General features: G+C 34.2%; 2 protein-coding genes across 2 annotated transcripts in view; both read left to right on the top strand.

Annotated features, from left to right (window-relative positions):
- The first annotated feature begins 20907 nt into the window (after positions 1-20907).
- Positions 20908-45264, top strand: LOC129263503 (protein NLRC5-like). Its single transcript, XM_064100682.1, has 3 exons — positions 20908-21211; positions 28138-29708; positions 44944-45264. The coding sequence occupies exons 1-3, from the start codon at positions 20908-20910 to the stop codon at positions 45262-45264; spliced, it is 2196 nt and encodes a 731-aa protein (XP_063956752.1).
- A 20460-nt stretch (positions 45265-65724) lies between these two features.
- LOC135154392 (uncharacterized) overlaps positions 65725-72089 on the top strand; it is an 8067-nt gene continuing 1702 nt past the window's right edge. The window contains exon 1 of the mRNA XM_064100531.1: positions 65725-66223. Within this exon, the coding sequence (XP_063956601.1) occupies positions 65751-66223 (473 nt within the window). The 5' untranslated portion in view covers positions 65725-65750. The remainder of the gene's footprint in view (positions 66224-72089) is intronic.

Raw genomic sequence — 72089 nt, forward strand, 5'->3', positions numbered from 1 at the left:
CCATGTCTTGTCCATATAGGCTGGATTTTTGTCGTTATCATAATTCTGTTTAACTACATCTGGAATTTAATATGCTTTAGTATTGAGTCGTATGATACAAGAGCAAGGCTCTTTGACTTCCTTTGTGCTTTGTATTTCGATGTATAGTAACAATAATTTCAAATCTATTATCATATAACGATTGTTTTTTTAGAAGTTAGGAGAAAGAAACGAAAGTAGCTCAGAGCCATTCTATCACGTGACTACAGTGATCAAATTCAATCTGAAATCATCTGAAGATGGCATCAAGCTTTCCTGTCTATCCGACCGAGAAAAGACTCAAGAGACTGTAAGCCTCTAAAACAGATAAATTGTTCGTGATTTGTTTTTTCTGTTTTTAAATTTTCGTCAGAAATCGAAAGTCTGTTTTAATTTACTTGTATAAGGCAAATTTACCTGAATTTGTTCCTGTTCAAGATTTGACAAGAAAACACAATGACAAAGCTACATCGAGATAAAACAAATCTGAAAAAAGAGTGCCAACGATCATTGTACTTTTCAAAATTTCATTAATTCAAGATCTCGAGACAAATTGCTGCACTAATTCCAAATTCCCACCCTGACATTTCGTATGAAAATAAAATGTAATTCAATTCATATTAAGACATTTTTTAAAAAGAAAAAAATCACGGTCTTTGGATAACAAGTGACAGTATATAACAGGGGCAATTGCTTAAGGAGATTGGCACCGCTAGCCGTTGCAAAAAAAATGTTTACCTCGCACTGAAATGGTCAAGCTTCTGTTTGTAAATATACATAATCATAACATATTGATTAGGATTAAAACTAAATGGTAACGTTGCAAAAAAATTGTAATAAATTACATCACTTATTCATGATTTCATACTTGAGATTATGATGTCATTGTCATTTTTTTTGTCTTAAGGTTGATGTTCGCTGTCTTCTGTCTGGGGGTAATAGTACTACAGATTTTTGACTACCGCCCTCTGCCGATCAGAAGAGTATTTGTGTTTGCATCGAGCAAGGTTTATTTAATTTGGCAGAACAGCAAGTACACATTTGTAGATAAGGTATATATGGATGCATCATCATTTGAAATAGAGAGGGATCATAATGTGGTCTGTCTCTGACAGATCACCCCTTAATTTCGTCAGATTGTTCTTTATTACTTTTTTAGCTCCAATGTTTGTCGCCAAGTTTACTCAAAATCTGGCAAAAATATTGGCAGCAATATTTATCCATTATATCAAAACCTATCTATCTTTCTGTCCGTCTATCTAATAATCTATATTTTTTCTAACTATCTCTATGGCTATCTTATATATATCTCTTTAAATACGTCTATCTATTTACCTTTCGATCTAATATCTATTTTTATCTCTTTAATAATTGTGTATGTTTATCGACATAAATCTATCTTTCTCTCTATGTTCTATCAATCTATCCACCTATTTTTCATCTATCCACCCATCCATTTTCATGTATCTATCTATCCATCTATTTATTTATCTAACTATCTTATATCTATCTGTTTAAATATGTTTATCTTTCTATCTATCTTTTGTATATGTATCTGTGTATAATATATCTATCTATTTATCTATCTATCTATATCTCTATCTATCTATCTATCTATCTATCTATCTATCTATCTATCTATCTATCTATCTATCTATCTGTCTGTCTATTTATAATATATATGTCTGTCTTCTATTAACTTACCAACCTATCATTTATCCATCCATCCATCCGTCTATCTAATTATCTGTCTTACATGTATATGTTGAAATATGTATGTCTATCTGTCTGACTGTCTATTCATCTTCAAATGCCCGTTTCTCTATCTACGACAGACCACTTTATTCGTCCGCATGACGAATTAAAATCTAGTTCAAAATATCTTTTTTTACCGTCCCAACTAGAAAAATATTTTAATCATGTGCCCAAGTGAAAGTATATGATTAGTATAAATAATCACTGTTTGGAAGTTTTATTGTATGACATATTAGGCGGATTTACCTGATTTAATTCCTGACGAGAATTTCATAATAAAAACACATATAATGGCTGCATCATGATAAAAATAGACTTATATAATTTTATGAAATCTGAAATAATATTTGAAATGTATTACCTAAAAACAAAGAGTGAAAACAATTTGAAATCATTTACAAGGCATGTGGGGTTATCAACTTTTCTTTATTTTTATTCTGAACAGTGGAACCTGATTACGAACAAGCTCACATGTAAGAGACGTTGATCTTTCCAACCAATCAGAATAAAACGTGATCACATTACTTACAAAATCCTAAAAAAAGACAAAGTCAATATGTGTTGATAAAACGAACTACATGGAACATTCTTGTCTTTGGAAACAAAAAGTTTGACAACTGATTGACATAAGATGACACTGTAAACACATCTCATGAAGTTGGACATTTGTAGTGATTCATAAACTGGATAAATTTTTGTTTCCAACATATTTTATGACTTGTTTGCGAATTTGATATATAAATGGAAGATATCTTGAGTAATATTGTGGAGCGTAATTGTGGCCCAGTGGATTAGGCTCCGGACTTTGAAACAGAGGGTCGTTGGTTCGAATCCCAGCCATTGCGTAATTTCCTTCGGCAAGAAATGTATCCACATTGTGCTGCACTCGACCCAGGTGAGGTGAATGGGTACCCGGTAGAATTTATTTCTTGAATGCTTTAGCGCCTATATGGCGGCTCAGCTACAGCCGAGGTAATAATATATCACGTATATTTTCTGCGCCTTGAGCACATAATCAAATTGTAATCAAATTTTGAAATTTAAGAAATACTCTATATCATTATTATTATTACTACTGTACCTCCTCTCTGTGCAGGCTGTACTGTTCATCTACATCCAAATTTGATTTGGATGGCGGGCTTGTAAAGTGACATGGGGCTAAAGAATATTGGAAAGAAGGACCTCTGCCAATAATTTCTTTAATGTACACAATACATTGGTACTCTTTATTGCAGAAGAGGCCGAATGAGGTTCGTCTCGACCAAGGTACTACACGAGTTAACTGGCTTAATCTGTAAAACAAAGAATGTTCGTCAACTTGGCTTCTCCTATTCAACGGTGGAAAGATACCTCGTCAGAGCAGACTCCTCGGCCAGAAATGTCTGAAGATCAGGTCTTAAAGAGATGCTCCAAGACTGGAGAAAGCGTATCCGACCTAGTGAACAGCTTACCAAACTTCGCCTTGCTTTGGAGGCCGCGGGGCTAGGACGTGAATCGGAAGTCATCTTCCACGGAAATTAGAATGTAGTCAATCGTCATGGGCCAAACTGAAATATCTAGGTTTTCGAACGACGGGAATGTGTCAGCTTGATTAATGTACCAAAATCATAAAATCCTCTTAGAAAAATTAGAGTATTATATAATAGGGATTGCAGTGGTTCCAGCGTTACCTCTCAAACCGATCACAAGTATTGTCTTACAAGGATAAAATATCCAGACATGGAGCTATTTTATAGGTCCATGATCCAGATATAGATGTATTACATGAGCGTCCCACAAGGATCAGTCCTTGTCCCCAACATGTTTTTATGATACACTAATGACTTAACTGATTATTTTCAGTTTAGACGTTGTGCTGACAATTCAAATATTTCCATACTTTCCCCATAAATAAAAAAGGAAATTGATATGAATGATATAGAGTAATAATTGAAGGAAGTACAAAAGTCGTGCATATTAAATACATTGACGATTATTTTTTTAAGAAAATAAATCATATGATCATTAAAGGACCAAGACAGTCAGTTTATTATTTTATATATTTCATTATTTATTCATTTATTTTCCACTCGTGGGCTGGATGACCTTCTTCAGCCACAGGCTGTTCTTCTGAACATACAATAGTAAACACAAATACACACATAGAATATAACATAAATAAACAACAAAAGTCATACATGCGTGTAATTAAAGACTACAAACAAGTACGACAAAAATGTACAATATACTATATAATAGTTGGATGGGAGGGTGAAATTAAAGGTATGTTAATATGCATATGGAACAATAATAGTGGCATATTTGTAGGAATTCAAATTGCATGATTGATGAAACACTAATGTGGAATGATCAAATTCAAAGTATTGATAAAGCATTAGGTGCAAAATTAGGTGTGTCTTTCAAATTAAGATATTATGTTCCGAGACATGTTCGTATACATACTTTATGGAATTGAAGTTTGGGGAGGCTGCAAAAGCTACCTTAAGTGTATATTTTTGGCATACAACATGGCAATGAGAGCGATTACATTTTCACCACTAAAAGCAAGTTCTATGCGACTATTTGCTAGTCTGAATGCATCATATGTTTTTGATCCGCATAAACTTGCTGTATAAGCAATAGTTTGTCATTAACACTAGGGAAATTTACTGACTGACTGGAATACTCGCCAGGGAGTGGAGGATGTGCACACATTGTGTGCGGGAATGACTGATTGAATCCGATGACCGGGGTAATAATATATCTGTAAAGCGCTTAGACATGTCGTTCCGATGGATTAAGCGCTATATAAAAGCGGATTATTATCATTACCCTACTCTTTAACCAAACACTATGAAAGGATAAGTCATATTTATAGAACTAGAGGCAAAGAATATTTCATGCCTATAATTCCAAAATGCACAAAATATGGTACATTTTCAATTTATTTTGTTGGAACAAAACTCTGGAACAGTTTACCTTAAAGAATTCCAGAGGAAAGAACAAGACTTTCATTTCTGGGGAAAATTGAGGAAACACTTGTTAAATGAAGTGTAGTTTTGTGTAATTGTCTACTAAAATGTATTTCAATGTGATGTTTTTCGAGCATGCATAACACATTTTTTGGTCGTTTTTTTATTTGTTTATTTTCATGCTAAGATCAAATCAACTACTTAATATATATAGCTTTTCATGCAATATAACATACTTCAGTGAAATGTGCGATTTATGGCTGTAAGTGCTTTAAAATTTTGTTTGTATTCATGTAATGTAAATTTCATGTCACCGTAATCAGATGTACATATGTAAATATGTTGTTAATAAAATGTCAATAATTGTGATGCAGATTTTACATGCCTACATAACCTCTGTAAATACCAATTTAATTATTCATTCCGAGTGTCTTACTACTTGTAATTCATTCATCTTGCATCGGTGACCCACCTCCCGCAGTCTTTGTTTGAAAAGTGTAATTTCCGTCTTTTATCCTTCTCTAGGTTTACGTATTAAACTATGTACGTATATGTTTTAAAACTATTGTTTTTATCTGCGTTTGCTTGTTTTAAATGCAGATGTTTGATTACAATATACTTTATTAGCTGTTACAAAGGTGATATGTGCTTAGCAAACCACACAGCCACACCTCTTTCCCATTGTTTCGATATTTCAATATCACAGTTCATAAGATTTATCATAATTGTATTTGTGAACATTATTTGTATTGTAGACAAACATGTATGTACTGATGATGTGGAAGAGGTTCATCGTGGTGAAGGATTGAGTAGAAGAAATAACGAGTTGTCTCACGATGTAGCAAACGTAGTGTGAAAGCGACGTTTCGTCTGCAAGCTGCTAGACTTCGTCAGGCAATGAGCAAAGACGCTACTGCGCACGGGTTATATAGCGTCGGGAGCTATTGTCTGGCTCCACTCGGGCGTGAGCCGCGCTGTGATTGGCCGAAGCCGCTGGCCAATCACGCTGGCCAATAACCGTGAGACAACTGGTTATTTCTTCTACTCAATCATGTATGTACTGTTTTTTTGGTTATAACGAGAATGAAAATAAATGAACTTGGACTTGTATAGAAAATACTTTCATCCTCGTAAATCACAAATGAATCAATAATAAACCGATATGAAAATCAAATGAAATGCCACATCTCTTCAAGGTTTAAGTGCTGTGGGCTCAAACAAATGATGGGTGAGTTGCATAGCATCTGACTAATGAACTCACCAAGGCACATACCAAAGACTTTAAAGGGGAATCCAGCCTTGGTCATAATATGTTGTGTTTGAATGAAGAAAAACAAATAAAACAGAATGGTGAAAGTTTGAAAGAAACCGGACAAGCAATACGACAGTTATGGCTGTTTTAAAATTGAGATCTCTAAGACTAGGTAGATTTCAAATTGGCAACTGGGTAAGTAAACTATGTTTTACAACACTGTAAATATCAACTAGGTTTTTTATGGTCAGACTCAAACTTCACCTATCTCTCACCGCAAGCCACATTTATGTACATATGATGTTTATCTACATTACCAAACATTTTACAGTTTCCCCTAATGTTATGGAAAAAATAAAGTTAATAGCAAAGATATATATTTGTCCATTGATAGTGATTCAAACTTGACCATTGAGTTTTAGAGTTAGCTATAAACATTTGCCTTTTCTCACCGTGAGTAAATTTTGTATGAGATAGTTTTGTACAATACATTGTGACACTTACCATAACCTTAGGAGGGGGGGGGGGGGCACAGGACAGTTGCCCCTCCCAAAAAAAAATTGAAAGCGTACATTTTGACTGAAAATGTGTACAAACGTATGCAGTGTGCATAATATATATATTCGGTAAAAACATGGACCTCCTACTATGTCCATGGTAAAACCCATCATTCCTATTCATTACTAGAAATGAATATTTATATTTTGTTTGATCGATCAATTACAGTAAGACAAGGCCCACTCGTTGACCACTGGTCAATGCTACCCGAAGAGTCGGTGAAGTGTGTTTATTTGTTATATGTGTTATTATGTAAGAAAAATGATTTGTATCAATATTTATGTCATTTCTGTTGGAAATAAATCTGAATCTGAATTTGTGTTTGCCTCCGGCTGTGTAGGATAATGCTTAAGTCACATTTCCCCTACGATGTCTGCACGGTGATTCTAAAATAGCCGTTTTCCGGAAGAAAAAAAACTACATCAAGGAAGCTGGGATTAAAAAAAAACATAATAAAAAACGGCTGTTTTAGACTCGCCGTATGGCGACCGTAGGCGAACTGTGACTAGACCATTGAAAGGTATATTATACAATATTCTTTTTTAGCGATAGTTAATTGGTACATAATAGGTATACAGTGGTGACCCGTGAAAAAAAATGCATGTTCGTAATTAAAAGTCATATAATAGAAACGAAACCAAGTTTGGGTAATTTTGTACAAACGTGTTATTACCAATTCGATTTTAAACAGACGAGTATTAACTTTAAGCCTCATAAATAAAATGTAAATGTATTAAAGGTATAGTCGCACGATGTTCCACTTTGTATTTCTGATTGGTAAATGTATTTTACTTTTTATTGGTTACTGTACATATCTTGCAATAACTGTACAAAGAAAATGTGAAGTAAAATCTTTAAATTGCAATACATTGAACAGTGTCAATATAACGTATGCATAGAAAATTAGAAATACAAATTATGAATAATACGTCAAGCTGCAATTTAGTTTCCTCAGAAGAATTTATCTCTGTTTTATTATTTACATTTTTACGAAATGCAATAACCACGATAATTGGAAGTTTGGAAAATTTATTGCCAAATCATATTTATCTTTATTTGGATGAAGTATACAACGTGACTGATAACATTCGACACATATTTTGTGTTAGGTTATACAGTCTGTGATAATCATCATTTCAGCAGTATCGTTTATGTTTTTATTACGTGGTACTAGTAATCAAAACACGGGGGAAAACAATACAAAACGATATGAACTATTACAATCCAATGATAAACTTTGCATTTAAGATGCTTATATAGAAAAGTGCTTAGAAACTGTATTGTATTAAGCGCTATATAAAAGCTCCATATTATTATTATTATTGTTATTATATAGTCTGGTAAAAATATTGTATGATAATTATTAAGAACAAAAGAATAACAATGATAATTTCATATTATGTACTTTATACCTAAAAAAATCCTAGAAAGTCGTAATGAAGGAGAAGAAATGGCCTAAATATTAAAAAGCTTGTATAGCTGCTGAATCCAAATGTATTTGACATCAATTGAAATGAATGGCAAAGGATGTAATATATCCTCTCACACAACATAGGCCTAAATATTTTAAGCGCATGCCTCAACGAATCTTTGCTATAATGTAAATTAGAGATGAATATCACAAAATGAGACAACATTACAAAGTTAATAATTGAAGAAGCTCAGAAAACATTGATTGGTTTATAGTTTTCACTTTTTCAGTTAATGTAATAAATGAAGTTTTAAATTGATTTGTATTGTTAAATACATACATATTTTTTAATATATATTTAATCCCCCTTTCCTTTTTTTTTAATTTTTTTTTTTTTTTTTTTTTTTGGGGGGGTTAAGTGTGGAATATTTGTCAATAAGTCGTTTGCATAAAATTGTTATGACATTCCAGCTTTGCGTAGACCATATCGGTATTTGATAAACAGACCAAAAGGCTATAAGACGAATATACTATAGACCAAATAGCCATTAAACAAATCAACAATTTGAACAAACAGTAATTGAACGAAATCATTGTCATGGCCCTTGAATTTGGCTGGGCCTGTTACTGTTGTGTGTGTGTGTGTGTGTTAGGAATCGGCAAAACCTTTCAAAAGAATTGTAATGATAATTTCGTAATCGATTATAACTAATTTGTCTATAATCAACCTTACTTTAAAAGATTATCGTGGTCATGTTGGGCGGTTGAATTTTTTAATTGCTTTCTATTTGGCTTTGGTAATGGTAAAATATTTTTTCAACGAATTAAAAAGTTTTTTTCTTGATGGGGAAAAATGATAAAGAGTATTTATCACTGAGAAAAAAAATGATATTTTAATCGCTCATACTGATAGTGTTTATCAATATACTGATTACATTGTCAGTGTTTAACAACGAGGATTAGAATCCGACGACGTTGAAATGATTGGCATGATTTACGATGCACTTCCGGTCAGCAGGAAATTAAATATGAAAAAAGATAGAGACACAACTCCTGATGAATCCTACATAACCTTTTTTCAGGTAGAAATATTGCATTAATAAATGCTATTGCATAAAAAAATCATACATTTCTTTACCAGAAAGCAATAACGCCTGGAGAATTCACAAGACTAAAATGCAAGTATCGTGTTCAGATAAAGACAGAGAATATAAAGATAAGAACAAGGTAATGCACATTAAGTAGCCAACTTAGAGAGTACATATTTAAATCAATACACGGAATCATTCATTTGCAATTATTTGGGAAAGTTGATTATGATCTGCGTGGTTACTGTAAAAAAGAAGAAAAAAAGAGTCTTAGCGTTATTTATTTTCTTTTAGTGTGAAAAGACAAAATCAGCATGGAGTGATTGCGAGTATATTTTCGAATTTGTTTCATCAAACTTACTTGGGACGATATTTTTTTTTTTTTTTTGGGGGGGGGATAAAATTAGCAGATCAAGAAAAAAAATTATTAACTACTTTATAATCCCTGTGAAGTGTTTGGATTTCAATGGTAGAGAAAAAAATCAGAAATATATTTGAATGAAATTAAACATAAATTTAAAGACAGAAAATTGGCATCAAACTAAAGTGTCCATATATTTCATTCTTACTACTCAGAAGAGGAAAAAAAAAGAAGGGTTTACCGCCCTCACGCGAGTAGAATGTAAAATAAGGTATCGGTGAAGGGCATCTACCAATATTTATGAATCAGATCCAACCGTTATAAATTCAAAGATCATGAACAGATGAATTATGGTATTATAAAAATAAAATATAAAAGATTACTGCGAGCGCGAAACACGTGTTGGATATCTTGAGATTTAAACCTTAATCCACATGAATATGTGATAAAATCAACTTTTCTCATTGCTATTCAACTACCCATTTCTTAAAGACCCTGACCGGTGTAAAAACAATCATATATCAAAATTAAGGTAATGATTCATACAATACAAATATACCAAAAATATTACATATATCTCCTTCCAATAGTTAAAAATATTAAATAAAATTCAAAGAAACTGCTCCTCCAAAGTACGCTTCTATTGAGCACCCCCACGTCGCCTGGAAATGATGACGTCACGTTGTGTCAGGAGGGTTGTGATTCCATAGGTTTGTGTACAAAAGCATTGGGTATCTTCTTCCATTCCCATGTTATGAATCCATTTTTTTTTCGTTTTCAGATGAAAATGGCACTCAAAATTATTCACTGTTCAAATTGTTGTAAACCTACAACTATTCACTACCTTTTTTGTGATTTCTTTGTTTGGCTCTTATTGGGCCTAAATTGCTATGTCAGGAAAAGTTGTTATACATAATCTAAATGCAGATAGAATTGAAATCTGCGCCAAATAAGCAGGAAATAAAATATGGCAAAAACTAGTTCAAAACTGCAGATTTCATAAATTCAAGCTTGTGGGTAAAAATATATGTGATATCCCTCTGTGATAGAAGTGAAGAGAATGAAATGCGTTATCTGGAAAGCAAAAAAATCACCCAGTTTTTCTGTGTACAAACCTATGAAATCACGACGATTCTTACACAACGTGACGTCACGGTCTCGAGGCAGGTGAAAAGCACAATAAAGCCTATTTTCTAAGCGGGGTTCGAAACCCGATAATTGGAATATTCTTAAGCAAAATACTCAGCTGGGAAGCGGTGAAAATGCATAAAGCTTACCTTGGTGTATTTAGTAGCTTATAAGCTTTCGATTGGTATATAATTTATCAATTTCATTTTCGGGTCCGGTCTGGATCTTTAAATTTTAGATATCGACCATTTTTAACATTACAATCAAGACCATTATTTGCTTGTACAAAAATCTCAGTCAATACATTTATTTAACTTCATGACTATTCATCCTATTCCAATATTATGACTAGGGACCCTCTTTATCACCTTTTTTCTCTATCAGAGCTTACATTGATATAGGTGATTGTCAGTAAATGAAGCTAAATGGTTAGAATTGTACATTAATTGATTAATCAATTATTGGATTAATAAATTACTTTTGCATAGTTATTCTGTTTCAATCTTGTGATTATTGAGCCTCGTGATCCTTTTTCTCCATCAGCGTTTATATTAATACACGTGATTGCAGTCATTAATTGTACATTGTGACTAGAAATGATGCATCAAGAGAATTGCTAATATTCACAATAAATTTAAAGAAATATAGACTGGATGAATAATATTGAATTATTTGTGTATGACCTTAACAAAAATGAATTATCAAATGTATTCAACAATATGTCTTTTTATCATTCCTCTCCTAGAACGACGACAATATTTATGAAAAAAAAAACCGTTCATATATTCTGGTATCAAACTTTGGAATGCTCTTTCAAGCTTTACGAAATAAACCAACATATCTGATAGTTTTAATAGAGCATTCGAACAGAATCTCGTTTCTGTAGACTTTTATTATATATATTTATTTTGTTTTTTATTCATTTATTTATATTGTTTTATTCAATTTTATTTCACTTTTGTTTAGTTGATCTTACTTCATTTCATTTCATTGTATTTTACTTTATTCAATTTGATTTAATTTGATATAATTCGATTTGAATCATTCATATTGTTTTACTTTGCAATTAGTTGGAAATATAAAATGAAATAAACGTGTTATATTATAATGAAGTCTATTAGTGGTATTGTGATAGCTTAACCACATGATCAATTTGGTTTAAACCTTTCTCATTTGCTATTTTTGTGTTTGTCCCGTTCATTTACTCGTTTATTTCCCTTTCTGTCTTGCCACTAATGCTGCTTTTCGTGTTTGGTATAATCTAAGCCGTAATTCAGAGACTGACCAAGCACTATTAAAGTTTATGGAAACGTTTTTTTCTAGTTGTTTCTTTTTCTCTGGAACATTATTATCTTCGTTGAACATGTTGAAAGACCCTCAAAGGACAGGTGGGCTGAACATTTTTTTTTACTCGTGCAGAAGTGTGAAAATAAATAGCATTAACATGCTTTTTGCACGTCATTTACCCTTCCAATAAAAAAAATTGACCCTCAAAAGACAATTTACAAGTCAATAACATTTCAGAAAAAAAAATCTTCTGCTGAGATTACTTTTTTCGTTTTACCACCTGACCCAGCTTTGTGATCATTAACTCTTAACTGGGGAAATTGTTATGAGCTTTATCGAGTTCATAACCATTAAATTGGTATTGATATAAGAATAAATACATGTTTACCCAACTCTGTAAAGCACGCGATCTGCCATTGTGTGCTAAAAGATCTTTCTATCAAGTTTAAGTAGACCAAGTCATGGTAAAACGAAAGCTCTGAGCCTTTTGTAAACTGCATAATGTGTCACGAGGGTGTACTTTCCCAGTTTCGATGTGTGTGTGGGGGGAGGGGTGTTACGAAGTTGCACGTCCAAAAAAGAGGATAAACTTCTCTTGAAAATAAAAGGTCAAAGAAAAAAAATCATCTCGGCAAGGGGCGGTTGACTTTATTCTAAACTAATTGAACATCCCTCCCGCGCGCCCGTCTCTTTCTGGGAAACTTTTAAAATCAAAACACAAAAACAAACAAACAAGCAAACACGAAAATAATCATCTTCCTTTTTTTAGTTTTCATTTTGATGCACTTTCCTGACCAATGACATCTTTCTTAATTTCTATTTTAATCATTTTCTTGAAAAATAATGCTACATCTCGTCTATCACAGGAAAGGAGGGAGGGTACCCCTTCAATATTTTGCAATACCGGGCTTACTATTTTATTTTCATTTTGTTAATATTGTACTGAAGAGTGAATTATGATGCATGATAATGAATCAATCCCTCCATAGTTATTATCGTATATTATATTTGCATAACCTCACGGCATCATTATATTCCTTGACTTTCAAACTAAAGGGGCGTTTTATTTACCATTGAGTTATAAACAAAATGTTACATAAATTTACATTTTTTCGACATTTGGCTGCTACATTCAATTATTTTGACTGGTTATGACATCTTTGGGCATGAATACAGGTGACACATGTTTAAACGAGGAGCAAGTCGGGTATTCATCTTTCGGAAAGCAAACTAATCATTTTATCCCGAGATTTGTTGAAAACGATCTCTTTACTGGGATATTTCTTCTAAATTTTCTCTTCATGAGGAACAACATACTTTGAAAGAAACGATTGTCAAAGTGATTGGCCAATATTTTCATTTGCAGAATAGCATTTCCTTTTAACTTGATCTACTAAAACTGGTTTTTGTAATACGTCTTTCATTTATGTTTATCTCAACATCTCTTGCAATCATGGAGAGTTCGTGGCATCACCATTCCCACTCTAATTTTCACCCCGTTCATTGAGATATCATGCTATAACTCCTGTATTAAAGAAATGAAGGGGCTCCATTTAAGACTTTTGTGTTTACTTTATTTGATTTTCATTATATTTGTATTTTCTTCGAGAAGCATTATAACGCATGAAGCAATTGCGGGAATCAATCCTCGTGACAACCGATGTCCTTATTCATCTCATTTATTATCGTATATTATGTTTGTATAATATCACGGCGTCATATATTCCTTGACTTTCAAACTAAAGGGGCGTTTTATTTACAATGGTGTCATAAACAAAATATGTGAAATAAGTTGACCATATTTGGTCGTGAAACTGCTACATTCATTTTGATTGGTTAAGAAATCGTTGGACATGATGTCACGTGACACATGTTAAAATAAGGAACATTTCGGGTGTTCATCTTTTGGAAAGCAAAGTTATCATTTTACCCCGAGGTTTACTCGTCCTCTCACTACAATGGAAGATGTTGAAGATTTCTTTATTGGGACATTTCTTCAGAATTTGTTGCTACATGAAGAAGAACAAGATACTTTTAAAGAACCGATTGTCAAAATGATTGGCCAATATTTTTATATGCAGAACGTGATTTTGTAAATCGATCTACTCAAGTTAGTTTTTTGCTATCTCCGTTTTCATGGTTCTTGGTCGTCCATTGTACCTGCCATGCATTTAGCCAAAGGGAGGCCATGTTAAAAACAACCTATTAACGTTAGTACATCGGGTCTTTTTAAACTTTAAGCTGTTGGATTTCCAATAAAGAAGTAAGTACATTTTAGAATAAGTTTGTTTATGCACCACACCAAAAACACAACAACAGTAGAGATGGGATAAAAGACAAAATGCTGGGGAAAGGGAGAGAGAAGAGAAAGAGTTAGACCTGAGGGAGTGAGGTATGAGGAGGGGGAGACGGCTGGCGAGGGAGCGGTATGGTGAAATAATTGTGTAGAATTAAATCAAGATGAAATAAATGCTGGTCGAATAGAGCAGTTTTTGTTTGTGTGTTTGGTTAGTTAGTTTTTTTGTTGTAGAACATCATTGAGCAAAATTCTTAAAGGTCCTTATTTGGACAAACTTTAATGTAGACTAAATTCGAGTGAGCGAGGTAATGGAGCCTTAAAGTGGTTATGAGTTTTTTTTTTTTTATTTAGGAGGCAAGGGAAGTGATTTTACGTTTTTAGATCAAGTAATAAATTGGCTCTATGACATCCTTAATATTTAAATAAATTAAGTGGATTTTGTACAAATGAAAGAAAATGAAATTGAGACTAAATAACGAAATTGAATCAATAGATGTTTTCCTACATATCAAAATATTATTTGTATACATAACAATTTTTTAAACCTTTTTCGGTGTAATATTACGCCGATATATATACACGTGTATATATATATATATACGTGTATATATATATATATATATATATATATATATATATACTGTATATATGTATATATATATATATATATATATATATATATATATATATATATTTATATATATATATATGTATATATACTGTATATATATATATATATATATATATATATTTATATATATATATATATATATATTTATATATATATATATATATATACATTCTATTTTCGATATTATATCACAGCAAATTTGACAACCCCTTTAAAAACGATGTTTTATGTTTTATTCAATTGAGAAAAAGTGAGTACCCCATAGTGTCATAACTCCTGTGGGATGGGCGATTCTACCTATGTTTTATTCGCTCTTCCATGCTTTGTTTGGTGAAATAACGCATATAGAACCCGGCTGTACAGTCATGACAGTACTATGTGTATTTTAACGAAATTTCATCATTCTAATTTCCTGTCTAACCATGCGTACGCGAGTGTTGATTTCACGGGCGTAAATTCAGGGGGATAGGGGATACATCTATAGGGCTACCGTATTTGGACAGACGAAATACGGGACACTTCGAGATCAGATGTAGAAATGAACCTTTTAATGGGGCTACTGTCCTGATTCTCAAGTGATACAACGATCAGTAAGACTAAAATAAGTGCTGGTCTATCAATTAATAAATATATGAACAGTTACGATAATTGTTTAATCCTTTCTTCACAATCAATTGACTTGTTACAATCTTTTTTGTTTACTATAAATCACAATCAGTGGTAGAGGTATAGTCTAGATAGAGGTATAGAGGTATAGTATGGGGGATTAAACTGAATCGTGGGGGGGGGGCAAAAAAAGGAAACAATTTTCTCGTAAAATGAACCGGGATAAGTATGATAATACAGCCTTTCATTTGATGACAGATAAGACCAATGAGTTTAAATTAGGCATATAGACATAACATTTTCATTGTATCAATTTTCTATCTCATGATGCAGTAGATGTATAAGACCATATAACGCGTCAGGGTCAAGATTTGTTCGGGTCTTTGTAGATAAGTAAAAGCGAGGGAACATAGCGATTAAGAAAGAGGTGTTTCATAATCTTACTAGTTAAAAAATTAGAAAAAAAAATAAAACCCCTCCTCCTGATTATGAATTAAATATTGGTCCTACTCCCCTGCATCAGCGCCTGCCAAAGACACGCACATATTAAAGCAGGGGCGTAATAGGGGTTGATGGCCGGGGGTGGGGAAAAGCCAAAAAAAATCCCAGTTATATCATGATGTTCCATGATATGCACGCGAGAGTTGCCGGGAAGCTGTATGCGAGAGTAGCGAGATGAGTAAAAGAAAAATAAAAAAGTAATAAAGGGGACACAGCATGGCGTCTGTGGTAAAAGTATATTAGTAAAACTCCCGAGGGAGCGAAGCGAACGATAATTTTTGTCACCTCTTCTTTACAGTCTATTTAGTGATTGATTTTGACATGATATAAAAAAAAACAATCACATTTAATTACGCTTTTTCAGCCCTTTTCTCTTCTTACCTTTTGTTCTTGGTTGTAGATCTTTTGGGGCCATGCCCCAGAACCCTTCAATTGGTCTAAAAGTACCATGTTGGTGAGGTCCTGGGGCGGAGCCCCCGAAAGTTCTCGAGATTCATCCAATTTTTTTTTTTTGCTAGGAGTTTCGTGAAGTTTACAGCCATTTTCATTCAAATTTCGGGTATTATGTTTTAAAAACACAACGCTTATACGCAGTGACGCAATAAACCAGATATTTTGGTAGAGGCACAAAATGGGAAATGTGAACAAAATTCTAGAACGTCACGAGCGAGTGAAGTGTGCGAGAACATTTTTGGCCGTCTAAAAACGAAGTCAAAATTTTGTTATTAAAGGGGCCTATCTAGCTATTGGCTAGATTGAAAAATGAATCGAAATCAATAATAGATTTCATACACATATGCCCTCCCATTCTTTCTTCCAATTATTTGTTTTTCACTCTCGTCAGCCCGGTCTTGATCTTAATATATATATTTTTTCTCAATTGTTTTCCGATTCAATTTCCCCTAGCATTCTAGTTCATTCCATCCTACCACATTTCCTTGTTTTTTCCTCGTTTTTTCCCCTTTCCCGCCTTAAAGTCACGTTATAAATGCCCATCTCTTAATTACTCTGTTTCCCCTTTCTCACTTATTTATTAGTATTTCGGGATGATTTAGTCGTTTGTTTTTGTCATGTCCATTTTCTTCTTTTCTTCTGCTTCCGTTTTGCCATTCTCCTCTTTATGCTCTTCCTTTCGATCCTCTTCTTTTTCCTCTTTCCCTTTAATCTCTTGTTTTTCTTTCCCTTCCTTTCTTTCTTCATTCCCCACTTTTTCACCTTTTATTAAACTAAACCAAGGGGGGGATTGCCCCCCCCCCCCCCGTCTGTAACGCCAATGCCTAATAAAAGTCGTATGAAAGAGGTAGAACAAAATACCGAGTCAAATCATATTTCATATCTCATCATGTAACTCGCGTCCTGAAGCAAATACCGCTGTGACATTATGCGTTGCGACATGTGACGTTATGTGTTAGAAATTTACTGCGACATTATGCGTTGCGACATGTCACGTTATAAAATAAATTAAAGAAATATAAGGTGAATCACGGTGAGAAAAAAAACAAATATATTTAATGGAAGGAAATAAAAGCAACCAACTTTTGCGCGATGCATGGACCACCAACTCGTAAACATGACGATTTTTGTATTTTCCAGCCAAATTGTACTCGCTTGGGGTACGTGGACTTGAACATTCAAACCCCTTTCGTTGAAATACACCGCAATGACACAAAGAAACGACTTTGGTTTATCATGAATTATATTATCATAAGAATAACCTATCTTCAAAATGATTCATGTATATCAGAAACCGGCAAAACAAACTTTGCGTTTGATATAGAAAACAAACAACCTCTCGTCTAATGTAGTTTGAAAATAAAAGTATAATACCACAACAACAACAGCGAATATAATCGGGTAAGCATTTAATTGTTTAGCATTTTCTACTTTCTTACAAAGAAAGCAACGCTTTTATGATAGCAAGCATGCAATATATTCACAATAGAATGGTTAAATACCGTCCATGCCAAATTTAGCTCTTTTCAACATTCGTACGATAAACGTTTTGCTCAGGAACATGAGCATCACACATCTTAAAAAGTGCAGTGAAGTTACTTCAGCTGTAATCTTCCAATTAGGTTTTATAAATATTTTCATGATTATCTGTTCATTGTAGCCAATGCAATCAATCGTAAGAAATGTTGTACGATGTTTTACAAAGCTTTATATTACGGGTCCCAGATCGACAAAAGCTATTTTCGTATTTCCAATGACATATTATCGGTAGATTCAGCGTGGATTTTATTGGTGTAACTGTATCATGAAAGGACAGTACGTCCCTCTTTAATCTGGTCAAAGAAGAAAGTCGAGTATACCGACATCATTATCGGAGATCATACGAATCATAGGGCATTTACAACTGGCGTAAATCAGTGTTGATGGGTGGGGGGGGGGGGATTACTGAAATATTTTGGCATTTTTTTGCAATCATGTTTTTAGATATGCAAGGAATTGCCATTGATATGTTCACAGTGGCGTACCGTGGGTCACGGCATGGGGGGGGGGGGCACCAGCAAAATTTTTGAATCACTGAGTGAGTGCGCTAGTGAGCGCGCTCAGTTGCCAGTTATACTGACCTAATAGAGACATTTTAAGGACTATGTCATTAAACTGATATGTATCTCACTGATCAAATAATGCGAGCGCGAAGCGCGAGCTGATTTTTTTTAATATTCACACCTAAAAAGGGACATTATAATCAAATTTGTGTAATCATGATAGGTACCTGTCTCGCTAAACAATGCGAGCGCGAAGCGCGAGCTGAAAATTTAGATAATTTAGACCTGAAGTGGGGCATTCTAAGGTTTTTTGTAAGAATTAACTAGGACCGTACGTATTTCATTAACCAAATCATGTGAGCGCGAAGCGCGAGCTGAAAATATTTGATATTCAGATCAGAAGGGACATTTTAAGGACTGATTTTAGGAATTTATGAAAAGCAGACATATCTCACCAATATATATATGCGAACGTAATCACGGAGAGGAAATGTTTCATATATACGAAGACCTTAACATGGGGCAATCACTTTTTGAGTCGTGAAAAAGAAGCATATGTCACTACATAAAACAATGATAACTCAAGTGCTAGGAAATATATTTGGTTTATATTGACTTGAAAACGGGATGTTTTAGTACAACAGGATTATATATCACGTTAAACAGACAATGCGAGCACTAAGAACAATGAAGACGTAGGCCCTGGGCAAATTATGTTTCATAAAGTTATGATAAATATGTTTCTTATGTAATGTAACATAACATAATTATAATATAATATAACATTATAATGAATAATATTTTCTTCTTTCCCACTACGTTTCTCTTCCTTTCTCCCTCTTTTCTCCTTTTCCCCTTTCCCCTTTTTTTTTGGGTCAGCCGATGGGGGGGGGGGGGGGATGTGCCCCCCATGCCCCCCGTAGTTACGCCACTGTTTGTCCATATGGCAAATACCCCTCCAATATTATTATCTTTTTTTACCCCATGATGGTTTAATGGTTTTATTAGAGATTACATTAAAAAAAATTTGACATTCCATCTTAATCCCTTCCCAAAGACCCCAACATTGATGAATTGGAAGAAACAGAGGTTTCTCTTCAATGTTATAATAAGGACATAAGTATTTCGTTTGGAAATGGTGAACTGGCTCTTTATTTGCATTTTATGATTCAATAATATTGTTTTATTTGTTAAGCGGTATTTTAGGAAGAATTTTCACCAATAAAACAATTATCTCTTGTGATTTTTTTTCATTTTTTTCGTAAAAAGTGGGGGGGGGGGGGTTGTTTGTACAGGCCATCCCCCCTCCTCGAAAAGTGGGGGGATATCCCCCCCCCCGGGATTTACGCCAGTGGCATTTACCAATAACCTCGCAGACGCTTTCTCGAACGGAGAAAATCTGTTGTCAAAAGCCCTTCATAACAAAACAGCCTTTGTCGAAAATCGGTGAGTGAAACATCAGTGTAGTCCTAGACTCTGCACAAACGACATATTTGCAATTTTTTCGGTCCGAATCTTGAAACGATGTGCTGTCCCCGTCCACCTACTTTCGACCTCTTATCTGTCCATTGTGATTTGACCAACATTTTCAATAGATTCCGAACGGTGCAAAAAGCGTCTGCGAAGTGATGGTAAAAAACGATATTAATTAATGACGCTTCATATCACAGTATCATTTGACATCTCACCTACATCTACCGATAATCATGGAATAAGATAAGCATTTCAACCCTCGGTACACATTTCAAAGCATACGAACGATAAGAAATCACGCAAGCAACCAATTCCGAAATACAACTTTATTTGAAGAAGAAGATGTATCATTTTAAGAGCGTATTAACAAACCGCTTAACGGTACCTGATTATCTTTGGTGTTTTTGTTATGAAAAATATCAAATTTTTTTTTAGATCTATTTCCAGACGGCATTGAGAAAGTGTTGGTGTTTCAACAGCCTACACAGACGATTTATCTCACTTGAACCGTATTTTTTTCTTTAATAATGGTCATTCGTACATCATTTCTTTTGTCTTTGACTCTAAATATAAATCAACATTATTGTGATATTGAATGATAATAAAAGTAAGTCTTGAAGGTTATGTATGGAAAACCCTAGCTTTTAAGAAGTAAACCAGCCACCCCAAATTAAACGATAAATCACAAGGGTCTTTTGTAGATATCCTAAAAGAAATTTGGTCATTAAAAAACAATTAAATAATTAGACTCCAGCAATGGTGAAAAATGGAGCGAGAATGTCCCGCTTCGCGGGGATTCACGCCAATGCCCGGCGAAGGCAATATCGTTCAGCTTGGTTTTCTTGGAAAGAGCGAGTTATTTTGCATGATAGCGTTTTTATTAGTACATGAATAATAAGCTCACGAAGTACAAGAAAAAGACAAAATAAGTCAAATTTGAGGTCCAATTATCACTTGTATTCGTCACCTATGTCACATTTCTGCCCGAACTGTTCTCGACGGAAATCATGTTTTCTTGCGACAAGGGACCATTTTCTTTTCCACTAATTTCCCTAATCTAAGATTTTTTCCCCTTCCCTACTGTATTACAGCGATGACAACACAAGGAGCTGTTACCGATGATCTTCTTTCCAAGCTGGCTGAAGACATCGAGACAGGTGAACAGATGGAGGGCTTAGGACGAACACTAGGGTTCAACGCTGCAGCCATCAATAGATACACAGAAACTAACAGACTAGAAGGACGAGTCACTTGCAAGGGAACACGTGACATGCTGTTTGACTGGAGACAGACCGTGGAGCCTGCCGACCAGCATCTCAGGCTGAAACAAGCTCTTATTGATGCTCATCTAGTCACGCTTGCTGAAACTCATCTTAAAGAGACAATAACCACTCCGGGTAGGTTTAAAATTCCCACATTCTATATCATAAAGGTAACAAAAGAATACACATGTGTTTTGTTTTGTTTTGGTGCATTTGGTGGATGACTGTTTGCATACTCACTCTGTCTCTCTCTCTCTCTCTCTCTCTCTGCAATCCATCATCAAGTGTCACGTTGTTTGGAAATTAATGAGTGCTTCTTTTGAAAAGTAACGAAAGCATGCTAAATGTGTGTTAATGTCTATCGTATCAGAAATCAAATTCGTATCAGATATCAAAACAATAAAACAGCATGTATAAGGAAAATTACATTTTGGGGAAAGGTGCATCATGAAGTAGATTTGTTAACATTTACAGAAACTTTTATTTTTCTATATCAGATGATACTCAAATGCAAACTTGTATGCTTTACTGAATAAACAAAATTGCATGCGTTTAGATATGCCTGTGGAATATGCGTTGCATATTTTCAAGCTTCCTTGCATACGGTGATAATATTTGATTAAAACAACGCTCAATACTATTTTGTTTGCATTTTATGTATATGTTTTTGTCATATATTTGATTTGGAATATGTAATCGAATTGAATGGAATTGAACAAAATGACGGATATCATATATTATATAAAGTTAGCAATCTCAAATCTACACACAAAAAAAGAAGCTAATTATACCTGTATCCAAAGAACACAATTTATTTCATTTGGAGAATTCTATTCCACCTTCTATAAAATTTTGCCGAAAGTTATTTATTGCAGCCTCGAACAAAATAAGGAGTATTATCGAGCAACCAAGAAACCAAAAAACAATTATCGGTGTCATCTGACAGAGGAGATTTTGCAGCATTCTTCATCATATAAAGAGACACAGTAACAGCTTTTCCAAAATATATTTATTTTTTTTCATGACATGCACTCTATACTATCCACTTCAATATTACGCATTTGTCTAGTACTGAGTGTAAATATATTATCTGTGAAAAAAAGGGCTCGATACGACGTTTTTTTTTTCACACGGGGTTATCCCTTTGATATGAATTATATCGATTTATCTTAAATCCATTCAAATTCAGATTTATTTATAAATAAAATTACATTACAAAATGTATTGAAGTATTACATAAGGTGAGATAAAATTGAAGAGCTCACTTGCAAAAGGGGATGGGTCCATTTTTCATAAAATTTGATTTTTATTTCTTAATGTATAGATTTTTAGTAGCTCTATAAGATGATACCAAAGAAAAGTTGAAATTCCTATTAAAAAGTGAACTAAAATGGCAAAGAAAAATCCCTTTTTTTTTCACAAGGGGTAAGGTCCATTTCAGTTTAGTTGCAAAAGGGGTTAGGTCCACACATAATTTTTTTGGAAAAGAATATCTTCAAAAATATGAAGACAGCTAGATTTATCTTATACCCAATTTTATGTTTTCATGGTAGGGTATCATAAAAATTCAGTTTCGCATAAGAATATTGCATTATGGGAGAATTAAAAAAAATATTTTCTTGGAGTGGACCTAATTCCTTTTGCAACTTAACTCTTCTGAAGAACTCATTTGTCAAAAGGGGTTAGGTCCATTTTTCATAAATTTTATTGTTTTCCGTCTCTAAACCTCTTAATTTTTAGTCACTCTGATGATACCAAAGATAATTTGAAATTCAAATGAAAGCGTGAATGAAAGTGGCAAAGAAAAACTACTTTTTTAATCAAAAGAGATTGGATTCATTTCAAATACTTGCAAAAGGGGTTAGGTCCACAATGATATATTTTTTAAAAGTATAGACAAAAATTGAAGACAGGTAGATTTCTTTTATACCCAATGTTATGTTCACATGATAGGGTATATATATATCGTGACAATTTAGTTTATCTTAAGAATATTGCATTAAGTGAGAATAAAACACATGGTTTTCTCGGAATGGTCCAAAGTGGACCTAACCCCTTTTGCAACTAAACTCTTCAAATATAAAACATAAAATGACACAATACACGCTATACGGCATAAACATAATAAGAGTGTAAGGGGTAGTCAAAATGAGTTTCAGGATCAAACCGGTTTTTTTTGGTCACCAATCACCACATATCATGTACCCCAAGCACCCTTCTTTTATGTATAGAGAGCTATGATGAAGTTAAAGTACATATTAGTAACTGCAGTGAACAACAATCATACTGAATTAAAGTTGTTTATTACAACTATATCATTTCCCGACGAATTGAGAAATCGTTGGTCTTCTGTTTGAATTCGCATCTCTTATTAGTCTGCGGTAATCGTTAGTTTATCGTTCGTGTTTTATTGTCACACATAGTCCCTCATCGCGCTTTTGCCAAAGTGGACCGATCTCGAAAGAACCCGTAACGAAGCAACACGATGACACAACGAACAAGATTGCCCGATCTGTTCCCTCGTCTTCGTTTCTGATCGCACGCCATATCAAACCATTGCTCACTGTTCGTTCGTCTTATTGGGTTATATCAACCCTTCGCTCGCCTTCGGCCGCAATTTTCTCAAAGAGGTGAACCGAAAATCGATATTCCTTCGCATGTCATATTTATCATTTGCTTACCGTTCGTGGATAAAATTTGACAATAGTTACTGATCGCATTATTTGACTGAAATTTTATTCGAATTCGCGTGCATTTCGTTAATTTTTCTAGTTCGTCACCGTTCGTCCGCCTACATTCGGTCAGGTGTGAGGGGGCTTTTAACAATCTATGAAACATAAATTCACATATACAAGTTATTGGTTTTCAAATGATTTAGAACAAAAAAGGGTTTAATTCTATCCGTTGAGAATTTGTCCGGACAGTATTGAAAGGTTTATTAAATCAAAATACTTCCATGATTAATCTTGGATGCAGTCCTTTTTATGATGTCGATGAAATAACGACAATTGACTGAAATCCCGGATATTCGATGACCTTGAAGAATGTTGACGCAGAATAACGAATATCGATGAATACAAAAGATCTATGAAGATGTTAAAGAATGGCGTCTCCGAAGATTAGGTCCTTACGACCTGACGCATTGCGTCGAATAAAACTCAAGAGTAATTCACGATTAACGACTCTGGAAAAATCATACATGTAATTTAGGGCTGACAATAACTGAAGGTGTGTACTAACTTTATAGCCCCAGAATATAATGACTGTCCTGAGTAAGAGCTCTCTGACCCAAGGACTCACCGTTGTGGGTAGGAAAACTCGAAAATTACCAAAAACTGAGGGTCATTTCTTCCTTGCTCCTCAGAACACAACCTCTCTCAAAGAGTAACAAAACAAAACTGATCCTACTCTTTGTGCACAGCAAATAGGTGCACTGTACAGTCATTAGACCTTGGGATGTCAAATGTTTATTCCACCTGTTACTAGAACTTACCAAAAAAAGGAGCTACGAGAGCTGAATACATGATAGCCCGTCCGAGTTAACGTTATTAAGTACATCGATTTTTGACGAGTGGATACCATGCGCGACCAAAAAACACGTAAAAAGGATGTTTTTTTTTTCAAGATAGGGCACGTTACGTACGTAACGTAATAAGGGTGTCAAAAACACTAAAATAATTAATAAAAAGGTATCTATTTTCGCTAGGAAGCTACGTGTTTAGGGTCAAATTTGAGATGGTATAAAAAATTTAGACTAAATTGTTTTATAAAGGATGAACTTTTTGCCCCAAGAGTCAACACTATACGTGTCTAGAGTACGATTTGCGTGAGGTTTGGGAGGTGGGGCTGTACTAAACCCAACGATGTAGGTAAAATGTAAAAACTGACGACCGACCTCCGTGACATAACAATTAAAATATTGTTGTACTTGTTTAGGGGTTCAATTCAGTGAATACTTGCCAAGAGTATCGTTTTGTTTCCAATATTTGTAAGGATATGGTTTCATCACACGCCAATACTTGTTAAGGGGTGCATTTTCAGAATATGCAAAATACGTGTTTAGGGTGCTTTTGAGACCCCATGGTCGCGCATGGTATCCACTCGTCAATGGAACTGGCCCCCGGGATTCTACAACTCAATCAGCAATACTGCCACCACAAGGCCAAATTTAGTAATTTATCATTATAATTTTTAGTATAATCATACATGGATCAAAGAAATAACGAAATGAAATAAGAATATATTCACTTGTTTTTATCTTTAACAACGTTAATAATTGAAAGGAAATTTATTTTTTTTGCGAGAAAACCCAGATACTTTCCTCCATTGTTTCTGTAAATCGGACACTGGGGTCAGTATTTTAATACTGGTCAGCGGTTAGAGAAAGTCTCCTTCGAGGCTGATGATACGTCTTACATGTCTTAGGTGGCTGGAGGAAACGGCCGATGAAAGTACCTTCCGAACTAGTTCGTCAGTTACCCAGCTATTTTAGGAGCAGTTATGCGGACATTCGCCCATGATCACGGACATATGAATGGAACCAATTGTCCATTCAAATGTCCGTGTCCATGAGCGAATGTCGGCATAAGAATATTATATGGATGTCCGATTAGGAATTGCAAATGTCCATGTAGGTTGAAAGTATCCATATAGCTATATTAAATATCCGATTAGGGACCCCAAAAGTCACATAAGGAAGTAATTGTCCCATTGGAGAGAGTAATATCTCACTTTGGAAAAACGTATAGGGATTATAATTGTCCACAGTTTGAAATAATGAATACTCGAACATCATAACTTTCTCTCTTTTTTTATGTCACTCAGCTTCCCCTTTAAATGCCTGCTCTATTCAAATTTTCAGGCAATACAAGGAATTTAGGCCCCCCTCCCAGTTTCACAACTTCGCTGACCCCATTCATTTTTATCCTTATCCTTATTTTTTAATTAATTATTTATTTATTTATTTTTTGGGGGGTCTCGGCCCTTAATGTTGTTGTCTTATTCATTTTGTAGAAATGTATATAATTATTTATTCCCTTTTCATTCTATCCCCGCCCCTGTTTTGAAACCGTTTATGTCTTGGTGGGGATGGAGCGCCTTTTCGTATCAGGCTATTTTCTCTTCTTATCATTCATTCCACCTTTTTCAATGTTTCGATTCATTTGTTGTAGGCAAACAAAATGATTTCACTTACCCTATGGGTGTAAAATGTTACCATGACAACAATTTTTCTGTTCTTTGTTTACCAAATTATTTTATTACTTCCACTACGTATCGACCGCCACACAACATGATCTACAGACAATATTTACAATATTTTAATCAAAGCCAGAATAAATCTTGACGTGGCAGGAATTTCATGATTTATATGAAAACTTCATTTTTTTGTGAACAATGTTGTTCCTTACAGTTATGAAACCTATTCAAGTCAGTAAAATAATTACTGCTTAATTATTCTTAAGTATCCGATTGGATATAAATTTCCACAGTCTCTCCGTCATCCTCAACAGGTAATTACTATTTTTGTTCATACTCAAATGAAAATTATTTGTATGTATATTATGTCTTTATTCTTATTATGAATACATCTACACCCTTAAGATAATTAAATTGTGCCATATATGCTTAACATCTCTTCATAAAAATGCATGTTAATCGGTCAATGCGGGTTAAACAAAGCTAAAGCATGTAAAGCATGCTTGTTTATGCATGTTGCAATATGCATACACATTATGATGGTTTCGATCTAACTTTGATGGTTCATTTATGAGAAGTTGCATTGTATTGTATTTATTTTCCGTCAAATAAAAATAATAAAAACGATAGATATATTTACAATAACAAAGAAATGATCAAAAAAAAAAATACGGAGGGACTGCCCTACTCAGCGTTGATAACATATCAACGCTGTTTTACTGAGGGGGCCCTTACAGAGATATACATGTGAATATAATACCGGAAAAGAAAAACTTAGTTAACTTACGATAAAGACGTTGACAAAATGTGAAAAAAGTAAGAAAAAATGTATTTTCAATATACATAAAAGATAACAAAGTAAAAAAATGAGAATGAGGGATCTGAACTTAAAATTACAAGAAGTCTGGAAAAAATGTTTTTAAGGCCTTTTTTTAATGCATCGATATTTTCCAATAATTTCATGTGATGGGGAAGAGTATTATAAAGAGATGCACCTCTGTATTGGATAGTGCGTCGAGAATATTCTGTTTTGGGTTAGGGTAAAGCAAAGTAATGAGAATAAGTTCATGAAAGACTGTGACTAAGGAGGCATGACCAATACAAAATGAGTTACAGAGGTTTAAGGTCCATTATTGACTGTTCAGCGGATTAAAGTAATCTACGGTATCGAATTGGATTAAGGCTATTATTTGATGTTACACAGGAGGTGTTTGGTCCTATGTCGGCAAGGTGTCGTCAATTCATTTCTACAATTCAAAGAACCTAGATCAGTGTGACATATTATGAAAAAAAATTCAGTAATACAGAAGTTACATCTTTTTTGAGGCAGTTGAGTAAGCTTTGCACTTCTTCAGTAGTTTCTAATGGATGGAATATGGCGTGTTGCTATCTTTTAATGTCCAGACGTATTGACTGAGGGCGGTGGCATTGCTGTGACTGCTTGTTGCTTTTGTGTCCGTTATATCCGTCATTTTCTATATATATATATATATATATATATATATATATATATATATATATATATATATATATATAGAAATAGTCTGCTTCGATATATATATATACTGTATATACAATTTCTGCCTCCAAATTTTTTTTTTACAAATTATAGATACATAAAAGACAAAGAAAATGCTATGCACGTAACACAACAAAACAATTATAAACATAATTTTTCAGATTATTTTCATTTTTCTCAATATAAAAAAATAGCATTGATATCAGAGGTACTTTTGCCATAGTGTTACTCTTTATCAAATTTGCAACAATGCATACTTATCATTTCATTTTGATTTGTATCATTATTTTGAAGGACGGTTATCGCATTTATTTTCTTTACTGTTTTTTGTTTCTTATTATTTCAGACATATACAGTGAGAAGATTTCGGAATCTCTGACTGTTCGAAAATGTCGCACAATCTTGGAGGATACATACTCGACAGAGCTATGCAAAATTCAAATGAAACCGTGGGACAAAGATGATTATGCAGAGTTTGAAGAAATGCACACCGTTGTTACTATGGTAAAGAAAGACTCTCATGGAGAAGATATTAAGGAAAAGGAAATACTTAAAGGCTCAGCTGGGAAAATATTTTCAGCAAAAGTAAACGGAAGGTTTCCACCTCGAATCCTTATTTCGGCTCCAGCAGGACGAGGAAAGACGACAGCTGTGGCTAAGATGGCACACGACTGGATTCACAAAGAACATGGGTCAGGATTAGAGGACTTGCCACTTCTGTTTGTTGTAAAGTTTCGAAATACAAGTAAAACAACATCGATTGGAGAAGCCATCATATCGCAACTCCTGAGTGATGTTGATGATCTGACACCAGAGGGGCTAGAAAGTTTTATCAGACAGCATCAGGGAATCTGTCACATTGTACTTGACGGGCTAGATGAGTATGCTGGGATTTCTTCCACAAGCAACATCTTAAGCATTCTCCAATGGAAAATGTTTCGACAATGTCGAGTTCTTGTTACAACTCGACCTCACCTGGACGACTTTTTCAGTCAAGGGGATCTACCAAGGGTATACACGAAGATGGTGATCGAAGGCTTCTCACCAGAGAGCTCCCGTAATTACATCGACAAGTTCTTTACTTCCATTAACAAGTCTATGAGTGCAGATGGTCTGAAGGTTTATCTTGATGAGCAACCATTAATTGAGGAACTGGTAAAAACGCCACTGTTTTGCCTCATGGTTTGTCACCTATGGTCTGAAGATCCACTTCAAAGTGATATTACAAATCAAACAGCATTACTCGACAAAGTGAACGTGTTTTTAATGCACCATGCGAATGCTCGTTCACCCGGCTTGATAGAATCAACCCAAAATCTGACCAAAATAATCCTCAAACTTGGTGAAGTTGCTCTAACTGGTTTGCTCAATGATTCTAAGAAGTTAGTATTTAAGTCTCGTGATTTTCTGAGAATTCCTTCTATCCTGCATATGGCATGTGCCCTTGGAATAGTGTCTAAGACAGTTGTTTCAACCGGACGTCTTCCTCAAACAAGCGAAACATCTATAACTACTATTGAGTTTTATCACAAACTTGCTCAAGAACATGCAGCTGGGAAGTTCCTTGCCGATGAAACAAATCGCTTTATGTTTGCTTTCAAGATTAGTAAGATAGACCGAGTACTGCGAAAGATTAACAGAAACATTAGTGAATATGAAAATCTTATTCGCTTTGCTGCTGGTACGAAGAACAACCTCTGCGTAAGAATAATGGAAACGCTCCTTACAAATAGCTATTTATCTGAGAGTGAGCGATATCGTATTCTCCTCGATTGTTCGTCAGAGTCTGGGGTTAACGTTGGGGGTGTGTCATCGTTGATTCGGAGGTGTGTGACGGCACAGAGTATGATCTTAAAGTCACCAACAGTATATACTGCAGTTGGGATGCGAAATCTTCCTAGTGAGCTGAAACAGAAGGTATTCTAGCCAGATAATGATTTCTAGAGCAATTTACGTGATTTATAATTTTACATATTTTGTTGTCATAAATAACCAAAAAACATATTGATCGTAAAAAACCAATACAAAATCAACAGTCACTTAAAATATATTCATCTATTCATCACATGGTCAACTTTTATTTAGGCTCATGCAATTACGTCTAATAACCAGATAGTACAATAGCCATTTAGTATATATGTCATTTGGTCTAAATGGACTAAGTATTAAATCGTGGAAAATTAATGAAAATGAAATTGATATCAGACCATCTGGTTATGAGACGAAATGGTGATTACCAGTCAGTCGGCAAGCCCCTGTGTTAATTAGCAAATGAGCAAGATTTATCCAAGTCCTCTCGTGGCTGAATTCATGTCCCTGCAAAATCTCGTGAATTTTGAGACTTTCTATCTCGAAGAATTTTACCTCTTTCTTCTTGAGTAATATTGATTATTTTTGTACCATGGGAAAGACTAAATGTTACTCTTTTATATTAGTCATTTCTTTGGAATAAAATATTTTGATAAATAAGTGATTTTTTTTTCCTGAAGATATGCATCAAACAGAATTTTCTTCCTTCGTTTTCACGTGCAAATTGTGCGACATTTTGTGTTTTAGGCACAAACATTATATATATCATCAGAAAGCTCAAACTCTATACTCTCTTACAATGTCATTCTTAATATGTGGCATCTTTTAGATGGGTCAGCAGCCAGCTTTTTCCATCAAGATGCAAAACGAGATTTCTGAAATTTCTGAGTAACATAAAATCCAGAGTTCTGATTAACTGAACAATATTTTCAAAACAACAGGCGCGGGTAATTTGAAGAGATTACCACATGGTGAGTGTGACCTTGCAGAGGCCCAGTGTGGGGAACATTGGAATTTGCATGGGTGTGTGGTCTCTTTGACCATGGACCTACGCTATGACCAATCAGAGCGCAGTATCCTTGTTTTTGAGCTGCTAAATGTACTTGGCCTATGAAAAGCTGGCTGCTGACCCATCTAAAATACTCCTTCATATAAAAAAATTATATCATATTAAAGCTTAGATCTTCAGCTTTATCATGATTTAAAAATCATTTGTGCTTAAACAGAAATCAAGTGTGAAAACAACAACTTATGTTGCATGAAAAAAAGTTATTTCATTTCATGTTTTAGATCAAAAGTTTTTCCTATATAACAACATCCTTTTAAAAATCCAAACACATGACATAAAATAATAATTCGTCTTCTTTACAAACATACCAAAAACTTGAAATGTAGACAATATTTAGAGCAGCAATGGTCAGATAAAAAGAGGTGTTTGGGTTCACACCAAGCTCATTAACAATGCAAAAACCCTCTAGTCATGAATATCACTTGGATAAAAGAAGCTACTTTTTGGGCTTGCCGACTGACCGTTACACGAAAAGATGATTGGACCAAATGGTTGTTAGACAAAATGTTTATCTACGAAATGGCAGTAGACTTAATGAAAGTAGACCTTGTGGTGAGTGAATGAGCTGGCATTTGACGAATTGGCAATTTACCTTCTTTGCAGTGATGTAAATCTGCCTCCCTATGGAAAACGCAGCACCAACTTTTTGGGGAAGTTGAGATATCAAGCATTATATGTTTTCTTCAAATCCGTTCAAAACTACTTATTTCTAAGTATCCTTTTATAATCAAATTTAAGATTATATATTTATGTGCCTATTTTAACCCCTGTTACACCCACAAATGTAATAATCGCCCACAAATGTAATAATGCACTTTACCCACAAATGTAATAATTTTTGATCGCCCACAAATGCGATAATGTCTTTACCCACAAATGTAATATATTTGAAGGGATTTTGGGCAAATTCGTTCTAAACTAAAATACTATAGTAATACGTTCGTATAGCACAAAAGTCCAAAGTCTTTTTTCCAGACCCGGTTGTTTCAGAAATTATAATATAATTCCAAAGTCTTTTTTCCAGATCCAGTTATTTCAAAAATTATAATATAAGTCCAAACTAAGATACGATAATGATATTCCAGTGGAATGAAAATGAGAATCGAGCTTAGTCTTTTCTCCAATCCCTGTTGATTAAAACTGGTGGAGTTAAAGGGGAATCCAACCCAAATAAAAACTTTTTTTATAAGGTAAAGACAAATCAGACAAGTTGATAGGTGAACGTTTGAACAATATTGGACAAACAACAAGAAAGTTATGATTTTTGTAAAGTTGTAAACATTGGTAATCACTATACCCATGGAGATTTCCAAATTGGCCGCATATGGGATGTCACAGTGATGTAAGGCAAGGACTACTCTTCCATGTCCTCCAACACATATTATGGCTAAAATGTCATTTTTCCCCAAAGTTTTATTTTAAATTATATTTTTCTTTCATGAGGACATAAAACAATATACTATCTGGGTTATATTTAGATTACTGCCCCAAGGGGAATGGGTACTTAGGAGAAAACCACAAATTCCTGATAATAAAGTACATGGCCTATGGGAGAGTTGTCCTTGCCTCTTGTCATAATTTACTTACTCAGTTGCCAATTTGAAATCGACATAGTATTAGTGATCTCAATTTTAAAGCAGCTATAACTTTCTTATTGCTTGTCCTATTTCTTTCAAACTTTCACCATTCTGTTTCATTTGTTTTTCTCCTTCTCAACACAACATGTTATGGCCAAGGCTGGATTCCCCTTTAATGTCTTTGTTGTTGTTTTAACTCATACGGCGCGTATTGTGAATATATGCGCTAAGAGTAAATTGAGAATCAAGTATAGTTTTTTCTCCAGACCCGGTAACTAAAAACTAAAACCCTATAGTATTGCGCTCATATAGCACAAAAGTGCAGTCTTTTTTCCAGACCCGCATAATTCAAAAATTATAATATAAGTCCAAACTAAGATACGATAATGATATTCCAGTGGAATAAAAATAAGAATCGAGCTTAGTCTATTATCCAGACCCAGTTAATTAAAACTGATGGAATAAATGCCTTGGATGTTGTTTTAACTTATTCGGCGCGTATTTTGAATATATGCGCTAAGAGAAAATTGATAATCAAGCGTAGTCTTTTCTCAAGACCTGGTATCTTAAAATTAAAAACTAAAACCCTTTACCCACAAATGTAATAATTTCACCCACAAATGTAAACAATGCACTTTACCCCCAAATGTAATAATTTTTGATCGCCCACAAATGTAATAATGACTTTATCCACAAATGTTTTACATTTGAAGGGATCTTTGGCGAATCTGTTCTAAACTAGAACCCTATACAATGCGATTCAGAAAAAAGGTAATCCAAATCTAGAGGGTTGGTATTCGAATTATATTTAATTTGTGAAATTATTCTGCATGGATGTGAAAGAAAAACTGATCAGCTTTCCATTGCTACCCTATTTGTACCATTTGTGCCATCCATGACCGAATTAAGAACGTTGAAGACAACGGCTGCATGTACCACTTTTTCCAAGTTATCGAAAACTTGATGAAATGGAAGATGACAATGTGAATACTTTTTTATCGACGCCTGAGCTTGCAAAACGAATTGATTGGACCCTTTTCTTCGAATGGAGTGTAAGTGGGCGAATGGACTTGCAAATGATTAACGAGGAGATCGTACCAAAGTCGTCGGACCAACATTTTGAGAGGCAGGTTCGAAGAGTGTACCTGTATCTTTGGTAGATTCATGACAAACACTCATGTCCTTCGATCCAACGTCGTTCGAGATAGATTCAAAGAACACTTTGGACATCAAGTTGTTGCCCTCAATCATGACCTATAATGGCCACCAAGATCCTCTGACCTTGCGCCATGTGATAATTTCCTTTAGGGACACTTAAAATGAGGTATTTGTATTTCCTCCTCAAGATCTTGATGATTTGCAGGGCCGAATTCGACATGAGGTGGATGCTTTTTGTGCAATGATCCAGCAATGGTAAGACGAGCTGTCCAAGATATCCTTCATTCCTCCGCGCTACCGGTTTTGTGTGCAAAGGCCGGAATAGAGGACAAGTTGAAGGTGTGGGTGGATAAGACCTTAACCTTTCAATAATCATTTCAGAGGAACGCCTTGACTCTTCTTTCCTAAAAGAACTTCTTTACATTCTATCAATCACATATTTTACCCACAAAAAAATCTTGGAAAATGTGGTACCTGCACCTGTTGTCTTCAACACATCAATTAATTCGGTCAGGCGTGGCAAAATGGTACAAATAGGGTATCAATGGAAACCTGATGAGTTTTTCTTTCATATCCATGCAGAATCATTTCACAAAATTAAATATGATCCGAATATCGGCCCTTTAGATTTGGATTACCTTTTTTCTGAAACACACTGTAGTAATGCGTTAATATAGCGCAAAGTCACAGTATTTTGTCTCCAGACCCGGTTATATAAAACATTTAAACAATCTTCTGAATAAAGATCCCAAAATTAATTCTTCTTGATGTTGAATAACATAGAAGTTTAGTGTATTCTTTCCTCCAGACCCAAATATTTCAAACAGCAAATTATAAATAATAATTAAGAAAAACAAAGACCCCACGATCTTATTAATGTTGAACAAAATGTGAATATAGCATAGTTTTTCCTCCAGACCCAGTTATAAAAAAATCATTCAAAAACAAAACAACAACAACAACAAAAACCAAAAACAGACCCTGCAATATTTTCAACATTGAATAGCAGGGGGGATCATGAATATTATATTATTAACGTTTGTTAGCATCGAAATATGGTGTAGTCTTTGTTCCAGCCCAGGTTATTTCAAAATAGCGAATCATAAAGAACAATATTAACAAAGAAACCACAATCTCATTGATGTTTAATGACTGAAAATATAGCGTAGTCTTTCTTCATGAGCCAGTTATTTTAAAATAACTAAAAATCATAAAGATGATATATAATAATAACAAAACAAAGGTCCCACAATCTTATTGACGTAGGATAACATGGAAATATAGCGTAGTCTTCCCTCCAGACCCACTTATTAGAAAATTACAAATCATTCTTTAAAGAGTCAACAAGTAACAAAGACCCCACTATCTTATTCAATGTTAAATAACATGGAAATATAGCGTAGTCTTTTATCCAGACCCAGATCTTTCAAATAACAAAATTAATGACAATAAATAATAATAAATAACTTATAATAAGAAAAGACTTACAATCTTATTTATGTTGAATAACATTAAAATATAGCGTAGTCTTTCCTCCAAACCCAGTTATTAAAAATCATTAAAAACAAACCAACAACAACAAAACAAAGACCTTGCAATCTTATCAGCAGATAATATAATGGAAATATATGGTGTAGTCTTTGCTCCAGACCAAGTTATTTCAAAATAGCAAATTGTAAAAAATAATAAAAACAAAGAATAATAACAAAGACCCTACAATATCACTGATGTTGAATAACTTGAAAATATACCGTAGTCTTTCCTCAAGACCCAGTTCTTAAAACAAATCATAAAAAAGATAAATAATGATAAAACAAAGAGTCCATAATTCTATTGATGTTGAATAACATGGAAATATACGTAGTCTTTACTCCAGACCCTGATATTTCGAATAAAAGATCATAAAATAAAAAGATCATAAAATACAAAACAAAAATATTAAAAAACAAAGACCCACAATCTTATTGATGATGAATAACATGGAAATATAGTGTAGTCTTCCCTCCAGATCCAGATCTTTCAAATAACAAATAATTAATATTAATAATAAATTAATAATAATAGAAAAAACAAAGACCCACGATCCTATTCATGTTGAATAAAATGGAAATATGGCTAAGTCATTCGTCCAGACCCAGTTATAAAATTCATTAAAAACATAACAACAACAACAAAACAAAGACCATGCAATCTTATCAACATTGAATAGCATGGAAATATGGCGTAGTCTTTGTTCCAGACCCAATTATCTAAAAATAGGAAATTATAAGAAACAATAAAAAGAAACAATATTAACAAAGACCCAACAATATCATTGATGTATAATAACGTTGTTGTTGTTGTTATCTTGGGTTTTAAGGCGCGTATCATTCAGATATGAATATCCACACCTATGATTAATTTTTCGTTTTCGTGGTATGTGTTTTCACAGGGTTTTTATAGTTTGGAAGATGTTGGGGTCTAAGTTTTAAGATTAATGTTTCGCTTAATTTGTATTTTTAAGAAAACTGGGTGTGGGGTAAAGACAACGCTCTAAACCTAAGCATTTTAATTGCGTTTAATGTTGAAGATTGGTCTTAGCTTTGATTTGTTTTCTTCAATATTTGTTTATCTTTTAGATAGCCGGGTCTAGACGAAAGACTAAGCATAATACTCGTGTTATTTCACAGGAATAAGAATATGACAAAGTCTTATGTTTTTAAGAATGTTTAAATTATTTTTTAAATGACTGGGTCTGGAATAAAGACAACGCTCTAAACATGTGCTTTTCTACATGGTCTTAATTTGGAGGATTGTTGGTTCTTAGATTCGTTGTTGGGGGTTTGGTTTTAATGCTTTATTTAATCTTGAAATAACTGTGTCTGGAGGAAAGTCTACTATCGATCTTCAATAATGACTTATTGCCAAATAAAAACAAGGAATGGAATGGTTATTTTTTCATGTTCTTTTTTTTTTACTCTCTCGATTGGTTTGCATTGATATAAATCGGTGTGCAGTCGATTGGTTTTTACATACATATACGATCAGTAGCTGAAGCCTGTGTTTTTCCATTAATTTTTCCCATTTTCGCTCTTTGCTATTTTTCCAGGTTCTTTAAATTTGTGATTTATTAGGGAGGATTCCCATTTTTATAGTCCAAAAAATGGAAAAAAGGAAAAAAAAGGGGAAAAAAGGAGAAAAAGAGGACAGGAAAAAAAGGAGAAGAGAGAGAGGAGACATATTTTTTTTCTTTTCTTTCCCTTTCTTACCCTTTGCTAATTATCCGAGTTCTTTATTTTGGTGATTTGTCAGGGGGGACAGAAATGAGATAAGGATGAAGAGAAAAGTTTCGTTGTTTATTTGTTCGTTTCTTTGGTTTTGTTTTCAATTTTTTTTACTTTCATCCCATACTTTAGTTTTCGGTGTCCCGAGACCTGAAGTTTTATCAGGCCACAAATCCAGTTTACTTTCTTTTTTTCTGTTGCAGCTTACTGTAGCAGAAGAAAATCAAACTTACTACAAGAAACAGAACGCATACAAAAGAAGAAAAAAAGAAATATAAAGAGAAATTAAAAAGAAATTAAAAAGAAATAGTAAGAAAAAAAAAGGGAAAAAATGAACAAAGGGGGAAAAAAGAGGGAAAAGAAAAAAAAAACAGAAGAAAATATTAAAAAAATAACAAGAAAAGAAACGGAAAAAAAAGAAAAAAAGAAAAACAAAGAAAAAGAAAATAAAATAAAAAAAGGAATGGAAATGAAAAAAAATAACAATAAGCTATTGAAAATGAACAAAAGCTGTGGCAAAAATAGTCAATCTTGACTCGTTGCCAACCAAAGAAAGAAGAAGAAATAGAAGAAGTTATTCCACAGTAATTAGATTATTGGATATTGGTTTTAGAATATTTGTAAGAACTATTTATTTTTTTTACAATAACCAAGTCTGGAAAAGGATGGTTGCTTTACCCATGCAAACCACTTGGAGAGGAAACAGTAGGCTTTGTTCTACCAGCTACATCTAAAGAAGTGACACATCGAAGCCTAACACTCAGAGGGGGGTTTTTGTTTAATATTACAAATTTATTTGAAAATTCACAATTTTGGACTCAACGCAAAAAAGCGTTTGCGCTTTGTTGTAAACCCAATGGTATTGTTTAAACCACTTAGAAAAGAAAGAGTAGGTTTTTTTTACCAGCTACATCTAAATAAGCGCTGGCACATCGAACCCTAGCCCTCTCATGGGCTGTCTGAGTCACCCCCTATATCATGTATATTGCCGATTTATTGGATATTTCACCATTTTGGATCACCCATTGAGGCAAAAGCGCGTTTCTACTATATGGTACAGCCAATTTTATATTCTTGCAATGACTTGGAGAAGAAAGTAGGCTTTGCTCAATTAACTGCATATAAAGAAGTGTTGGCAAATCGAAGCCCATCCCCTTAAGAATGTTCAAGGGGCTGTAGAATTTCCCCCACCAATTTTCGGTATTTGACTATCTATTGGACAGTCACAATTTTGGATCACTTATCAAGGCAAAAGGGCGGTTCTTCAGTAGGCTTTGCTCTATCAGCTACATATAAAGAAGTGTTGGCAAATCAAAGCCTATCTCCTTAAGGTTACCCCACTTATTTTCGGGATTTGGCTATTTGTTGTAAAGTCACCATTTTGGAGCTCCAACTGAAGCAAAAAGGCGTCTCTGCCACTTTTATTACCTTGAAACCACTTAAAGAGGAAAGAACAGGCTTTGCTATATCAGCTACATATATAAAGATGTGCTGGCAAATAATAGCCTACCCCCTTCTGTTGAAATCACCCCCTCCCCCTCCCTTTGCATTATTGCTTATCTATATATTTAATACACGCGCCCCCAACATGATAAACAACCTTTCTATGTGTTTTGATATTCGTGTAATTTTTTTTTTTTTTTATGTTGATTGTATTTTTATGTAAATGATTGTAAAAGGTTATGCAATTCGGCTTTTCAGCCTCTATAGATGCCTTGTTGAAATAAACCGTTTTTTATAAATAATTAGATACATCTATTGGAAATTCACAATTTTTGAGCACCCATTGAGGTAAAAATGCATTTCTGATATAAAGCAAAAAGGTGTCTCTGCCACTTTTATTGCCTTGAAACGACTTAGAGAGGAAAGGGTAAGTTCCCCTCTTTCAGTTGTATATAACGAATTGCTGCAATATCGAAGCCTGACCCACTTCAGGGGACTATAAATAATACCTCACATTTTTTACGATTTTTGCCAATTCATTGGAAAACTCGCCATTTTGGAGCCCCGATTGAGGCAAAAAGGGTGTATCTGGTATATAGTAGAGCCACTTCTTTATATGTAGCTGATAAAGGAAAGCCTACTCTTTCTTCCCCAAGTAGTTTCAAGGCGGTAATAGTGGCAGAACTATTAATCAGAACGGCCCTTCCGAAATGGTGAATTCTCCAATAAATAAGCAATAATGAAAAAGGGGTGGGGTGGGGTAAATTCGACAGCCTCCTGGAGAGAGTAGGCTTTTATTTGCCAGCACTTCTTTATATGTAGCTGATAGAGCAAAGCCTACTCTTTCCTATCCAAGTGATTGCAAGACAATAAAATTGGCCGTAAACGCACTTTTGCCTCAATGGGTGATTCAAAATGGTGTAATTTGCCAATGCATAGGCAATATACATAATATAGAGGGGAAGAGGTTGACTTAGACTTTGGACTTATATTATAATTTTTGAAATAACCGGGTCTGGAAAAAAAATGGACTTTTATTATAACTTTTGAATTAACCGGGTCTGGAAAAAAAGACTTTGGACTTATATTATAATTTTTTAATTAACCGGGTCTGGAAAAAAAAGACTTTGCACTTTTGTGCAATATGAACGCATTACTATAGGATTTTTGCTGAAAACGGATTCGCCCAAAATCCCTTCAAATTTATTACATTTGCGGGCAATCAAAAATTATTACATTTGTGGGTAAAGTGCATTATTACATTTGTGGGTGAAATAATTACATTTGTGGGGAAAGTGTTATTACATTTGTGGGCGTTATTACATTTGTGGGTGCAACCCCCCTAAAACAAATATAATTTTTTTGTGAGTTCCAATCCCTACTCTGCCATTGTTTCCACTTTGATAAAAGGGCCCGAGAGTAATATCCGTCCTGTATAAGGTCAGCCACTGTGACTGATTAACCTAGACACAAAATATGTCCCAGATAATTGGTTATTTACCAGCTATAGGAGTTACCATAAACATTACAAATATCTACAATTATGTCAAATTGTCAAAATACTACAAAAACAACATTTGTATGTTTCTGCCCGAAATGGGCACATGTATAATCTACGAATTGATGACAAAAGGAATACCTGATAAAGGAAATAGTTTCGAGCGACTTTGAAGGAATAAAATAAAATGTTTAATATCTCAACTTGTAGTATCCCGATATTAGTAACCATCTGGAATAAAATTATTGGAAATGGTTTTTCAACTGATTTGAGTAGGTATGGGTGTCAACATTTACAAAAAAAAAGTTAGGTAGAATACGGGGTGGGGAAAGTGTTTTTTTTTCAAGGTCAAATGGTCAATGACCTTTTCATATATCCTGTATAATGGTATCTCTGATATGAAAAGGCGCAGGTTGGCGATCATGGTGTCAAAATGCACAGATTCTTACAAGAAGATCAAATAAAATAAAATTAAGTACCTATAATGCACATTCACCCTTAAAATTCATGGTCAAAGCCATTCAAAGGTCAATGCCCTTTTATATATTATATACCATACTGTATAACAGTATCTCTGAGATGAAAGGGCGCAGGTTGGTGATCTTGGTGTCAAAACGCACAGATTCTTGCAAGAAGATCAAATGAAATAAAATCAAGTACATAGAATTCACATTCACCCATTAAATTTCAGGTCAAAGGTCAATGGCCTTTTATACATTATATACCATAATATATAATGATATATCTGAGATGAAAAGGTGCAGGTTGATGGTCTTGGTGTCAAAATACACAGATTCTTACAGGAAGATTAAATAAAATAAGAATTAAGCACCTTGAATGCTTATTTACCCATAAATTCAAGGTCAAAGCCTTTCAAAGTCAATGATCTTTTTTTTTTCATTATATATTATACGGTATAATGGTATCTCTGAGATGAAAAGGCACAGGTTGGTGATCTTGGTGTCAAAATGCATAGGTTCGTACAGGAAGATCAAATAAAATAAAAGTAATCACCTAGAATTCATATTAATCCACAATTCAAGGTCAAATGTCAATTACTTTTTTTTACATATGTATCATATAATATCTCTGAGATAAAACGCTGCATGTTGGTGATCTTGGTGTCAAAAAGCTATTTTTGCAAGAAGATAAAAAGGCACAAAAGAATCATAAAGGATAATCATTCACCTTTGAAATCCAAATTCATAGGTCAAAAGTTAATATCTATATATATATATCCTTGCATGACCCCTGACCCCCCCCCCCCCCAAAAAAAAGAGAAAGTTATCCCATTTGTTCGTATTTTATTTGTGAATAATTTAAAGAAAGATGGGTATTTGTTATGAAAACCTTGCTGTAAAATAATTTCACTTGAATAAGGATAAAGACCAGGAAAATGTATTTAGGGGTTAGAGGTCACTTAACTATTTCAATAACGTCAGGGGAATTAAGTAATAGGTTGATAACTTGATTGTGGCATGTAGGTATAGTGATTCTGATGGGATAAAGAAATTGAAAACGACTGGCCTGCATGGAAAACGAACACAAAATTAATAGTTGAATCCTTGATCAATTCTGCTGTCAAAATACAAGTTCGAGGTGAAATTGAGATCAAATAACACCTTTTAATATATATTGTAATGCATTGCCAAAAGTGAAAAAAAAATCATTTATATAATTTGAAAATGGTGAAGTTGTCTGAAGTAGCAGCATTTAGATGTACAATTTATGAATCTAAATCAAGGTACTCATTTATTTTTCTATGTAGCAATATGTCACTAACCTCAAATGCTACAATGATACTATAAACTACAACTTTATCTTTAAATGGATTGGCCTAACTCTCAGTCAGAGCAAGCATCATCCGAGAACATTTTCGAATAGCCAGGGACAGTGATGAAGACTTAAAGTAAGGCATTCATTTGAGTTGCAGCTTTTGTCAAAGAAAAGGATGTTAAGTGTCCCAACTTCAGCAAAGACTAATTAAACTCTGAAAGCCCTTCTGACATCTTCAGGTACTTTGATCTGGCCCATTCCATGAAAGCCTAACGTTCTGTCAAGGGTTAGCAAACAAGGATCTATATTATTACTGATATGTTGCACAGCTTGATTCTCAAGAACTGGAAGTGGTGCTGTAGGAGTTTTGTTTGTTAGGTCGATAGATGTGTACTTGTAAGCTACTATCTCCCTTTGAATTTCATTATTATATGCCTAATTTGTGCATTAATAACAATCAGTTGTTCTGAACCAAATATATGATCCCTTTACAAACTGATACCTAGCAGAAATAGCATCATGGATGATTTAAGGTTGAAGGAGATATGAAGTTTTTGTCCGGCAGCATTAGCATCTCAAGAGATTTCGGCAACTCGTAATGAGAGGTAATTAAAATAATAAGGGAATATGATCTTTGCTGAAGTTGAGATACGTAATGTCAGACATTTAATGCCATTTACTATGACAGAAGCTGCAGCTCTAATGATGGCCGTTTTTTCATCATCATCCCTCTGCTGTTTTGAAATGCTCTCAGTTGATGCTAGCTGTGACATGATAATTGGACCTATCCTATCCATTTTCAGAAGATTAAACTAGTAGTTTATAGTATTTATTATAGCATTGAGGTAAGTGACCTATCACTGGAAAGAAAAAGACATGGCATAATTATTGATCAAGGATTCAACTTTTAATTTTGTGCTCAAACAGTTTTAGTTGTTTTCCACCAGAATCACTATACCTCCATGCCACAATCAAGTTATCAACTTTGTTTAAACCTAATTTTCATTGATGATTTAGAAAGAATTCATATGACCTAGGAGATTACCGTTAACATTTAAAAAGCCAAATAGTTTTGTTAATTCTAATTTTTTGGTATATAATTTCATAGTTTTCTCACTTAGCTTTTTGCCCACTTTGTTTAACCAGAGTAACAGGGTATTGCCAAATTTGACTAGTCACTTTTAATTCACATTACACAAAGATTGGTCTATTTTACATCCACATAATTAATGGCTGGGCTGATAAAATCTTGTATCTCAAAATTTTAAAATTAATTTTGAGGGCAGCCTATAAAAGGCCGTGTTTTGAAAAATATAGTAATTGTGACAGTCTCATATTGTCTGAAAGCAGTCTCCTAATACCTGTGAAGAACTCGTTTGAGACAAAAGAAGGTTGCTACCCATGTTTATAACTCTAAAATCTAGCTTATTCTGAGCTGTCAAAAAAATATTTAAATTTTGAGATAAAGATTTGATCAGCCGCGATATACAAAAAGTGATGCATGCATTGCATTGTACAGTACATAGACAAAACTTATCTTTACAATAAACCAGTCAAAGTTTATTGTGAATTAAGTTAGCATAGTCCTTGCAAATCCCTTTTAAAGGTGCACCCTAACATTAATTTTGCACAGGAGATGTTTAAAAAAGTCCATGGTTGGCAAAAAGTTAATCATGCAAAAAGAGCGATCAAATTAAAAAAGTGCAAAAAGTGGCAAAGCAGTAACTATAACACTTTGTATGTTTTTTTTTTCAGGTACTTCTTCGGGAATACCACCATTGACCTATACCCATAAATACAGTCACCATGACCTTCATTATTTCAGAGTGAAATTATGAAACTTCCATGTTTTCATTACAAATTAGCCATCTTTCTTTACATTATTCACAAATAAAATATGATCATAAAGGACAAATTTATGGTTATTTTTATGTCATGTTTATATATTGCCTCTGACCTTGCATTTATTCTTTATGCATATTTTTGTCTTGTTTGATCTTGTTTTACAAATCTTTGCATTTTAGCATCAAGATCATCACCTGCGGTGTTTTATCTCAGAGAAACAATTATATAATGTTAAAAAGGTCATTGACCTTTGACCTTGAATTGTATGGGTGAATGTCCATTTCATGTACTTCATTTTATTTCATTTGACCTTCTTGCAAGAATCTGTGAGTTTTTACACCAAGATCACCAACCTGCGCCTTTTTATCTCATAGATACTGTTATACAGCGTGGTATATCATGTATAAAAGGGCATTGACCTTTGAAAGGCTTTGACCTTGAATTTTAAGGGTGAATGTGCATTATAGGTACTTAATTTTATTCAATTTGATCTTCTTGTAAGAATCTGTGCATTTTGACACCATGATCGCCAACCTGCGCCTTTTCATCTCAGAGATACCATTATACAGTATATATGAAAAGGTCATTGACCTTTGACCTTGAAAAAAATCACTTTCCCCACCCCGTATTCTACCTACTTAAATCAGTTGAAAAACCATTTCCAATAATTTTATTCCAGATTGGCTCTTTTGGGGTCTAATTTAGGGATACAATTGTGCAAAATGTAGATACTGTGATTTTTGAAGGGGAAACCCAAAGTTCAGTGTAGATAGGGCTACTCCGTTTTGCAGTTACTGAAAAGTAATTTTCCCAAAAGAAATGCATAAAACTGGATGTTTCATGTGAAAAAGGGTGGTTCACCTACTACTTTTCTGAAAAAGGGTGAAAATTAAAGAAAAAAAAGTCAGATACTGCGGTTTTTCGTAGGGGGGCAGGAATTTTGATTTGCGCCAAAATAAGGTATGACGACATGAAATGAATCCAGATGTCAATGATGTCATTATCCTACAACTTAGGACTGCATAAAATCCGGTTCAAAACACATTTTCCATTAATTTGCATTATTATTGTTTAATAAACACTTTTCTATATCGATTCTCAACTTAATTTCATTGAAAAAGGATTTGCAAATATGTTTTCTAAGTCATGTAGGGTTATGACATCATTTGCGTCTTGGGTTCATCCACTGCAGTCATGCCTTGCATTTTTATAAATCAAAGTTAACGTCATTGCCAATAATACCTACTGATTATTACAGCGCGAAAACATACCACATACCACATAAATGAGGTATCAAATTTATTTTGGAGAAGACACTCTTTCTTTCAAAATATATATATGATTATGCGTCCATGGCATTTTTTTTTTATTGGGGATGTTCGAGGTGTCATTTTTTCACTCACACGTAATAATAGTACATGGGTAAATGAATGAGAATACTACGATTAGATTAAACAATATACAATCAGAAAAAAAAAATAACAGAAGAAGCTTTGTATTGCAAGGCGGTTTTACTGATTTTTCTGCTAATCGAAAGACGTACACATTCCTATGATAAAAAATGAAATAAATGAATCGACACTCCGTTTTCCAAATAGTTAAAGAAACCATATTGATTGATACATTAAATACTTTCATAAATAAACTTATCCGAATATTTCTCCTCCCTACGCTGATTATTTAATTCACCTTTTTTCTTGTATCTCCACAACAGGTTGTTCATGTGCAGTTCGAGGAGTCAATCCTGGCAACCGCTGTGACAGATAGACTATGGTCCTGTCTTAAATCATTTCCAGAACTAGGTTACCTCACCATCTCAGACTCATCTCTCATTTTCCCTTCATCTCCTCCTGAACTACCATCCGTCATAAAGCTATCAGTCAATAAAGTGACGTTACAATGCTACGAAGGGTTGATCTCATCACTACCTGGGTTGCAAGATATCGATGTCGAAGATGCAGCTAGAGATGACTTTGTTGAATATGTCGAATCTTCAACACGTTTGACATCATTGCAACGACTTGAGATAAAGTGAGGGTTCATGTTCTTAACTCATTATTTGCCGAGGATGTTCATTGTTACCATGCCCGGATGCAATCCCCCTCCCGATTATGTGTTCAAAGCGCTCTTATATTAATTCGATACTGTCAAGCGCCCCGCCCTTTCCTTTATAACGGTCATTTATAATCGGATATCACGCTGAATGTAATATGTCGGCCTATTATAATATCCCAAACTGCTTAAAAAACCTTTTTAGGTAAACTGTAATGAGATCACAATACGCAGTAGGTAACACGTATTAAAAAACGTAGATCCAGTTAAACTGAATTCCTTTTCCATCGCTCACATTTACACCGATACAGGATGTGCAGGCAGGAGGCAAAATTATTCGGCAAATATGTTGAGCAAAGTGGTCGAGGTACTTGAACGGATTTTCCTCGCTCGTAGTCAAAATTCATCTGGACAGCTGTTTGGCTGCATATTATATATAAAAAAGGGAGCAATAAAGTATATCATTACAAATGTATACGTCTATTACATCACAAAGTCCCCTCCCCCTCTCTCTCTTTAACTGGTCATAATTTTAACATTAGAACATCGCAAGAGCAGCTCATTACAATATTTGTCACAATAATATTGTCGTTACCTATAATTATGATAATAAAAAGAACTTTAAACCTAAGGCACTTGGTTCACATCTGAATGATGTATTATGGTTTATTATCATTCCCGTTATGAATTTCTATTTTCTATGCAATTCAGAACTCTTGATAGATGGCAATTCGACTTTGATACCGCGAAAGGTGTTCAGGTGAGCATAGGTGTATTATGTGGTTGTATATTATTTGTGTAACTTGCTTGTTGCTATATAACTGTAACATTATCAGGGGCGGATCTAGCTTTCACAAATAGAAGGGGGATATTTGTGATTATTAAAAAAAATCTTAATCATTTTGTTTTCCTCCTTAATGAAATAAAACAACGTTTGCTTCTCTATATATTCATTACTGTCCCAGGGGGAATCGGTACTTAGAAAAGAAAATCCGTGACATTGATATACATAGCATATGATTAAACTGTCCCTTCTAAATGTCATACTTTATTTACCAAGTTGCCGATTCGAAATTTAAATGGCCTCACCTATCTCAATTTTTAAACAGCCAGAAATTTCCGGTTACTTCTATATAATTATTTCACTTTTTTAGCTGAATTGAAAATCGGACATTCAAAGCACCGTTTGAAATCACAAAGAGGATAAAAATCACACTTAACAAATAATTCGAGCGTGAAGCATGAGTAGATTTAAAAGAAAAATCAGTTATGAATATTGAATATTTAAGCATATTTTTTTAACAGAAAGTAATAACAAGTCGAATGCATCTGGCTGTCTGGCATGCATTATGCGATATTGTAACAGTGCTGACTTTGAAAACAGTTATTGAAAAATTATTCACAAAAGAAAGCTTTAATATGATAATAAAATAATATTTCCGTTGACCCAACATGATCTTTGACCAAAATCATGTGACCTAAGACGTGTTCAAAACATACTTGATAACCCTTATGTATATGTTTAATGTGTAGATCCATAATTGTTCAAAGTTATGATGCCAATTAGAAAATACCCCCAACACGGCCAAAGTTTATTGACCCTAAATGACCTTTGATCTCCGTCATGTGACCTGAAACTTTTACATGATATTTATGAATGCATGGTTATTCTTATGTTCAAGTTTCGTGAACTAGATTCCTAAAATGTCAAAGTTATAATGAAAATTTCACAAATCCCCCCAACATATTCAAAGTTCGTTGACATTGGCCATGTGACACTATTACCCTTTGTCTTATTTCAAGAAATTGGTCCATATACTTTCTAAGTTATGACGACATTTCCAAAAATTCAATATAGCAACAGTGCTGACATTGAAAACAGCTGTTGAATAATTGTTCTCAAAGAAAACATTCATATGATAATAAGATACTATGTTCATGTTCAAACACCGTAATTCTTACCCAGCTTTTCTATTTTTATTTCCCTTCAGATAAAAAAATGTCATCTGTCTTCTGAGATGACTGCTGGAATGTGGTCCTGTTTGAGATCGCTCACGTCACTGAACCATCTCACCATCTTAGACTCATCGCTTAGTTTCTCTGTATCAAGTCCTGAGCTACCGTCCGTCACAAACCTATCAGCCAATAAAGTGACGTCACAATGTTATAAAGGTTTGATCTCATCACTACCGGGGTTGCGAGATATCGATGTCCAAGATGCAGCGAGAGATGCCTTTGTTGAAATGGTAAAGTCTTCAACACGTTTGACATCATTGCAACGACTTGAGATAAAGTGAGTAAATGCTTTTAGCTGCTTTTTGCCGAAGATTTCCATTCTTACAATGGCCATATGCAAACTGCTTTCCTAGTTAGTTGCTTAAAGGGCTCCTATATGTCCTATATTAACACTGGATGTATTTTGTAGGCTTATTGTAATATTCTAAACTAATAAAACATTTTTGGTAAACGGTAATGAGATAATAATACGTAGTAACTTACACTTGGTGCAGTTTCCAAAACAACACGTAATTCCTGTTTCCTGCCAAGCTAAGCTTACTATCATTTATAACGATACAGGATGAAGGAGACGAATGATTCGGAAAATATGTTGAGCAAAGTGGTCAAGGTCCTTTTAATTAAAGATTTTTACTCATCCTTTGTTGGCTCTCATAATCGAAAGTCACCTGGACAGATGGTGGGTAGGAATTTTGGTATTAAAGCCAAATAAAATATAATTAACAAAAATCGGGGCCATAAGGTGTTTCATTACAAACTTATAAGTCTATATCATCATAAAATCCTTGTCCCCCGGGCAGCCCTTTCTCAAATATCAAGATACGGGATTATAGTTCAAAATATAATTGCAGTTCTACAATACAGCCTGGATTTAGAGAGCTAATTATTTTATCTATCTAATGAGCGAGATGGTTGAATGTATGAATTATATTAATACTAGCCTAAGCTGCGCTTGATGACAGTTCATATGCATATCTGGATTGTACAAAACTTCTGAGACTGTGTTGGTTGTTTGGAGAGTGTCAAAGGAGTCGTATTTGCGGGAAACCTGGCAAAATTATAATCGTTTGTCATAATGATATTTTTTAAAGGTGCACTTACTTCATAATGTAGATATCGTTTGCCTTCTCGCTTTACTCCGCTGTAAACAACGAATACCATAGTTCATACTAGCAATTTGGATAAAATAGTCTATAAAGTAGTATTGATCCTTTAAGAGTTTAAATGAAGAAAATAGGTGAAAATTCCCTTATTTCCATACACCACGCTGAATACAGAACGCACTCCATGGGCTCATCGTGGACCTAGTAGGTCCATGGGCTCAATAAGTGACTAGCCTGCTTTCGGTTATTTACAAGTTCAGCAGTAAGTAATTGAAGCTGCTTTCAGAATGGTTTTCTATCATCAATACTCCCAGACATGTACCTTCTCTTTAAATCAGTTATTCTTAATCTATATTGCAATGACGTGAAGACAATTTTAAGTGATTATTGCAGATGACCATTCACAACACTATTCATAAATGGTAATTGGTATTAAAGTTAAAAAGAGCCATATTTTTCAGTATTTTTTGTGTCAATTTCGAATGAAGTGTAAAGTTGCTTTTCTTATTACCTCCATGGCAACGGCGATTTATTTTTTGCTTCAAGAAACATGTGTTCTGTTTTGATAATGATTATGATAATAATGATACGAGGTAGATATTGTTTATATCGTGATGAGACTTATATATATTTCTGAGCATTATGATAGCGATAATAACTGTGATTTGTAATGTAATAATTATGATTGCCAAATACCTCTTTTATCAAGGATTTGTATGCGGTAGATACTTATCTGTTTACGGCGCCAGAGTTGAAAATTATCATCATAGAATTGCCGATAGACACCCGCAAAACACACACAAAAGGTCCCCCCCCCTCTTTACTTGTTATGATCTCAATGTTAGAACATCACAAGAGAAACTCTTTGCTGCAGTGCTTGTCACAATAATATTGTTGTTACTCATGGTTATTATTTAATGACTTTAAAGCGTATAATAATTTTCGAGGCACCTAGGCCACATCTGAATGATGTTTCATGGCTAATTATCATTTCCGTTACAAAATTATATTTTCTCTAATTTTCTCTACGACACAGATCTCTTGATAAATGGCAATTCGACTTTGATACCAGCTCAGGTGTTAAGGTAAGCTTAGCTGTAATATGTTGCTGTATATTAATTTTGTAAATTGTTGGTTGCTATATAAAACTTAACGTTATCAGGGCCGGATCCAGCTTTCACCAATGGAAGGGGGAGGGAATATTTTCCATATGTTCCCACATGATATTTGCTTCCTTTAGGAACTTAATAGCTCCTGGTACCTGTCTGCATGCTTGAGTACCCACCTTAGATCGCATTGTTCCACTGTGGTGACACTTTGTTTCATACAGTGGGTCAGTGGTTGGTGTCGTGTCGTGGGTGCTCAAGCATGCAGACAGGGTATATTTATGTATATTCATTTTATTGATATATTTATACTACATGTATGTATTATTTTGATGTATTGTATTTATAGTTTCTGAATGATTGTTATTTTTTTTATGCACTTTTTGTTAAGAAGTCCGAGGACAATTTTAGTGTTTTTTATACATGACAATAAAATGAATTGAATTGAATTGAATTGAATTCACAACTAAAGACTGAACTGTTACGCACATCTTAACTTTATTAATGCGAGCGGGAAGAGCCAGCTCATTTGTTTCATGAATTTAGATCTTGCAATTAAATATTTTGAAGAATTATGTTATAATGATCAAGATATATCAAAATAAACAATATATGAGTGCGCTAAGTTCTGGCAGAGAATTTTCATATACTGACTTTAAAGTGGACCTGTTTACAACTGTTTGCAGTGACTCATTTTAAAGAAAATTTAAACAAGTAGATTAGGTGAAAAATTACATAATATGAGACGAACAAAATAGATATGAATTTTCAAAACTTTCAACAGGAATTGATTTAGCTCTGGATACTTCAGATTGGTCCCATAGGAGATGTTATAGTGATGTAATGCGAGGACTATTTTTCAATTCAATACAGCATAACAAAATAGTTAAAATGCCATCATTTGAAAAGACTAATTCATTTTTTTTTCTTCCATAATGAAATCAGACAACGTATGCTACTCTCTTCATGTATTTATAGCTGTCCCAGCCTCCCAGGGGAAATCGGTACTAAGAAAAAGAAAATCCGTGATATTAATCTGCACGGTATACGAGAAAACTATCCCTTCTATATGTCATAATTTATTTACCATGTTGCCGATTCGAAATTTAAATGGTCTTACCTATCTCAGTTTTAAAACAGCCAGCAATTTTTAATAGCTTTTCCAGTTACTTTAAAACGTTCCCCTATGTATATAATTATTTCACAAGTTTATAGCTGATTTGAAAATCGAACATTCTATGCACCGTTTGAAATCGGGAAGAGGATAAAAATCTCACTTAATAAATAATTCCAGCGTGAAGCATGAGTAGATTTAAAGAAAAAAAATATGTAATGAATATTAAATATTTAAACATATTTTTAACAGTAAACATGATATTATATCGATTTACAGTATTCATGGTTTATTTATTCCAAAAACAAAACACATTTGGCAGCCAATGGCTGAAAAAATTGTGTTTACAAATGGATCATACATACACACACACACACGTACACAAACACACACACACACATATATATATATATATATATATATATACAAATCCAAAGTAATACACTTTGTAATAATAGACCTCGTAGAATAATCGTCGATATTATAACCATGTAAAGTCAATATTGATAGATCAGATAAATAGAAAACGCGATTAAAGTTTGATAAATTGATTTTTTTCTTTATTAACTTTACCCTTTTTCCGTTGAAAGTAGTAGATAGATTACCTAATCATTATTTGCCAAAAATCGCTCAAAAGGAAATAACGATCAATTGAAAGCCAGTGCATTGAATACAAAATTTAGCAATCAATTAATTAATTAATACAAAGCTGAAGTATTATATTATGAATTGTTGAGTAGGAAAATGAAAAAACAATGAAGTTTTAACAGATTAATCAGCAGTAATAACAAGCGGAACGCCTTTCGCTGTCTCGCATGCATTATGCGATTCAATGTGGTAACAGTGCTGACTTTGAAAACAGCTATTGAATAATTAATCACAAAAGAAGGCATTCATATGATAATAAAATTAGATGTCCATTGACACAACACGACCTTTAATCATAATAATGTGACCTAAGATGTGTTCAAAACATACTTCATGACCCTTGTGTATATGTTTTTTGTGTAGATCCATAAACTTTCAAAGTTATGATGTCAATGCAAAAATACCCCCAACACGGCCTAAGTTTATTGACCCTAAATGACCTTTGATCTCCGTCATGTGACCTGAAACTTTTACATGATATTTATGAATGCATGGTTATTCTTATGTTTAAGTTTCGTGAACTAGATTCCTAAAATGTCAAAGTTATAATGAAAATTCCACAAATCCCCCCAACATATTCAAAGTTCGTTGACATTGGTCATGTGAAACTATTACCCTTTGTTTTATTTCAAGAAATTGGTCCATATACTTTCTAAGTTATGACGACATTTCCAAAAATTCAATATAGCAACAGTGCTGACATTGAAAACAGCTGTTGAATAATTGTTCTCAAAGAAAACATTCATATGATAATAAGATACTATGTTCATGTTCAAACACCGTAATTCTTACCCAGCTTTTCTATTTTTATTTCCCTTCAGATAAAAAAATGTCATCTGTCTTCTGAGATGACTGCTGGAATGTGGTCCTGTTTGAGATCGCTCACCTCACTGAACCATCTTACCATCTCAGACTCATCGCTCAGTTTCTCTCTATCACCTCCTGAGCTACCGTCCGTCACAAACCTATCAGTCAATAAAGTGACGTTACAATGCTACGAAGGGTTGATCTCATCACTACCTGGGTTGCAAGATATCGATGTCCAAGATGCAGCTAGAGATGACTTTGTTGAATATGTCGAATCTTCAACACGTTTGACATCATTGCAACGACTTGAGATAAAGTGAGGGTTCATGTTCTTAACTCATTATTTGCCGAGGATGTTCATTGTTACCATGCCCGGATGCAATCCCCCTCCCGATTATGTGTTCAAAGCGCTCTTATATTAATTCGATACTGTCAAGCGCCCCGCCCTTTCCTTTATAACGGTCATTTATAATCGGATATCACGCTGAATGTAATATGTCGGCCTATTATAATATCCCAAACTGCTTAAAAAACCTTTTTAGGTAAACTGTTATGAGATCACAATACGTAGTAGGTAACACGTATTAAAAAACGTAGATCCAGTTAAACTGAATTCCTTTTCCATCGCTCACATTTACACCGATACAGGATGTGCAGGCAGGAGGCAAAATTATTCGGCAAATATGTTGAGCAAAGTGGTCGAGGTACTTGAACGGATTTTCCTCGCTCGTAGTCAAAATTCATCTGGACAGCTGTTTGGCTGCATATTATATATAAAAAAGGGAGCAATAAAGTATATCATTACAAATATATACGTCTATTACATCACAAAGTCCCCTCCCCCTCTCTCTCTTTAACTGGTCATAATTTTAACATTAGAACATCGCAAGAGCAGCTCATTACAATATTTGTCACAATAATATTGTCGTTACCTATAATTATGATAATAAAAAGAACTTTAAACCTAAGGCACTTGGTTCACATCTGAATGATGTATTATGGTTTATTATCATTCCCGTTATGAATTTCTATTTTCTATGCAATTCAGAACTCTTGATAGATGGCAATTCGACTTTGATACCGCGAAAGGTGTTCAGGTGAGCATAGGTGTATTATGTGGTTGTATATTATTTGTGTAACTTGCTTGTTGCTATATAACTGTAACATTATCAGGGGCGGATCTAGCTTTCACAAATAGAAGGGGGATATTTGTGATTATTAAAAAAATCTTAATCATTTTGTTTTCCTCCTTAATGAAATAAAACAACGTTTGCTTCTCTATATATTCATTACTGTCCCAGGGGGAATCGGTACTTAGAAAAGAAAATCCGTGACATTGATTGATTGATTGATTGCATTTATTCTTTTTCATTCCAAATTTTAACAAAAGTTACAATGTATAGTAAAACACAAAATATAATATACAGAAATGAAAAAAGGGAACCCACTGGAAAGCAAAGCTTGTTATTATGGGTTCCCTGCAATAAATAGTTGATTAAAGTATGTAATTGATCAGTGAAATTCAAATCGTAAATTAAAAAGGTTTATACAATGAAAAAGAATACTACTGGGGTCAAGCTTTTTATGTGTACTGTGTTAAAATTGACAAAAAATATTATATTATACCCCTGCTGTATAAAAACAAACCATGAGTTCAGGAGTGTATGAACAAACAATCACTTGGAAAAGACAGAACGAATACTAAAAACAAAACAAAGACAAAAACAAAAACAAAGAAGGCACGCAAACCACAACAGGACAAGACAGCAAAAAAGGGAACAGAAACAAAACAAAACACACTACAAAACATAGACAAACAGGAAAATAAGAAAAGCAACAGAACTAGACATTAAAGGTGATAGGAAGAGAGAGAGAACAAAAGAAATATAAGAGGGAGGAGGAAAGAGAAGAAAGAAGAAAATAAGAAGGGAAGAAGAAGAAGATGTGGTAGCTGCTTACACAGAAATGTTTGAGTTCTGGGGTTTATACCCAAGAATAAGAATTTTCTTTAACCCTCGACTGAAACTTAAATGTGTTGGTTTGTTACGTAATGATTCTGTAAGAGAGTTCCAAAGTTTGATACCTGTAAAAATAAATGTTTTATTCAAAAGGATGGTTCTAGCTCTTGGTGGATGAAAGAGCCCGGCGGACCTAGTAGGATAATGATGAATATCGACATTTTTAGTAAACATGGAATAAAATATATTTGGAAGTTCATTTTTATCTAAACTATACATGAGTTTTCCGAGATTGTATCGATACAAGTCACCAATCTTCAAAATATTATATTTATAGAAAAGTTCGTCAGTGTGTGAACGAAAATCTGCATGACAAATAATACGAATAGCCTTTTTCTGCAAAAGTAAAATTCTGTTCAGGAGGCAGTCAGCACAATTCCCCCATGCTGTTATACCGTAGTTTAAATGAGGCAGGATCAAAGTTGAATACAAATTAAATAGTATATGAGTGGGAAAGAAAAATTTTACTTTGTTTATAATACCAATATTTCTCGAAATAATTTTACAAATGTGATCAACGTGTTCTTTCCAGGAAAGATTATTATCAATGGTTACCCCAAGAAATTTAGTACTGCCAACTCTTTGTAAATTAGTATTTTCGAAAATTATATTACCTGGAAGTTCATCTATGATATTACTAAAGAGCATATAATTTGTTTTTTGGAGATTAAGGGATAGTTTATTAGCTTTGATCCATTCAGATACATGTACTAGTTCGTGGTTAATGGTGGCAAGCAAATGGCGTGGATCCTTATGGGAGAAAAAAATATTAGAATCGTCAGCAAACAGAAGAAAGGATAAATTATTGGAGGACTTACAAAAATCATTTATGTATATAAGAAAAAGTAGGGGACCCAAAATAGAGCCTTGCGGAACCCCACAAGTAACAAGTTTTGTTTCGGAATTAAAGTTTTCGAAAGAGACAAATTGTTTTCTATTGTCTAGGTAGTTCCTGAACCACTCCAAGGCTATTCCCCTGACTCCATAGTAATTAAGTTTGTGTAGTAAAATGTCATGATTAATGGTATCAAAAGCCTTGGAGAAGTCCAGGAACACCCCAACAGTATGTTGAAACTTGTCGATTCCGCTGGCAATCTTATCAACTATTGTTAATAATGCATGTGTAGTATTATGATGTTCACGAAAACCAAATTGTAAGGGATAAAATAAATCATGCAAATTAAAGAATTTCGTCGTACGAACAAATATCAATTTTTCAAGTACTTTAGACAAACAGGTCAGCAGTGATATGGGTCGATAATTACCTAACGCAGTACTGTCACCTTTTTTAAATACAGGTATAACTCGAGCTAGTTTCAGAGATGAAGGAACAATCCCAGTAGACATACATAAATTATAGATATATGCCAAGGGTTTAACAATGGTATTACAATTCTTTTTTAACAAAATGTTATTGATGCCATCATGCCCCGAGCTTTGCTTGTTTTTTAAGCCATGAATTATATCCGCAATTTCTGCCTCATCTGTAGGAGAAAAATATATTGAATGTGGGTTGGGGTCATGGAGAAAATCAGTAAAATGTTTTGTAGAGTCTGGAATGAGTCTGGCAAGATTTGGACCGATACTGGAAAAATAATCATTGAAAGTGTTGGCTAAAGTAAGTGGATTTTCTATTATTTCGCCATCAACATTTATTTTTGAAACAATATATTTTTTTGAATTACCATGCAAAACATTCTTGATTATTTTCCAGGTATTTTGTATATCATTTTTGAATAATTGAAACTGATTGAAAAAATATTTTTTTTTACTTTTCCTAAGTATACCAGTAAGAATGTTCTTGTAATCTTTGTACTTTTTCTTGTTTTTATCACATGGTTTAACAATTGATTTCAAATAAAGATTATTCTTCCTGTTAATGGATCGTAAAATACCCTTGGAGACCCATGGGGACCTTGGAATCTTTTTGTAGTTAGATCTTTTTTTTCGGATTAAAGGAAAACAATGATCCATCTTAGAAGATGTTATGCTCATGAATGATTCAAAGGCATCATTTGCATTTTCTATAGTGTAGATTCCAGACCAGTCTGTGTTTTCTAGCTCTTGCATAAAGTGTTCTATATTGTTTTCAGAAAAATCACGTTGTATGTGAAAAGCCGAGTTCGCCGAAAAATCATTATTGAGTTGGAAATGGAGGAATATTGGAAAATGGTCAGATAGATCGGAGAGAATTATGCCAGATGACAGCGCATGTCGTACATTCGTAAAGACATTATCAATAAGACTAGCCGAGTTAGTAGAAATTCTGGTAGGTTTAGTAATTGCTGGTAAAAAACCCGCAGTAAGAAATGAATCCATGAATTTTTGTATAAATGCATCTGAATCATATTTTAAGAGGTCTGCATTAAAATCCCCTAGTAAAAAGCAGTTTTTATGAAGCATGATGGGGTGATTTAATAATTCATTGAAATTGTTTAAAAAGTCATCACGAAGATAGTTTGGAGGTCTGTAAATAACCCCGATTACAATGTTTTTGTCATTTGGAATAACTACTTCAATAAATAAACTTTCTATAGAATTATTCATGCGATTCAATTCTGGCCTCAGCCTATACTCGTACCGTTCAGAAATAAACAAACATATACCGCCACCTGTTTTTTCTGTCCTGTTATTCGTAATCAAATTATAGCCAGGAAGTGAATAAAAAGTTAAATCAGTTTCAGAAGTAAACCAGGTTTCTGACAGACCTATAACTGAACAGTTGAGTTTGGAATTAAGTAAAAGGGAATGCAAAGCATCAAAGTTTTTATTGGCACTGCGAATATTGCAATGTAACATTAAAAAATCATCTTTACTGTTGTTTGAATGTTTACTTGCAACCTGACTTTCTGAATAATAATAGGAAGGTGCATGCTGATAGGTACTATCGTTTGGATCGGAGACAGAATCAAGATTCTTGTTTTGGAAGTTCATGGACTGGGCGACGAAATTGTGAAAAGCTTTATTTGAATTTTCATTAAAATTGGTATCTCGATCAGACTGAAAAGCGTCGTATAATTCATCATTATCCAAGTAGTGAAATGGAGCATTTGTGTTAGCAGCCATAGTTAAGGAAAGAAAAGTGGAATAGAATGTGAAGAACAGTTACACAAAAACAAGACAAAACAGGACACACAGTAACACATGAACAATCACACAAAAAGGCAAACAACGAGAAAAAACGGCAAATATGCTTGATTGGCGGCAAAAAACATTACATCAGGCATTTGCCAGCTACCCCTAAATAACAAATAAAAAGAAACCAAAAAAAAAAAAACCAGATCCGAACGGGAATCTCAAACAAACCGATGACATATCATGACCTTTTGGAATTGGTCACCATGGTTCAGGAACCAAAAAGAAATATACATCCCGGTTGAGAAAGTCCTCACAGTTGAATTACAACCTAACCCAATTCTATCACAAGAATCAAGATGTTTAACATTCATTCAAATAATGAGAGATGAACTTAATAGAATTTGAGCATGCATGCTTAGCATAAAGTCTGCACAGACCTTCAACAGATTATAATAAAGTGCGTCATTCAGAACCCAACAATTTAGGCAACAATCAAATGTAAAAAAAATCCCGCATTGCTCGTGATTGTAAAGAATTCAAATCATAATCACATAGTAATTTCGTTGCCATGTCGTACAGAGCAATTAATAGCGAAATAATGGGTGCCGTACATATAAACTTGTCATTGCTATGGCCGTCCGATGCAACATAAATACGGCAAGGAACCGAACCACACAGGAGCATGAGCAAACCCAGCACCCCTTGTATTATGAGCAAGAAAAAAATGATTTAAAGGGATAGAAAATGCTTGGATGTTCCAGGTATGATTGACGCACTGAGTTGGCCTACACACAAAAAAAAAATTATACAACGCTGTTCACCATATGAACCACACAGCAATCGCTCAACAAGTGTTTAAATCATAAGCAACAAAGTAAGTTTTCAATATATGATCTTCATTAAATTAAACATAATTGTCTAAAAGGTTTAATGAACATTGTAAGGCTCACATAGGAAACAGCGCCGCATAAAATCTTAAGGAGCGTTTATACTGTGTAATAACATCATGCATTATATTCAAATTTTAAAAACACAAGATCAAATAATCCCTCAGACGATCATTAAAATAAATTCTAATGAAATGACGAAAGCAGCTCTCTGTGGTAAATGTAGATAATAGATTTAAATTATACACCATTTTTATGATACTTAAAATTATATGAAATACAACTCGCTATGTTATGCCTAAAGAAAGGCATGAAAGAAGGTCGAGGCTCGTTTGCAGCGTAAATGAAAACGTTGATTCAATCTCTAAGTCGTATTTCAGTCAACATATGATATAACATGGTAAAAATAGGTTTTATAATAGATTTTCAGTGTCATTTTGATGATATATGATGTGAGAGAACTTCCAGAAGGGGGAAGAAATTCCATGTGATCGATTAATCTTCTGTACCACCTCATATTAAAGTTAATCATAACATCTGGGAAAAACTATTTGCTCGGCAATGTGGCCGGTACAGTACACAGTAAAAAATATACAGAAAAAATATACAAAAAATTATACAAAAAATATACAACAAAATATACAACGCTGTTCACCATACGAACCCTGCAGCAAATTGTTTAAACAGTTTAAACAAGTGTTTTAAGTTTAATTTTCAATATTTAATTTTCAATAAATTAAACATGATTGTTTAAATGGCCAAACAAACGCTGCAAGGTCCATACGGTAAACAGCGCCGTATAAAATCTTAAACAGCGTTTTTACGGTGTATTATTCAATACAAGGTAAGGGAAACTAAGAGAATATAAACTCTGAAAGAAATTTGAACAACATCTGCTAAAAATACTGGCTTTAAGACCAATAAACAACCATCAATCAGAAGAACATTAGAACTTATCTCCAGTATCAATTTGGAAATGATTAGCCATGTGGAGATAAAGACCTAAAGAAACAATATTCAACAATTAAACTATTTTCATGAAAAAACCCCAGCCTTTCTACAACATCAAGGAAACCTGCCTATGAAAAGCTTGACCCCTGCTATTGAAAGAATGGAGTTGATGTGGCATATTAAACATGCTAAAGAGACCATCGTCCTGTACATTTAAACCAACCTCAAGCATAAGTTAGGTATTCTGTAGTATGAAGACACGCATAATAAAAAAAAAAATCCACAGGGATCCGTATTAGACACCAACAGATGAAAACATATGTATTTTAAAAAATGTATTTGCCATAAAATAGGAGTGAACATTTTTATGTTAAAAAAAAATTAATTTATTTCTACAGTATCATTTCATCCTTGTCGCCATAGGAAACAAAATTGGCCCCTATATGTGGCAGTATGGTTTTTACATCACAAGAAACTACCTTTTAGAAAAACCTTGTAATTCAAATCGAAGGTTATTTCAGAAGTATTTTTTGAGTAAGGATACACATCTACAGTTGATAAATATCTATTATCAAAACCAGACACCGCCTATGGGACCAGCTTCAAAATAGCTGCACTGGGTAGTGTTTGTTTACTGAGGAAATAAAAATGGCAGAACCATTTAAAATAAATCGTTCAATCAAGTGACCTTAATTCTGTAGCATTTCACTTCAAATATCAAATAAGGAAATAATTAAGTGTAATAATGACAGTAAGTGACCGGTAGGTTTAAAAAGAAAGAAAGAAAGAAAAGAGTCGTTCTACTCATACAAGCGGAGTAAAATGTTTCTTTTAGCAAAGTAGCAGATATAATTTGCATGAGAGCAATACATAAAAAGTTTATTTTATCTTACCGAATTAATTACTTAGGAATAAATTGAATGGGAACTATCATCCTGTACATTCTTATTCCAAAACTACATATTCGTTTCGACTCTTGTGTAAAGAAAAAATGTTACACATTAATACAAACTCAAAACATCAGTTTCGAAATAGTTCCAAAGTGAAAAGTACAAACTTGCTGAAAAGACCTTTCTTTCCCCTTTCTTTTTTAAAGATGAGGATCAGGTTTGAAAAAAAATACAACGGACATAGTCAGCGGCATAAAAAAATAAAAAAATTAGATATTAACAAAGTTCCTGTGTAATGCCAAAATGAAGTTAGGTGTATTGACAGTTACATGAAGAATGTATTTTTTATAGCAACGATGAACTTCATGCTTCAATTGAGAAATTAAAATGAAATATCATGTAGCCATATTCCTGTCTTCTGTTGTAGCATCGAATGGGCTCAAACTTCAATCCGAGTATAACTTTTTTGTAGAATGTAGGTTTCATCTCGACTGAAATATAAGATGAGCAATTTTCAGAGGCCCAGAAATTTCCTGTCATGAATGAGCTGAAATAACTTTTTCTACAGAATCAGAACATTAGCTTTCGCAAAGGTAGCAGTAAACAGGTAGATTCCAAATATTGATATACATAGCATATGATTAAACTGTCCCTTCTAAATGTCATACTTTATTTACCAAGTTGCCGATTCGAAATTTAAATGGCCTCACCTATCTCAATTTTAAAACAGCCAGAAATTTCCGGTTACTTCTATATAATTAGTTCACTTTTTTAGCTGAATTGAAAATCGGACATTCAAAGCACCGTTTGAAATCACAAAGAGGATAAAAATCACACTTAACAAATAATTCGAGCGTGAAGCATGAGTAGATTTAAAAGAAAAATCAGTTATGAATATTGAATATTTAAGCATATTTTTTTAACAGAAAGTAATAACAAGTCGAATGCATCTGGCTGTCTGGCATGCATTATGCGATATTGCAACAGTGCTGACTTTGAAAACAGTTATTGAAAAATTATTCACAAAAGAAAGCTTTAATATGATAATAAAATAATATTTCCGTTGACCCAACATGATCTTTGACCAAAATCATGTGACCTAAGACGTGTTCAAAACATACTTGATAACCCTTATGTATATGTTTAATGTGTAGATCCATAATTGTTCAAAGTTATGATGCCAATTAGAAAATACCCCGAACACGGCCCAAGTATATTGACCCTAAATTACCTTTGGTCTTAATCATGTGACCTGAAACATACACATGATTTTAATGGATGGATGGTTACTCTTATGTTCAAGTTTCATGAACTAGATCCATAAACTTTTAGAGTTATGACAATTCCACAAATATCCCCAATATTATCAAAGTACGTTGACCCTAAATGACATTTAACCTTGGTCATGTGACCTTAAACTCAACAGGAACTTCAGGGATACTCAATTGCTCTATTTCATAAAAGTAAACGGCTTTGAACGTTTACTGGTTGCATTAGTATTGCACTTGTTGCACTACAGTGCGTATAAAAAAAAAACCGGGACAGATTTGAAGAGTCAAAAAAAAAATTTGTTTCCAATGATAATGTCTATATTTTGATGTTAATATGTGCTCTAGGGTCTTATCATTCGAATGCCATTAACACAATTTAGTTTTCTTCATGCTTGAGGGAACATGGAATATTTTTGTCTAGGATTAAAAAGAAGGCTTGCGTCAAAATGGCATATAATAATAATAATAATATAGGGTATTTATATTGCGCACATATCCACCTTGTTAGGTGCTCAAGGCGCTCCTATATTACCCGGCTAAGCTAGGCGTACACAGCGCACACAGCTTCTTGAGGAATTACTTCCTACCGGTACCCATTTACCTCACCTGGGTTGAGGCATATAATGATAACAATAATGATCAGACATCTTGCTAATCAGCTGACTTTCTCTTAACCTTTTCATTATCTGTGCCATAATTTTAGAATTATGCTGTCATTTTTTATTTACATATTTATTTATTTACTTTAATCATTATTTTTTTCACTTAAACCTCTTTTACCTTTCAATTTTCCTTCATGAGTAAGAAAATAAGACTTTTTGTCAATCCAAGCAAGGAGATTTGCATGATTAATTGGGAAAAACTTGTAATTATTCAAATCCTTTTAAGTGAAACAAATTATGTTATGGTACCTTTAAAGACATGAAATCAATTTTTCATTCAAGAGGTTATCGATTCCTTTACCAAATTCAATTATATGCTCGACAGGACAAACGGGGAGGAATTAATGTCTTTCAATGGCATTGGTGTATTGGGTCAATTTTGAAGGAGCTAGATATGGTAGATCGGGTAAAATGTATTAAAAAGTTGTGAGCGAACGAAGCGAAGCACGCAAATATTCCCACTTTTTTATTACAATATCAAATTTTGTGGTAGATTTTGACACAATATTATAAAATAATATCATATTCTACTTTCTATCTTTCTTTTTATTTCCTTACTACTTTTTTCTTGGTCATGATTTTTTTTAATTGAGGGGAGGGGAGGGTATATATCGCGAGCCTCCGCTCATCTGTATGGCACTGTTTAAAAGGCACAATAATCTTTGTAGCACACAATGAAAGGATTTGAAAAAAAAAATACACGCACTCCCATACTTCGGTTGAAAAAAATGTGTTTGCTTGAAGAAGGAATATTCAAAGCTAACAGAGAACATATGAAAAAGAAACAACAGAACAATTCAAGCAAAACAATTAGATTTAAAAATGAATTTTGACCGCATAATTCGAAAATTATGGCAAAGATAATGGAAAGGTTAGGAGGAAGTCTGCTGATTAGAAGGAAATCCGATCACCATTTTTATCATTACATGCCATTTTGGCGCAAGCCTCCTTTTTTAATCCCAGACAAAAACATTCTGTGTTCGCTCAAGCATGAACAAAACTAAATTTGTTAATTGCGTTTCAAAGATTAGACCCTAGAGCACATATTAACACCAAAATATAGACATCATGATTTGAAACAAAAATTGTATAGAATTTTCAAATCTGTCCCGTTTTATTTATATTTTATTTTTATACGCACTGCAAAATTACGAAAAGCAATAGGTACTCAATGCACTTTTCAACCAATACAATTTTAATTTGTCATTTTGTGATGACCATATTTGAAATTTATTTTCGTGGGTGCATCGTGGTCTAGTGGTTCTGAGTCTCGCCTTTTCAACAGAGGGTCGTGGGTTCGAATCCTAGCCATGGCGTGTTTTCTTTCAGCAATAAATTTATCCACACTGTGCTGCACTCGACCCAGGCGAGGTGAATGGGTACCCGGCAGGATTAATTAATTGAATGCACTGAGCGCCGGTGATGGTAGCTCGAGCTAAAGCCGGGGTATTAATAGCAAGTGCTTTGTATCCTCAGGCAAAAGAGCTATATAAATCCAGCTATCATTATTATTATTATTAGAAATTAGCCTTAATATATACATCATATCCTAAGATTTTCAGCCCACCCCATGCTTGAAAATGTATTTTATATAAACAAGAGAATAATACGCAGGGGTGCATCCGTTTGTATTAAATTTTGATATAAAATTGATAAATCTTTTTCAATAACACATACTTTTATCTTGAAACTTCACACCACGAAAATTTTTGGGGCACACATATTGATATGATATCGTAATCCATTGGAACAGTGACATTCGATTTGGTGGAGATTTTTTTAGTAATAAATATATGTATATTGTGAAAGAAATGGATGAAGACAGGGTTGGCACGTCTGAGACGGTGCGTTTTAAAACGTTTTAAAACGCGTATTAGAACACCCATTTTTCACATAAAAAGTGTTTTAAAACACGGCACAGGCTTGTGTGTAGTAAATTTGCAAGGATGGGATTTTAGATGAATGTTTTTTTTTTCATACTTCCATTTCTGAAGTGATGTATTGTTTTCCTCTAACTTTTTAAAACTCTTTCTCAACACCACTCCTTTTTTTATCCCCCCCCCCTTATTTTGCCTTTCTCCATCTCTTTGTCATGTTTCTTTCTTCCCAGTTCAATTATAAATCTGTAAACACGACAGGGCCACTCCATATCATTCAAGCCTCTTTTGGAATGCATGCATGTGTATGCAGTTATGATATTACACAACAAGTGCATGTCATACCCCGAATTTCTAAAAACGTGATTCATGTATAAAGCCAAGATCTGTATCATTATTTTTACTTTTTGTTGATTTAAATTATTGTCAATAATTTCCATTAAAAAAAAAGAAGTAAAAAAAAAAATTCTTACGCAAATTTTGTTTCTCCCCCCCCCCTTAATTCACAAGACTCACAATACCCCGGGACTACATGTACATGTATGAGGAATAATTTTAGTGGGACTTTTTAGGGGCATTCAATTTCCATGCTTTAGTATTTTTTTCGGGAAATATGACTTTTTCTGTTGGAAGTTCACTAACAAATATTGTAATATTCTTTCACTAAATACTCCAAAAATGTATTTAAAACGTCAAGAGCTTAATTCAGACTGTATAATTTAATTGATTTACGGAAAATTGCATCATTCGTTGGAAAAAAGTTAAAAAACGATATAAAACGTTTTAAAGCATTTTGTTTTTTTGAATAAAAATCTTTTTTTATTTGTTTTATTACAACCCTGGATGAAGAGAAAAATGGTAGGCGTAGCTTAAATCAAGGATCCCCAGAGCTATCTACCCTTTGGAAAAATTGGTGATGCCGAAAAAATGTCTCTGCCGGGAAAATGAACGCGTGCCCCCAGCTTTGAACGACGGTGCCTTAACCATTAGACCATAGAGACGGGTTAGTGGCTAGGGCGACCTTGATCCAATTGGCCGTCAGATAGATTTTCGACACCATATCAAATATAATTTCCTTTGTCATGTTTGTTGGGTATAAGCGGGTTTTTGCACAAAGACAAGCCGCCACGCCTCAGCTATATCAAAGCTTTTTCCGGCATCACCATTTTTTTCCAATTGGTAGATAGCTTTGGGGAACCTTGAGTTAAGCTATACAAAAGAGTTGCCAAAGCTGCTGTACATGTAAAACGTCACACACACATACACATCACCCACGCAAACACACACTCACACATACGTATATATATATATATATATATATATATATATATATATATATATATATATACTACAAAGCTGTAGTACATGTATAACTTCACACATTTGTATACTTTCTCCTATACGTGTACTGTATCAAAGCAATAGCTTTGATCCAGCTGAGGCATGGCGGCTTGTCATTGTTCAAAACCCACCTTCACCCGACAAAGGAAATTACAATTGGTATGGTGTCGAAAATCTGTCTATCTGACGGTCAATCGGATCGGGGTCGCCCTAGCCACTAACCCGTCTCTGTGGTCAAGTGGTTAAGGCACCGGCGTTCAAAGCTGGGGGCCCGGGTTCGATTCCCGGCAGAGACATTTTTTCGGCATCACCAATTTTTCCAAAAAGGGTAGATAGCTCTGGGGAACCTTGATTTAAGCTACGCCTACCATTGTTCTCTTCATCCATTTCTTTCACACTATATATATATATATATATATATATATATACACGTCGGATTTTTTTCTTCATAATTTCTCGTCTGAAGTAATACATATTTATTTAAGTCTAAAAATATTTAATATGACAAATCACGTTTTTTTTTTTGGGGGGGGGGCAGGATGAAATAAATCGTTTTTTACGAAATGCATAAAAGGTGTGAAGAATGAATCTGATCCCAAAATCATTTCATGAACCAAACAGATTTTACAGAACATAATTGTTTTCTACCTTTTCTGTTTATATTTTCCTTCAGATAAGCGAATGTCGTCGGTCTTCTGAGATGACTTCTAGAATGTGGGCATGTCTCAGATCTGTCACCTCACTGAAGCGTCTTACCATCTCAAAGTCATCTTTCAGTATCCCTTCATCATCTCCTGAGTTACCATCGGTCACAAACCTATCAGATGTAAGAGTGACGTCAAACAGCTATGAAGGTCTGATCTCATTGCTCCCTGGTGTGGAAAATATCGATATCACCATAGATGATGCAGAGGGAGACATGGCCCATATCACTGCTGGTCTTCGTCGGACAGGAGGGCAGAAACTCAAACACATACATCTTTATGGTCCATCATCACTTTCACCAGGGAGCCATGTATCGGAAGAGACAATGCGAGGACTGGGTCTGATCATCAAAGAGCATACACAGAACCTGCTGGAGCTCCATCTGCAATCGGTGAAGTGTAGAGACGAGGATGACTTAGTTTACCTAATGGAGTGCTGCAGACACGTGAAGACGCTGCAATATGTTTTGTAAGTTCTTGCTTACTAAAAACATTTTGTTGATATAGTTTAAATATCAATCAAATGCAGTAAGTTAATTCCCAATGTTACAGCGAGTTCAATTGTAACTTTTTTATAAGCTCCAGTAGCCTGCTATCAATAGTTTTTCATACCTAACTCGCATTCAATGTGAAATAATCGATTTGTTTATTGCATTGAAAATGTCCTTTTCAATTTTTCTCAAAATGTTATATGTATTACTTTTTAGTTTTTTAATGTATGTTACTTCAATCACACATTTTGTCATTTTTTGTTATGGCCGGCCCGATCCCCACAGGCCTACTCACACTGGCACCGCATTCTGTTGGTTCACGCTACCACGCACATGGGTCTCGCGCTCTCCATCAACGGCCGATTAGCTCGGCATAGGAGGATTACCATATGCGCACAAGTAGGCCGTAAAACAATATTTAACAAATGCTTAAAATTTCCGGTTTACAGACCTTAATACCAACAGATTTCTAGCTCTCATTTATATTCAATTGATGAATAAGGTAAGGCCAGGATTTCATGAATTTCTAATATTGAAATTGTCATTTTTTTCAGAATGGATTATCGATATCGACAAGTTTCATTTCGCGCTTAGGAAGAGGATTAGAAAAATAGTCATTTTCATACGATGACAACATGTCTTTACAATTTTCCCTTGTGCTTGGTCTATCATCATTGTGAAGTACTATCCAAGTCCACTTCACAATTTGTTTTACGATGCTTGAAAGACTGCATAAATGGAAATTTTTAAGATCGCCATCATTTTTTTTCAGCTCGCGCTCGCGGATTACTGATTTCCATAATAAAAGAAACGTATTTAGAATGCCAAGATTCTAGGTCTAAATTCCCAAAACACGCGCACACAATAGATACGCAGTCTGTTTATTATTCAAAACGTGCTTAAACTATCCTGTTTCATATCATAATATCATAATTTTTCTTCTCGCGATTCGCACTCGCATTATTAATGTAGGAAGATACTAAATTAGTCGTTCTTTTCGTGATTTACGAAACATGAATAGTGTGTCGCGTTTTTAGGTCTAAATCTCTTTTTTTTTCGTTTCGCGCACGAATAAAATTTTAAGTTATATATCTATTTTGTTTATAATTACAAAAAGTGCTTAGAATGTCCGATTTTGGGGTCAAAATGTCAACAATTTTCAGGTCACGCTTCGAGCTCGCATTAAATGATTTTTGAAACATGTAGGCTTATCGTTTTTATTGGCAACTGCAAACATTCCTTAAAAGGTTTGTTTTCCATCAGGCTAGAACATAATATCACAATTTTCTGCTCGAGATTCGCTCTCGCAGTAATAATTTATTTACATACACATCTTGTTCTCGATCACAATTATTGCTCAGAATGTTCAATTTTCAGGAAAAATACATTAAAGTTCTTTTAAAAAATTTGCTCGCGCTTCATGCTCGTACCATTTAATTAGGGCTTATATGAGATTATTATTCATTTATGTTTTGTGAGAATAAAGCTAGGAAGTGATCGTTAGGACTAACATAATAAAATAATCACAGGGCGGGAGGTCAGGGGATCTTGGTGGCCTTTCTACGTCATTGTTGAGGGCCACAACTTGATCTCCAAAGAGTTCTTTGGGTCTACCTCGAATGATGTTGGAACGAATGACTGGAGTGCTTGTCCTGAATCCGCCAAAGATGCAGATTCACTCCTCGATTCTGCCTCTCAAAATGTTAGTCCAACGACTGTTGTATGATCTGCTCGTTAATTATTTTCAATTACATTCGCCACTTACACTCCTTTGGAAGGAAAATGTCCAATCAGGATTTTTGCCAGTTCGGGCATCGATGAAAGTATTTACATCTGCATGACAAAATGACAAAAAGTGGTTTTCACCAGTTGCATTCAGAATCACTTTTGGTCATGCGTGGCACAAATGGTACAAATAGGGTATCAATGAAAAACTAATGAGTATTTCTTTCACTTCCATGCAAAATAATTCCCAAACTAAATATAATTTGAATACCAGACCTCTAGATTTGGATTACCTTTTTTTCTGAAACGCACTGTATATTAATTTTATAACAAACTACTTAGAATCCCGCATTTAGGACATTTTATAAAAAAAAAATAGGCTCGCGATTTGCGCTCACATTGTTAGTTAAAAATATATCAACCCATGAATCATATTCATGATTACAAAAGTAAATGAAATATCCAGTTTCAGGCCTCAATGTCAACAAATTTTACGCACTTTTTGGCTAATTAGATATAATAAATACTTTTATGAATTCCTAATAACTAAATTGTCCCTTTTTCAGAAATGAAGTTTCATATCGTACTTAGGAATAGTAATATAACGATAGTAATGAAGACAAAATGTCCGTCAGCCTAGAATGTCCCGATCCTAGGTCAAAATGATAATCAAATAACAGCTCGCGTGTTAAATAGTGCTTAAATTGACCCTTTTCTTTGTATCGGAATATCAAATACTTTCAGCTCGCCCTACGCGCTTGCATTGTTGGTTTTCAAAAAAAAAATGTATTCAGATAATGTCTAACTCTAAAACAGGCGCACGCATGTTTCTTTTTTTTTAATACGCAGCTTGATCTCCATTCAATATGTGTTAAATTTATCCAGTTTCAGCTCGAAATATCAAAAAAAAATTGCTCCCGCTTTGCGCTCGAATTGTTAATATAGATATCTAGGTACCAAACTATACCCATCTTTTTTCATGATTTACAAAACATGAAAAGAGTTTCCTGTTCTTAGGTTTGAATTTTCATACCTCTCACGCTTCGTGCTCGCATCAATTGTTTGTTCATATTCATGTACCGTTTAGGATTACAACAAGTGCATAGAACGTCGTTTTTTTTAGGTCGGAAAGTCAAAAATTTTCAGCTCGCGCTTTGCGCTCGCATTATTTATTCGTTGAGACATGAATCGTTTTAATCGCTAACTGCAAAAGTCCTTAACAGGTCCCTTTTCTACACGACAAGATAGTATAATAAAAAAATTATGCTCGCGGTTCGCGATCGCAGTAAGTCCCGACGTTTCGTTGGAGAACGCGAACGCTTATTTACGACGTTAGCTGATTTTGGAAGAGACTTTTGGGATCGTCGTCATGGTCGTAAAACTCTGTCCTGCAATGCAAATTCTGTAACATGAGATCTTTTGCGTTTTGCATCTGCAACAGAAACATTGAATATGCGTTTCGTGTGAAAAATTCTGGTCGCTACTATGGTAACAGCGATAAATTCGATCTAGGACGACTTTCCAAAGCCACATTTGGTTTCTCCCAGAGCTCGAGAGGCCGCCCATGGGGCCCACTTCCATTGAAGAGTGGATACCAGGCGCGACCACATGTAAAAAGGGAAAGAGTGGGCAAGTACGTTACGTATAGGCCTATGTTACGTAATACGGATGTCAAAAACGATGTTTAAAATATTGAAAAGGAGGATATGTCTTCAATACTTGTAGGGTTTCACAAGCTAAATACTTTTTAAGAGATGCATTTTCATAATCTGGAAAAGCTTTGCTTCCCTTGTTTAGGGTGCTTTTTGAAACCGCATGGTCGTACCTGGTATCCACTCATCAATGGAAGTGGTCCCCCCGGGAATTCGAATCTATTCCGCATTTCTGGGGAAAGTAAAACATAATGCCCATTACATTGTGTGCTAGAGGCAAATCGTTTGTGTAGTAGTAAACAAAAGAAAAAAGGCAGACGTAACATGCTGTGTAAATAATCAACGCATGCGAAATGGTTTCGGCTGGAGAGGTGATTTGACCCACGGAATCAATTGCCAGAGATCCACCAATAATCCACATTAAATGCAATATCGATTCGATGGACTGTAATGATCTATATCTAAGCCTTGATTCAGTAACCTTATCCTCACTCAATATGTACTCGATTTGTTTGAAAAAACAATTTCTTATCCATGTTATAATCTATTGTAGCTCCTGCATTTCGAATATCTCCAGCCATCAGTCGTAATACATGCATGTATGGTGCGGGTGTCGCGGGAAAGAATTTTGCACACGAAAAGCAGATCTGTAGGGCCTGTAACCCCCCCTGTAACACAATGCTTAGCATTGATTGTAGAGTAGTTTTCTACGTTTGATTATATTGACTATAATGTACAATCAATCTTAAAAATCAAGTGTATGATTAAGCGTAAAATTTTGTGTTAGGGGACCCTAATATTAGCGTCCGTGATGATTGCGAAACGTGGCTATTATCTAGTTACATACGCATTTTCTTCAGGTTCACAATCATTGCCCGGAATGTTCGATTTTCAGGACAAAATACATGAAATAAAAAAAATTGCCGTTTTACCCCACCCCCCTCAAAAAAATAATTAATAAAAAAAAATTAAATTAAATAGAATTCACGGCCAAGAAAAAAAAACAGAAAGGCATAAGGGTGAAATATAATATATTTTTTTTAATATTATGTAAAAATCTATCACCAACTTGGATTTTTGTACTAAAAATGTCAAAATTTTTGCTCGCTCGTCTCGCTCGCTCGCAACTTGTTAATTTTACGCCATACGCCTTATCAAGCCCCCTCAAAGTTGTTGGTTCATTACGCCACTGGGACATCCCTTCAAAGAATCAAACAAAAATCAATTTTAAACGGCCAATATGGAAAATATGGTTGAAAAAAAATTGTCGCCCCATTTAGGCAAAAATTTATGGAGGAGGGGACATCACAAATTGTCGCCCCATTTTACTCGACACTGAACACACAAACAAACAAAATAGGTAATGTAGAATTGCAAATGCAATTGGACCATTTGGCTATTAGACGAACTGGGCACTTAACCAAATGAGAATTAGACCAAGTATAAATTAGACCAATTGCAAACTGGACCAAATGGGTTAAGCTCACGTGTTATTAGACAAACGGAATTAGTCCAATTTTTGTTAGACCAAGTGGATAAAACCGAATTTTCCATAGGCTCAGCTGCTATTTTCCCTCTAAGCCTTTAAGATATTCTTCTCAAAAATAAATGTCATCATATTCGATCATTTTTATTAATAGAAATGTGTAAAAAAATCAAATTATAGCAAATTTTAACTTGTGTTTATTCAACCGTGAAATTTAGCCAAAAACTTGGATCGTCTTTTCGAAAGTACCTTTTACAAGCCTTCTGACTATTTTTCATGATTAGTATGTGGAATTCGTTCCAATAAAGTGGAATCAAAATAAGGATATTTGGCTTGTGACTTTTTAAAAGTGACAATTTTGCCTTCTGGCGGTGCTCACCGAAGCATGACATAACATTCACTCAGAGGGTTGCTTACAGAATTACCTACACGGTCATGTAAAAATATATTAAAAACTCGCACTGGTTCGGAAATTATGGATGTTTGTTTTTAAGGGGGGAATTACTTTTTTTGTTGTGTATAGTTCGGAGGAAAGTTGGCGACAAACAATGGTGCGAAAAAATAAACAAATAAAGAAATAAATAAATACTAAAGAAAATTCTGACGAAATTAAGAGGTGACCTATCAGAGACAGACCACCTAATGATAACAAAAAACAATGATAATAGTACACACATATACACACACGCACAAAACCTTACAACAAACAACGACACACACCAGGACACACATACACACTACACACTATACATTTGTGTGATTGGCTGCAATTTGTGGTTCTAGCTTTCTTTTTGTGGTGTCAAGTGTTGCACAAATTGTCACGGGCCGACAATTTGTGGTTTAACAAGATTAACGTCGCCATTGTTCAAACGGCAAGGAATTGATTTCCCGAAGGCAAGAAAAGGGATCGAGCACTGCCTAAGGGTTATGCATAATATGAAATCAAGCAGTTTCTGAAGCATGATCTTTTGCTTTTCTAGC

Source organism: Lytechinus pictus, chromosome 6 (assembly GCF_037042905.1).
Source record: "Lytechinus pictus isolate F3 Inbred chromosome 6, Lp3.0, whole genome shotgun sequence".
Taxonomy (NCBI): Eukaryota; Metazoa; Echinodermata; class Echinoidea; order Temnopleuroida; family Toxopneustidae; genus Lytechinus; species Lytechinus pictus.

Bases quoted from the DNA above. Each gene is read 5' to 3' on its own strand.
- LOC129263503 (XM_064100682.1), top strand. From the start codon at position 20,908: ATGACAACACAAGGAGCTGTTACCGATGATCTTCTTTCCAAGCTGGCT. The intron at 21,212-28,137 runs GTAGGTTTAAAA...TTATTATTTCAG, and splicing joins AGAGACAATAACCACTCCGG to ACATATACAGTGAGAAGATT. The intron at 29,709-44,943 runs GTATTCTAGCCA...TCTCCACAACAG, and splicing joins CTAGTGAGCTGAAACAGAAG to GTTGTTCATGTGCAGTTCGA.